The sequence below is a fragment of the Microchirus variegatus genome (genome assembly GCF_963457635.1).
Source record: "Microchirus variegatus genome assembly, chromosome: 9".
Lineage (NCBI taxonomy): Eukaryota > Metazoa > Chordata > Actinopteri > Pleuronectiformes > Soleidae > Microchirus > Microchirus variegatus.
The window spans coordinates 7,832,493-7,904,581 of NC_139810.1; the positions used below are offsets into that span (position 1 = coordinate 7,832,493).

Consider the following 72,089-nt stretch of genomic DNA (forward strand, 5'->3'; position numbering starts at 1 on the left):
TTAGTCCGCCACTCTTTCACTGACAGATGCTGAGGAATGTGCAGCAGCAGCACCAACATGTTTATATTCTGTGTGTGTGTGTGTGTGTGTGTGTTAGTGTGTGTTTATTTGTCCATGTTATTTCTCCTGTCAGTGCACTATAATCCTGCGCGCTACTGCTTTGCTGCGGGCTGAGCATTTGGATTAATAAATAAATGAATGAATAAACACATTCACACATACATAGGGAGAGAGATAGGTGTGTGTGTGTGTTTTAAGTTGAGCTACCGGACGAATGGCTTCATGGTTCCCTCTATGGTTGTCACACAGGCCACAGTGTTATGTAACAAGAAGCCTACGCTCTTTGAATGCGCGCCACCCCCCCCCCCCCCCCCCCTTCTCTCCCTCTATCTCTCTCTCTCACACACACACGCGCGCGCACGGCCTGCATGCCGTCCTGTGCCTGTGCATGGTTCTCATACAAACACATCATCATCAAGAAGGAACACAGATGGAATGCAGGGGGGGGGGCAAATATAAATATATATGTATAAATAAAGCATGTTCATGTGATTGCATGATCTATTTACGTATCTGTATTGCTTGGATGACGAGAGAGAGGGAGAGAGAGAGAGAGAGAGAGAGAGAGAGAGAGAGCGTGCGTCTGGCCTCCATGAGTGATTGTGCAGTACAGTATAATGCTGCTGTTTACGCCTGTAACAATGTAAATATGTGTGAGACTGTCCGGTTGAAAATGTCTTCTGGGAACAGTCAGAGTCACAGTCACCCCCATCTCCCTCTGCATGTGTGTGTGTGTGTGTTGGCACCAGGCAAACGCGCACCAAACGCGACTGTGGCAACGTTTGCACACACACACACAAAAAAGGGTTACAAGCGCGACCTTGTGCAGGGGAGTGAGGGACGCAGCAGCAGCAGCCGGTGAGTGTGTGTGTGAGAGAGAGGGAGGTGGAGGAGGTGTGGTGGTGGTGGTGTTCTCCTTGAATGTGGTCGATCCGCTGCCAGCTGCTGGGAGGAGGAGGGATACAGCCCGGACGGATACGTGCCAGAGAAGGGCGCATGTATGCACGTATGCACGGACGCACGCAGGCAGGCAGACAGGCGAAATAGAGCGAGGAAATGCTATTTTTTTTGCTGCAGCAACTCAGCATGACTTTCCGCTGAAAACGCCGGTCGAGGAGGAGGAGGCGGCAGCGGCTGCAGCAGCAGCAGCAGCAGCAGCAGAAGAAGCAGTGGCTGCGTTTGTGTATCTGCGTGTGCGCACTGTGCGGATCTCGTCCAGATCCTGGAGGCCTGGTCAGTGGTCAGACCATGATGATGGCATACTGTGTGTGTGTGTGTGTGTGTGTGTGTGTGTGTGTGTGTGTGTGTGTGTGTGTGTGTGTGTGTGTGTGTGTGTGTGTGTGTGTGTGTGTGTGTGTGTGTGTGTGTGTGTGTGTGTGTGTGCGTGCGTGCGTGCGTGGTGTGTGTGTTCATAATTCATTCAGGACATAAATGATCTCTCCTCCACCGAGCTGTTATTACATCTGCTATTGACTAAGTGCTTTAAGGATGTTATGTAGTGACATCACAGCAGATATAAATACCATAGAAAGGTGATCAGGTCAACATAATGATGCGTCTGGCCCACTTTAAAGGGACAGTTCAGGTTGCAAGGTTTTCCGTGAACCAACCTTGGGGGGGGCATGGAACGCTGACTAGCAGTTTGCAAACTCAGTGATTTTTTTTTACATCTGTTTATCCACTTCTGCTTCCATCAGCAGAGGCGATTCTAGAGTCTGTAGGGGCCCTAAGCAAAAATTCCCAGGGGGCCCTTCCAACCGTTACGTTATAAATAATCTGACACCAACGAAAAATGTATGAATTCAAAATAATTTGTTTCCCCCGAAATGAATGAAATAACATATCAAAACCTTGTAATTAAAAAGTATGTGAAAATGTAAATGTAAAGAACAATACAATATTGTAAATAGCTTTTAAAAAACTATATAAACTTAGTAAAAAAAAAAATACATTACACTGTAAAGAACCCACATTATAAAACAATATAAATATATAGAACAATAAAATACTGAAAATAACTGAAAAAAAACATATAAAATGAGTAAAAAAGATATGCATTATACTGTAAGTAATCATTTTCCAACTTGCAGAACGATAATTTCACAGAGGTTAACGTGAGGTGGAGCCCCTTTAGGGAGGTTTCCGACTGAGATGTCATTGCAAATCGGCCATTGTTTTTAAGGGGGACGGGGAGGCGGCTGTTCACTGCACATTTCAGTAAAAACAGCCCTCAGGCTCCGAGTATCGGGGGCCCCCTATCGGCTCGGGGGCCCCAAGCAGTTGCCTGCCTTGCCTGTTCACAAACTGTTCCTCTGTCCATCAGTAAATTCATGTTATGTTGTGACTTTAGTGTTTGGATTTACCTCGAGTTACATAAACTTACCAAAAGAGACGGCATAAAAAAAGCAGCTCCAGTAAGCAAAGAAACAACAACAAATGTTCTCTGGAGAGCGACTGGACTACAGTTCCTTGAAGAACAATAAATGCAATCATTTTTGAATGATTATGAATCGAGCAAACAAAAATGGAAACATATTGCATTAAAGTGTCATTTGAAAAACATTGACACAAATCTAATTCCACAGAGTTTGTGACCAAGACCAGTAACTAGTAATGTCTCAGCAGCGAAGGGTTTAATCTAATGCAAAAAGAGCTGCAGGTCCTGTCATGGCGTATATATTATTACTGTGTGGATATTTGTCTTGACAGTGTTCCTGATGTCCAGCAAGCATTTATCTTTGTGTTTGTCGCTCCATCTTGTATGATTGAAAGCAACGATAAACAGAGCCACAGTTAAAAGAAGGTGCCTCCAAAACGCTGTATTCAAGTTTTGGTTCACCTTTAAAGACCCACTTATTTCAAGGCCTTGTCCCTGTCTTCTTGCAACATAGATTTGAAAGCTGCTTGTTTTTCCTTCTCTGATACTCGCTTTTTAGTGTGTGCCTGCTTATCCAGGAAATTAGATTCATGTGCATTTAGCAGAACATTTGATGCATTTTATTTCCGGTAAAAATCTGTGAATCTGTCGAATTGCAGCTGGAGAATGCCGAAGGGAAAAAATGGCACATTGTAAAATATTATAATAAGACATATTGGGTAAAAGGACAACAATAGACCCTTTCGAGAGCTACGTCAAAGATATATACATGCGCAGTTTGGGGTCAAAAAACACATACCGTTAACTTGAAAGTCCATCACATAAGATACCTGCTTGTAGCGTAGTTGGCTGTGAAAATAGAACCAGCAATTTTTTCAGACAGGACTGGGCTGATGCTACTGCAGTCAAAGAGGCTCGCGTTTGTAGTTCTAGCTTAATGTATCAGCCCTTTCTGTTAGATTACGCTGAAAAGCCTGGATTTCACAGAAATTGGTGTGTCAATGCACATATGTAATATGAACGTTATGTTGTGGTCTTGGACATAGCTAGCTTATAGTTAGCGCGGCTAACCCTAGGTATTAAGCAGGTTGACTTTTTCACATGTACGGGCTAGGTTTATCTACGAAGGTAAGAGTGAACAGCTTCTATAAAATATTGGGTAGATTATCATCTACCCAATATTTTGTAGAAGCTGGGTCAGGTAGACTATTGCCGTCGGCTAGTACTAATTTATGTAGGTATTGTTCGCGGTCTTTAATCGACGAAAACGAAAGAGCATATTCAGAATTATTGGGTGGACGACTGTGGACATACATGCTCTTCGCTTACCGGTTGTGACGTTTTCTGACCCAAACTGCGTGCACATCCTTGCTAGGCTTGGAATGTTTGTACACAATGAAAGGGTCTATAGCAGGGTTCTTTAATCCTGGTCCTTGGGACCCACTGTCCTGCATTTTGTTTTAGAAGCATCCTTGCTCCAACACACCTGATTCAAATGTTCAGCTCATCAACAAGCTCTGCAGAAACCTGATCATTTCAATCAGGTGTGTTGGAGAAGGAAACTTGGTTCGTGGTTCCCCAGGACCAGGATTGAAGAACTCTGTATAGCATCAATGTCCTGAATGAGTTGAACTGTGTAAGTTTAGCAGCCGAAAAAGTGCATTCATGTCTCTCATCTGATGTTTCTGGCTCTTCCTGTTTGTCACTTTTCACAATTTGACTGTGCATTTTTCCCGTAGACCCAGCAGAAGCCACGGAGATAGAGTTCCTGGCAGCAGAGACGGATTAACCTTGGTCCCTGATTCCTGGCTCTGGCACAAACATCTGGAGCTTTTGTGAAGTAGACTGGTGCACATTTTGACTCCCCCTCCCCACCATCTCCTGTCACAACCACCCTGCAGCTCCTGCAGTGTGGCCTCCACACACAAACCCCTCCTCACTACTTCAGAATTTTGTCCAGGGGGATAAATGAGTGAACCGGCAGCAAGACAAAGGGCGGGGCCATGTACCAGAACCCCAACAGGTAAATGTACAATCACATGTTGATAGAGGAGGTTCTTGTTGTGTCTCTTGCACCTGCTGTCCTCACAGTGTCTCTCTGTGCTCGTTTAGAATGTCCTGGTTCAGTGGTTTCTTAGTCGCCAGAGTGGATGACCGAAAGACTGCGTGGGGGGAGCGCAATGGCAAGAAATCCAAACGGAAGGGAGGCTCATCTCTCTGCAACCCGCGTTACATGAGCTGTCTGCGGGACCCGGATGCTATGGAACCCCCCTCCGGAGCCCCCCTCCATCAGCATCACCGCGGAGGGGTGGCGGGGGCTGCGGGAGGCGGTGGTGGCAACTTTGGCGTGCGCTGCGGCTGGCAGGAGGACCACTACGGCAAAAGGGGCGAAGGGGTCGGGTTGAAATCGGTTGACTTGGGATTTGAGGACGGGGAGCTTAAAGGAAGGAAGGCGGGGTGTAACGGAGGAAGTGGGGACATGGGCGACGAGGGTCCCAACGGCGCCGCAGGGGTGGTGACGGCTGCGGACTGCTGGCACAGGGTGGTGCGGGTGTTCCAGTCCAAGAAGTTCCAGTCCCGCAAGCTGGAACGCTTGTACCAGCGCTACTTCTTCAGGCTGAACCAGAGCTCCCTCACGATGCTCATGGGGGTCCTGGTGATCGTGTGCGGCATCATGCTGACCTTCCACTGTGTTCACGCCGCCCCTCACGTTGCCTACGCGTCGGCGCTTTCGGTGGCCATGGCCCTCTTCATGGCTCTCATGGTGGTGTGCAACCGCAACGGCTTCCACCAGGACTACATGTGGATGGTCAGTTACCTGGTGATCGGAGTCTTGGTGTCGGTGCAGGTGTTCGGGGTGCTCATGGTGGCGCCCAGGAGCGCCTCAGAGGGCATTTGGTGGTCAGTGTTCTTCATCTACATCATCTACACGCTGCTGCCGGTGAGGATGAGGGCGGCGGTGCTGAGTGGAGCGGTGCTGTCCGTCATCCACGTGGTCACGACGTGGATGATTAACCAGGAAGACGAGTTCCTCTGGAAACAGGTGAGAGATTCTCTTTGTTATTGTTTTTAGTGGCTCTGTCTGTTTGTGTGTTTGTTTGTGCTTCCACACTTGCACTTGCCAATATGACCAACAGAGGCCGCCAGAGGTGAAGTCTGCCATCTCTGATTGCCTTGTTTGTTTGGTGCCAGTGCGACTTTTGTGTTAACTAATCAAGTTCATGGATCAGCTTAAGTCTGGTTATATTTCTTCTCTTTAAACTTGTTGATGCTTTGTTGATGTAGTGGAGCCAAGTATTGTTCAGGTTCTAATGATTTTTTGGTGTGAAAAGAGTTCAGGAGACTACTGTTCTATATTTGGAAAAAAGAAAATCACAGTCTTTGTCCAGCTTGTGATTCTGTCATGCAAAGATCAAGTTGTGGGCTTGTCACATTCTGCCAAGTTAAAGTATGTCATATTTTTGATATTGAGTAGTATGGAACAGGCTTAAACAACAGAATAAAAAAAAATAGAAGATAAAATATTCATCATAAGAGAATAAATAGAGAAAACAAAAAGCATTCAAAAAAACTTCATAAATTTTTCTTTAGTAGACTACAATATTTCATAATAGCAGATGAAATCAGGTCTTTTCCTGAAATTAGAGGCTGTCTCAGTAAAGGTCCAGTCCCTTCTATCCACCTCTTCTGTTTAACCTACGGGGTTCAGGTATATTCAGGTTAGATTAAAGGTTCCATATTATACCCTATTAACCCAAGTTAAACTAGGTCCTGGTGCCCTAATGAACATGTCTGTGTCATGCTTTAGTCAAAATATCATAAGGATGAAGCACAATAGCAGTTCAATAACCCTGCCAAAACAGCCTTTTTCAGAACGCTCGGTTTTGTGCCTGGTCATTTACATGTGAATGGGACCCAGGTAAACACACATCCACTGCTTCCAGGGGAGTGTCGCCACTTATCACCTATTGTCATGCACCGTCCTCACAACCCCCGCTCTGTATACCCCATAGTAATGTCCGTTTACCCGTTGTTACTGCGTTTCACCGTAATGCATAGAGTGACCACGATTTTAGCTTCTCGCGATCATAAAAACATTAAAATCGAAGAAAAACGATTAATGCGCCGCGCGGCACGGCGTGTATGTAAATCCCCATGCTAGAAAAAGACCCTGAACGCACCAGTGTTACTGCAGCTCCAACTGACGTGTGTTGATCAACAACACGAGGAGCGTGGAAACACGACAGAAAGGCAGCCTTTGGTTGAGAAGAAATGTAGGACAACATCTACATCTTTCTGCAGTGCTTTCAAACGCGTGCTCCTCATATCACCGATCCACACATGTCATTCGCTAACCGCAGGCACGTAACTGGTGCGTTCATGGTGTCCCTCCAGCATAGGAATTTACACACACGATCAACAACAAAGGGCTTGTGAAGCTTGTGAACATTTTTTTCATAAATAAAATATATCCACTAGACACACAAGTCCTCTGAGGCTGGAAGTTTGTGTAAAACACTGTGCTCCGCTGTGCAGCCACTCTTCCTCCCTCGCCGGCACTCTCGTATTTCACAGGGACAAGGGGGAGCTACGTTGGAGCTGTGAAGTACTCTGCCTGGCGGGGTGCCAACATTCACGGTGAAATGCTTGCTATGTCGTCATTCCGAGGGAGGTTAAAACATTGCATGTTTTATCGCCTATACTTACACAAAGTGGAACCACTTAAACATGACTGAGTCTTGTTTTTTTACATTTTGGGGACTGGTATGGCCCACTGAGTCCCAAATATAAGTACTAAAAGATTAAAAAGTTGATTTTGTGCAATAGGGGACCTTTAACATGTTGGCAACATTGCAAAAAAGGTAAACACAGCGTGGAGGGAGCTATTGTGTTTGGTTAAGATAGTGTGTTTGTCTGGAAGAAATATTAGATTTTTTGATTTGATCCAGAAACAAATCAGTTAATCTTGCAAGAATGGGTGTAGAATGGGTGTAGTGCAGTGGTTCTCAAAGTGTTGATACCCGAGGGCCAATTTAGGAACCCAACATTGGACTGAGGGCCGCCAAAGGGAAAAAAAAGTGGAAATTGGCCCACCGGGCCGCACTTTGAGAACCAATGGTGTAGTGGCTTGAACACTTGCCCCACAGCAAGAAGGTCACCAGTGTGAATCCTAGTTTAACTGAGGCCTTTTCTGTGTGGAGTTTGAATGTCCTCCTCATGTGTTTTCTCTTGGTTCTCCAGTTTCCTCCCACAGTCCAAAAACACGCAGAGGTTAATTAGACACTCGTCTACGACGGCGACCATAGGTGTGAACGTGACAGTGAATGGTTGTTAGTCTCTAGATGTTGATTGTGGACTTGACTTGCTGTGCTACAGCTCCATGTCAGCTGTGATTGGCTCCTGGACAATGAACTTCATCAAGTTTCCTGCCATGATCAGATCTTTTTTAGCTGATCTTTTCTCTGCTGTTCAGCCTGTTGCTGCTCTGTCAAAGCTACTTGTTTCTTTTAGAGCTGAAGTTAGACCTCTGCTGCTGGAAATTGGGTCAAAGAGTGTGAGTGTGTGTCAATACTGATCTGACACTGGTCCAAACCAGGGAATAATAGATATATCAGACAAATATAAAATGCTGGACATGAGAAGAGACACCTTTGACAAACATGAACTAAATTAACATCTGTGCTCTGAATAGGATTTAGCTTCAAATTACCTGCCAACAAATGGTAGCATGAAATAAAAAAAAAAATTGATATTTGGACCAATATTTATTGTGAGAAACTTCCCAAATTTACTAATATCTAACAGAATGGGAATCTGTTCATGGGTGAGACACAATACAATATTTAAGGACGCTGTGTTAGGCTTTAGTTCCCTGAAACAGTTGTTGTGATATTTATAGTTGAAAATAAAATTCGCACTGATTAATTGATTAATTGACTATTAATTGATAACTAAATGCATTTTTTGGTAATTGATTAATTGGTCAAAGTGTTTTTTGTTTTAATAATAAAAAAAATTCAGTTAAATCTATATTATATGTATATATATATATATATATATATAATTTATATTATGACATTTCTGCTTTCTTCTAAACAACCTCTAAACATATTCATTTAGAGTGGCTTTTAAAATTCAGACACATATTCTTAATTTATTGTTTTAACTTACTGTTTGTGCTTTTGTCTATTCTATTCCTTATTTTATTTTGAAATGTGTTATCCTCGCCGTTTTATGCAAAGCACCTTGACGCACCAGAGCTATAGAAATGAACATTAATCGAGCGATTAATCGATTATGAAAACAAGCGTTGGTTGCGGCATTCGTTTGAAGCTAGTGTGCGGGATGTGAAACCCTAAGAACTGGTCACATGCTCTATATAGATGTGCTATAGATGCTCTATGTCCCTGTGTTGTATATTTACTCTGGAGCGCATGTGTTGTAATGTGCAGTGTGTTGATCGTGTGTTATGGCAAGGACCAAGGGTCCTGCTGAAGGTCAGTGGGCTGACTGGACCGCTCCGTGTGTGTGTGTGTGTGTGTTGTGGGACAGTGGGGAGAACACCAAGATATAAAGCAGTATCACTCAGGTCTCTGTGCTCTAAACACAAGGGACGCTTTGTCCTTTCTCCAAGGGTGGTGGTGGTGGTGGTGGGGTGATACCAGGCCCAGTATGGTAGCTGCCTTCTCTCTCTCTCTCTGTGCAGCCGTAGCAATTATTTTTTCACAAACTTCTCCTTGGGGAGAAGTTTTAATGACCAGAACGTTACAAGAAAACAATAAGGGGATATAGAGCCAAAAAAAAACAAAACGCCGCGAGCAATCAGAATGATGTTCTCACGTGTGTTCGCTAGGATTTCTGAGAAAGTTGTGGTTGTGTTTGTTGTAAACATGTGGAAGGGAAGTACAGGCGAGAGTACGAGTTTGGGGACTCGTGGGAAGTCACGGTTAACATCCATGAATGATAAACCAGAGGACAATCCATCACGGCATTGTTTGCCCTCGTTTAAGTGAATGAATGTTCGCGAGATAGCAGCCGCAGCCGCGGCGATGCCGTTTATCCCCATGGTCGTCAGCACGCAACGTGTGACATGGTGATACGACGTCATTAATCACTGCTTTACGCTGGCGTGAAACTATTTCCTCTTTCTGCAGTCACTCATTAACCTCACTGGGTTTCTGTGGGCGACCATGGATATCGTGGTGTTTTATGTCGTGGTTTACGGTTAATGCTATGTCATGCTTTACTGCTGCAGGCAGTGTTGTAATGTAACAGAGTGCAAATACTTAAGTGCAAAATTCACGTATCTGTACTTTACTTTGTTATTTATACTTTTTAGCAAATTCCTCTATATTTGTTGCTCGATACTACAAAATAAATACAATCAGAAGAAGAGTTGATTATAGTCTGTATTTATACTTTACACTATAGTTTTGTCATTCACGCGCTTCAACGTGGGGTTAAGTGTCTTTGCTCAAGGACACACATACACTAGCAGAGCCAGGAATTGAACCCACAACCTTCTAGTTCAAAGACTAACTTTTAAAACTTAAGTACATTTTATATCAGAAAATTACTTTTGATACTTAAGTAAAGTAAATGTCACATACTTTAAGACTTTTACTCAAGTAATATGATCAAAAAGGGACATTTTCTGGTCATTTTTACTCAAGTATTCCTTTAATGTGCTTTATACATATACATATAAGACTGGCTGCAGGTATAAAGTTGTGAAAACTTTGAAAAATTATTGCTGACTGGGACAGTAATTCTGGATTTAGACTTTTAGAATCTGTGTATTTTGGACATTTTATAAGTTGCTCCACACCCTAGTATCATTTTTCAGCTGTCCGACCAAACATAATCCCTCTGTTGCTCTCTTGATTGTTTCACTGGACGACTCCTTACTCGTCCTTCAGTTATATCAGGGACTCCATGAAATCCATAATTTATGTTATATATATATATATACATATATATATATGTATATATATATATATATATACGTATATATACGTATATATATATACGTATATATACACGTATATACTTATTCTACATAACCTTATTCTACTATTACAACATGAATTAAGATTTATCCTAAATAAGGTGCTAATACGTGCTTGATATTAACTAATAAAGGGCTAGTATGCGACTTGCTGCATAAAGGGCTAGTATGCGACTTGCTGTATATATGTAGGGCCCTATGATTTCCGTGTTGACGGAATCGCGGAATTGGCCAATAAAAACGGAATCTAATGTTAACCGCGGATTATCGCGGAAATTGACATAATGTGACTGAAATGCTGTCATCGTGAGGAGAAGGAACGTTTGTCTGGAGAAATGTTCCGGGGAACGCTCATTCGTGGCATCACCCGTGCATCTCCCCACAAACACTCACCCGGCCAGGGTTTCCCCCAGTGCGTGTTGCTTGTTTATTTACTTTATATACACTTTTTTTTCTAAACCGCGGAACAAGTGCGCTGCGCCTGCATGTAACCGGCGAGCGTCCCCTTGTCCAGGTGCCGATTGAAACCCAAGTCACACCATCAAATACGCCATTATTACGGTTATATTGTTATTGTCAATAAAGATGTTATATTTAGGAATGCACCGATAATTCGGCGGCCGAACCACGGCGAGTAAACTGTGGAACATCGCCTATTAAATGCTGGAAAGTCTCTGCGCAAAAGTGAAACTTATGAACTCCCTGTGACTTTCACTTCACAGCAGAGAACATTCTCTCTCTTTGAGCAGTTAACTAAAGAGATCGGCTCATCTGATGCATCTGTTATTCCCTTAATTGCAGAGTTGTAGGTAATATTGCGTGTAGAGAAATGATCCAGTCGGATACGGAGAAGCGCATGGCGCAGGAGAGGGAGAAGAGTACAGTCTGCACCAGATGAGGGAATGCATCTGGTGCTTTTTTATTTATGTTAATTTTTTTACTTTTAAATGTGACCAGCATTGCATGGCTTGTTTCAAAATTCACTGGCATTTACTTAATTAGGATTTAACTTAAGTCAAAACAATTGAACAATTGAGAAGTCAGTGGATTCAAGAAGAAAGTTGCATTTCAGTGGACATTTTATTCACTGACACAAAAAGCACACATTCTATGGTGGTAAAGTAAGTATAAAAGGTAAAAAAAAAACAGAATAAAAAATAAATAAAACGGATTTCATAGGGCCCTATATATGTTAGTAAGCACCTAGTTAATGGTGAATATGTGTTCCCTAATCTCGTGTTACCAAAGACATTTGCGCAACATTTAATTTTTAAAACATTTTTGTGGATGGGTCCTGATGTTGTCGATCAAATCCGTTCATGACCATATTTTACGAGCTTGTGACAGTTGTAGCAGGTCTTTTGACATTTTAACAGGTGTTTGACTTTTATTTCAAATATTACCATTTTTCATAAAGGCCAAGAACTGATTATTTGGTGTCAACATGGCGATCAAAAGTTTAGATTTAAAGTTCTTATTTGAACTGATGGAATCGATGTTCTACAAACTTAATATTTAAACTTGAATGTTTATAACCTGTCGCATATTACAGGGTCATATACTGATAAAAAACTAACTTTGGCTCACTTTGCCCCAAATTAGAGACACAAAAGACACCCAAAAACAAAACAGTAGGAAAATATAGTGCCTTTAACATGTTTAAAAATATGATTATCCTGAGAATATTCAATAATAGAAGCAGACATCTTGATTCTGTTGTGTTTTCTTCATGTTCAGCTAAACTTATGACTTCAAACACACGTCTGGTTGTTTCTGAAGTTGTGTTGCTCTCGGTGCGTGTGTTTCTGCAGGTGCATTTAGCAGAATCTGATGTACTGTGTACACGCCATTGATGTATAATATGAACTGGATAGAGCTCCGCCCCCCTCTGCCTTGAAGAAATGTTTTACATGGTGGCCACTGTGGGTACTGCAACAGAAAACCCCATGGAGCCCAAAAGCAAATTTCCCATTGACCGCAATAGTAAAAGAGACGCTTGTAAAAGTGCCCACAGGACACCTCAAGACATGGACACAGGCTTTTATAGATCTTTATATGGTGGTGACACTACTGCGCATGCTCTATGGGCCCTATAACCCGGAAATAAACGCTTGAGTCAAACACTTTTTTGGCATATGCGCTGGGTGAGCAGCTTCATAGGAATGAACGGAAGCAAGGGGCAGTGCTCTATCCAGTTCATATAATACATCCATGGTACACGCGTACGTCGTTAACTGCATTATCTGCTTGTTTCCTTGTATTTAACGTTGTAGCCTGAACAGCGGCAGTGGTTTCTTATGTTTCAGAGCCTTTCTCTGCTGTTTCTTCTCATTTTTTGTTTTGTTTCGCCAGCGTCTCTGATCCTCGGACTCCTCAGCTGAAATCAATTAGCCGCTGCAGTAGAGCACACACATGTGCGTGATCCGCCCAGTGACCCATCAATACACACACACACACACACACACACACACACACACACACACACACACACACACACACACACACACACACACACACACACACACACACACACACACACACACACACACACACACACACCACATCCCATCCTTTGTTCTGGTTAAGGCCTTCTCTTTTGAACGTTTGTTTGAACTGAATGTTTAAGTATGAATATTGTCATGATTCACACATGTTCCGTACATGTTCCCTTTGTCACGCACACACACACACACCGCTCTGCGCTGATAACGTTAATCAATGAAAACTGTTGGATTTCATCTTCAAGTTGCACATTCTTTGACTGCGGCGAGTGTTTGCTTTGTGACGCGGCCGACAATGGCGAGCATTGTTGTGTGGATGTTGTTGACACACAGACTTGCGAGAGGTCGAAGACTGGTTCCTAAAAATACCGAGCCCGTGGCGTTTTCATGCTAACTGTTGCGTCACATGGAACGAGTCTTATCAGAGCCTGCGTCAGAGCAACAGGCAGGTTCGTCTGTCCCCCCTCATTTCTCTGCATTTAAGCCAGACCTGGACGTTCGCAATCTCACAAAACACACACACACAGACACCCGGATGCCTGTCTCTTTAAGGACTCTTATAGTCTTGACAGCCTAACCAAAAGTGTTATCCATAACTTTAACCATAACCAGCTGATGCCTAACCCAGACTCGCGGATGCCTATCTCTTTAAGGACTCTTATAGTCTTGGATAGCCTAACCAAAAGTGTTATCCCTAACTTTAACCATAACCAGCTGATGCTTAACCCTAACCCTAACCTGGCCACAATTCAAATCTGAGCTCTAAATCTTAGTTCTGCCTCAGTAGGACCAGGTTTTGGTCTCCCTGAGGACTACTGGTCATCGTAGAGCAGGTTAGCAAGCACCAAAATTTGACTGAACATACCTCTTGGGTCATTCTTTTGAAAAATCCCATCACGTAAATTTCAAAATGGCGCCATTTCCAACTATCTTTTACATCAGAATTTCATTTCCTGAGCCGATTTCAGTCATTTTGGCGTCAAATGATAGGTAAAGATTCTAATCTTAATAAATCAGAAATCATTTGTGTGTCCCTGCGATATAAAAAACTTTGGTTTTCTCTATGGGCTTTGGTGCAGGAGAGTGAGCGGTTCAGTTTCCAAACAGGAAAGGCTGATAAAAAACGAGGGAACACAATCGTAGACTTAAGCAGGTGTAGATTTTACGAGGCATTTTTATTAGGTGTAAGGTTTTTTTTGCCTTCCGTCTCTGCTGGCGGCCATTTTCCTCGCGGAGAGCGAGTCTCTGGCTCCTTGGTGGCGCGAGCAAGTCAAAGTCAGTACCTCAAACAATCTAAACGATCTCTTTATATATATTTAAACTGCATAGACTGACCATATTTTCCAAACGTCCAAACCGTAACCCTTCAGTATAGATGCACGTGTATGCTTCTGCTTCCAAAAATTATGTTTTTTCTCAAAAAGAGTCCAATATGAAGATGATATGTTATAACACCTTTTTCTCTTCTGTCGCAACGACCAAAAGGCCCATAGGCCACGTAACAGCATTGTCTGATTGACACACATAGAGACAAATCATATACATGCTGCTTTGTGTTGTTCTCTTCTCTTTATTATTGTTAAAGGTGGGTCAGAACATGATAAAAGTCTGTGTCATAAACGGGTTTACAAAATCAGTAAATGTTTTAGTGTTTTGACGCGCGACTTGAAACTGGGACAGACAAACTAGAATGTCTGGTCCTCACGCAACTACTCCTCACCACAGCCCTTATTCCCTAGAAAGCCCTTAAAGACTGGCCAAATTGTCCCTTATAACATGCACTACACACACACACAGGTGCAGCCGCTGTTCATGCAGTTTATTTATGAACCTACTACATTAATAAAAGCAGACCCTGGTGCATTTTCTGATGATTTGTGGATTTCTTTGACCACAGCAGAGACAATGGTTTAACCCCTAAAAGCCCATTATCGGTGGGCAGATTCGGGCCTTTACGTGGACTCCAGGTCAGGAGACAGTCAATATGTTTCACTGGTCTCCATGATGTCAAGCTGCCACTAAGTGTTTAAAGTGTTCTGTATTAAGATCGAGGGGAAAAGATGCACTCAGACGGAAAGATGGCCTCATGTCAATGGACGTTTCCTGTTTCATTTCTAATTTTCAGGATTAAATATATATTTACACTGCATCAGCTGTTCACTGGGTTAACCTTATGTGCTCGCCGCTGCCGCAGCCGTGAGAAACTTAGATCCCAGCATCAGGTGGCGACGATCGCCCTTGTGCAAAAAGCGCCGGCTATAGAATAAGACACCGAGTGTGAGGTAAAGGGAGGAGGAGAAAATCCGATATTCTCCCCACGCAGAGCCTTCCACTGCCTCCTCGATAAATAATTTGTGTGATTAACGCGGTGGCAGCATTTTGATGAGGATACCTGTCACATGTACACTTTGCTCCCGACCGTGATGAGCACTGACTGATCGCAACACACACACACACACTCACACACACACACACACTCAAACACAGAGGGGAAAACACTACAGCTTTACTTAGAGAGGTTGCAGTGTATCAAGGTTTGAGAACGATGAATGTTCCCTTTTGTCATGTTTAACCCGTCTTTTTCTTTATTGTTAGTTTTGTCAGTACTTTTACATAAAAATCTGACAATTAAAGTGCATGAAAACATGTCAACCAGCCTGGGTGCTCTGCATATGTGTATGTCACCGTTCTTACCCCCAGCTAATACCTGGAAATAATAGAAGCAGCCAGAACAGCAGGTTGAGGTTTTAGAGAAAAGATAAAATAGGATCTACAAAGCGTGTGCAGATTTTCATTTCATTGATTGCAGGAAGTCTGGGAATGGCACTCAACATGCTAACAACTATCCACAAGCTAAACCGGCAACTGATAACAAGTGAAAGAGGGCGTGTTGAGGCAGACGCTCTTCATTCATTCAGTCAATCAATTCTGCATGTTAAAAGTCTGATTTTAGTCAGACTAAGACAATAGTTTGGTTTTCTTAATGTCATGTAAACACGTTAGTCTGGCTAAAATCGAGCTAGTCTTAGTCCGACTAAGACAATAGTTTGGTTTTCTTAATGTCATGTAAACACGTTAGTCCGGCTAAAACCGAGCTAGTCTTAGTCGGACTAAGACAATAGTTTGGTTTTCTTAATGTCATGTAAACACGTTATTCCGGCTAAAACCGAGCTAGTCTTAGTCGGACTAAGACAATAGTTTGGTTTTCTTAATGTCATGTAAACACGTTAGTCCGGCTAAAATCGAGCTAGTCTTAGTCGGACTAAGACAATAGTTTGGTTTTCTTATTGTCATGTAAACACGTTAGTCCGGGTAAAATCGAGCTAGTCTTAGTCGGACTAAGACAATAGTTTGGTTTTCTTAATGTCATGTAAACACGTTAGTCCGGCTAAAATCAAGCTAGTCTTAGTCGGACTAAGACAATAGTTTGGTTTTCTCACTGTCATGTTAACACTTAAGTCCGGCTAAAATCGAGCTAGTCTTAGTCGGACTAAGATAACGTACGTGGATATTGTGATTCATAGTCTGATTACTCAGACTGGAGTCGGATAAGTTCTTTAGCTTTTATATTGTGAAGCAGTATAGCATCATATTCTTATTTATCTATTCATTTGGGCCTAACACCTTTTTCTGAAAAATGTTATAGATATTGATTTAGCATAATAACTATAACTGAATTCACCTTTTTATACCCAAATTTGACCTGGGCTTCTTCTCTGAGAAATGAACCAAGCACAACAAATACTCAATTTTTTTATGTAAATACTATAATTTGACATCTTAATCAAGAAATAATACTGTTTTTTTTGTAGCATTAAAAATATAATTTTGGTTAAAGAGCTTCTTTACTGGTGCATTAACCCTCAAGAAACATACAAAATGATATTGACGATTACCAATGCTGTTAATTTAGGGTAGCTGTGGCATAAACCTTACATTCGATGATGGTCTAATAGATTTGTTAAGCACTATATATCTGTATCTATCTATATATAGATAGATATAGATATCTATCTATATATTATATGAAATGTAGCAGGATGAGGGTTAAATGGATACAGACGGTCAATATCTGGATCAATACGAGCACCGGAAAAAGGTTGCGGTCAGTAAAGCATCACTTCTGAAAACGATGGGGAACAAACAACATTGCTACAGTGTGTGTGTGTCTTCTTCCCTCAGTGTTCAGTTAGACCCTGTGGTTGTCATGGAAACAACTTACAACTCAAGCAGCCGAGACCCAGTTCAGCTCGCTGGTGTACAGTTTGGTAACCGTTGCTTCAAGGATAAGAAAAAAAAGACAAGGCGAGAAAAGAAAATCGGGTCAGAATTGATTACAGTGGTTTCCTTCTCCAGTTTTGGAGGGATGGAGCGTCCTTCACCTTCTCCGTCCTCCTGAAGCGTCTTTGTGGAGATGAGACAGTCCCTCATTAAATGTGCTGATGAAAGAGGAGAGGTGGTACGAGTGGAGAAAGGGAAGCACAGGATGTTGTTGTTTTACAGTTGTTCTTGGTTCATGGACGTTTATCTGCCCGGTCACTCGCGGTGACCGGGCACGTTTGGAGAGATTCGCACCACTTCAAGACCTTGTTTTCTTCTGCTATTCGTTTATAGTTGTTTAAACACAGCAGTCATTGCTGAACCTGTTGTCGGTCCACAGCGTGTGAAGCCTCACAGCCTTGCAGGGGGGCCCATGTGTTCCCAAAGAACTTGATAATGTTGTGAAAATACTAAATTTTCCTCAAAACTCCCTCTTTTTTATGCAATTTCTTCTTCTTCTTCTTCTTCTCATTCAATGCCAAAATACGCTTTAATAGTCACACTATCTCCACAGAACTCACACCGGCACTGGTTGCCAACACAAATGTGTGCGGTCTGGAGTAGTTTTTTTGTTTTTAGCGGTGAGGGTTCTGTCTCCCAAGAAACTGAGGAAAAGGGAAAACTCCTATTTTACTTATGGTGCCCATGGTTTTGCTTCCCACTACTGAAGGGGCAAATGTTTGATGTAGAGAAGGACAAAAGGGAAAAAAGGGAGAGGTTTGTAAAGAGACACAAGAAAGGGGGCAAGGGGATTTAAGCTTCTCCACATATTTCCATTTGTTTTACATTTAAAGGTGCATTATGTAATAAATATAAAGCAATTGGCCATAAAATCCTCCTAATATGTCACAGAGACGCAGGAATAATGTTCATATCACAAACTGAACTCACCAACAACAACAGTACAGCCAAAATACTCGCATTAAAAAAAATCTTCTGCAGACTGCAAATCATGTTTACGTTTTGAAATCATGTTTTGTGGTTTCATGTTGCGCCACCGACCGCCCTCTACCGGTCATTGCAGTCAGTAGAGTCTCTGACCACGGGTTGCCAGTTACGTCTGAGCTACAACGGCGGAGAAAACAAAGCCTAAAAGACCTCTGTATTTTGATTTGAAATTTCTTGAGAAAAACAAGTGCAAGTTCCACAATATGATGCAAAGGTTTACCACTTACACACGTGCATAACCACTTACAGATCACAGTGGATCCACAAAGCATTTATTTTACTGCAATTTACACGTCAAAGCCAACGTGTGGTTATTACGGTAATTTCACTCGCGATGTTGGCAGGAAGCCGGCGAATCAGCGTCTCCAATTTTGTTATCATGTTTGGTTCACTAGAGAATAAAAGGATTGTCCAGTGTGACTGTGAGTGTGAACGTTCTGTATTTTACCCAAAAGCTTTTGATAATTATTGAATGAATGTTTTTGTTTGAATGGGACATATTATGCAAAATCAACTTTTTAATCATTTAAATCCTTATATTTGGGACTCTGGAGGTCCTATCATCCGGCAAAGTGTGAAAAAAGATGACTCAGTCATGTTTTTGTGGTCCTCCTCAGTCTAAGTACAGGAGATAAAACATGCGTTGTTGACTTCTGCACTCATTGGGACGTCATAATGCGCTAAATTCCTGGAATTGTTGTCTCGCGGAGCTCCACTTTGTCCGTAAAACACGTGAGAGTGCTGGAGAGGGCAACAGTATCCAAAAACCGCAAGTCTGCGAAAAGTTCTATTCTTGGCTCCACAGTGCAGCACATAGTTCTACACAAACTTCCAGCCTCAGAGGATTTATCTGTCCAGTGGATACATGTTATATATGACGGCAATGTGCCTGCTGGAGCCTGCAAATTATCACTTTTCCAAATGCTAACTGCTGTTAGCTTCCAGTAGCCTCTGTGGCTGATTTCCTGTCCCTAAAGTTTTGTTTTACTTAAGGTGGACCTAAAGAGATACAGCTAAACCAAGCGTTCTGAACAGGGCTGTTTTGTCAGGGTGATTGAACTGCTGTGGTGCTTCATCCTTAAGGTATTTTGAGCAAAGCATGTCACAGACATGTTCATTAGGACACCAGGGAACTAGTTTAACTTGAAGAAATAGGGTACAATATGACTCCTTTAAATTATGCTGCTTCAATTTTCAAGTTTTAGAAACTAAACACGGCAGTTTGTTGGACGTTGGACAAAAACTGCCCTGCTCTTCGCCACAAATTCACCCGATCCCTCGTTTTAAGACACGGGCATGTTATTGTTATTGTGTGTCCGCAGCTTAAAGGGTTATTCTTTTTAAATGAACATTTACCAGGTTGAGACACACGCTCACAGAGCATCTCACACCTCTCAGTCATGTGTGTGTATAGTAAAGACAGCGCGAACAGAGTGACACACACACACACACACACACTTGACTCTTTATCTGCTGATGTGGTCAATTCTGGTCATTTCAGATAAGAGCAGCCAGAGCTGTGTGTAGACACGACGCTCAGGCTGAGTACACAACACACACACACACAGCAGCTGCCTGACACCACAAACACACACGCACTGAAACAAAGGCTGAAAGTGAGAGTGAGCAGGAAATGAAAGGATATGTATATATAAAAAACACAAAACACTCTCAGTGAAAGTTAGACGTGAGAGCCTCTCGTTGTTGTCACAAGTGAGAGCTTTGTCGTTGTGTTTTGGTTTTTACAGAGTTGTGTTTTACACGGCCTGACGCGACACAGATGTTCTGAGGAGTTTCCAGATGTTCCTCAAAGGCCAGGGCTAAGCTCTTGTTGGCCCGAGTTCAACAGCGAAAATTGTGATCAGTCACCGCTCTCCCTCTGGAGACTTCTAGAATCAGCAACTCTTTCTCTCTATAAAGAAGTTTTTACTGGACAGTGCAGCTTCCTGTTTCATTCCATGTCAGCGGGGAATAGTGTCCTTGTATTTGCATGCAGTGACCTCTGCAGTCTACGAAAGCTGCAGGTCGTGTGAAATGAAGTCGGATCATTCAGTCAAGTCAGTCAAAAGACAGTTTGTCTAACTCCTAACTTTGTCTAACAGCATTGATAACAAACAAAATATGATTCTGTAATGGTTCATACACCAGTATGGAGAAGCTCTTTAACCAAAACGATAATTTTAATGCTAAAATATCATCATTATTGTCATCCATTCATTTTCAAATCGATTGTTTTATATAAGAAACAAAAAATATAGTAAAGCACATATTGTTATTTCTGGATTAATATCTCAACTTAAAGATAACACACTGGAACTACATGCTAAAATGACACTATAACATACTTGAACTACATGCTAAAACTACACTTTAACATACTATGCTGAAACGACATTCTAACACTCTAAAACTACATGCTAAAACAACATTATAACATACTTGAACTACTAGGGCCGTATGAAATCCGTTTTATTTTTTTCCAAATTCCGTTTAATTTTTTTCCATTTTCCGTTTTTTTTTTACCTTTTATACTTACTTTACCACCATAGAATGTGTGCTTTTTGTGTCAGTGAATAAAATGTCCAATGAAATGCAACTTTCTTCTTGAATCCACTGACTTCTCAATTGTTTAATTGTTTTGACTTAAGTTAAATCCTAATTAAGTAAATGCCAGTGAATTTTGAAACAAGCCATGCAATGCTGGTCACATTTAAAAGTAAAAAAATTAACATAAATAAAAAAGTGGTAGTGTCCCCTCATCTGGTGCAGACGGATTTCTGCGCACCGCCCCTGCGCTGTACTCTCCTCCCTCTCCTGCGCCGTGCGCTTCTCCGTATCCGACTGGATCATTTCTCAACACGCAATATTACCTACAACTCTGCAATTAAGGGAATAACAGATGCATCAGATGAGCCGATCTCTTTAGTTAACTGCTCAAAGAGAGAGAATGTTCTCTGCTGTGAAGTGAAAGTCACAGGGAGTTCATAAGTTTCACTTTCGCGCAGAGACTTTCCAGCATTTAATAGGCGATGTTCCACAGTTTACTCGCCGTGGTTCGGCCGCCGAATTATCGGTGCATTCCTAAATATAACATCTTTATTGACAATAACAATATAACCGTAATAATGGCGTATTTGATGGTGTGACTTGGGTTTCAATCGGCACCTGGACAAGGGGACGCTCGGCGGTTACATGCAGGCGCAGTGCACTTGTTCCGCGGTTTAGAAAAAAAAGTGTATATAAAGTAAATAAACAAGCAACACGCACTGGGGGAAACCCTGGCCGGGTGAGTGTTTGTGGGGAGATGCACGGGTGATGCCACGAATGAGCGTTCCCCGGAACATTTCTCCAGACAAACGTTCCTTCTCCTCACGATGACAGCATTTCAGTCACATTATGTCAATTTCGGCGATATTCCCCGTTTAACATTAGATTCCGTTTTTATTGGCCAATTCCGCGATTCCGTCCGCGATTCCGTTAACACGGAAATCATAGGGCCCTAAACTACATGCTAAAACTACACTAGAACATGCTTCGCGAAAACAACACTACAACACACTAGTTCTCTTTCAAACCTCCCTCGGTATCTCACTATGGGAAACGCCCCCTGGCGTGACCGATCATGGAAGCTCCAATGACACCACGTCTGTCATATGACAGACCAATCATCTCGAGATGCACGGGCCAGCTCGTCCCCCTTATAAGCGCACCTGTGCGCTTATAAGTGTGATCACCGAGCTCCTCAGCTTTCCTGTTTCGGAATATTCACTTAACTGCTCTTCAGACGCGCCGTAAAGGTAGTCACCGAGCGTGAATATTTTATATTCAGGATTGCTCATCGTTTTTATTATCGCTGTTTTCGTTGCGAAAGCCGTGTGTATTTCCTGCAACGTTAGCCGTCAGGGTTTAGCTTGTGGTGTTTCTGCAACTGACCGTCGAGGTTAGTCATCATGACTACCGCTTCCTCTAAGGGGACAATGGCTAGCAGCAAGGTGAAGGACGTCGAGTCCCACCCGTGCCCGGCCTCTTGCGGTTTTACAATTTCAGGGAGAGATCCACATCCTCTCTGTATTGCTTGTATGGGAGTCCAGCATGCGCAAGCATCACTCGCGGACTCCGAATGCTGCCAGCACTGCAGCGACATGCCAGCAAGGATCCTACAGTGGCGCCTCAGAGTTTCAGCCGCTTCTAAAGCCGACCCCTGTCTCTCCGATACTGTGGTTAAGCTGAAGCCGGCTAAAGCTAGCGCAAGCTGGGATAACCTCCCGGTGGAGGACTTCCCACCGCTGTTCGACCAGCTCCTCGACTCGGAAGACGAGTACGGAGGAGAGTGTGTGGAGGAGGATGATAATCTGGACCTTCTTAACGAGGAGAACGAGGATGATGACGAGGACGCCATCCTCCCTCCAGCCCAGACATCCCACCCCGCCAGCGGAGAAATCCAACCCACCCCTGCGCCTCCGGAGATCGACCTGCATGAGGTGTGTAAGCGGGCAGCATCCCGGCTGGGTATCGACTGGCCCGCGTCACCGGATGACAAGGGTGAGGAAAGGGACCTTTATCGCTATCGTTACGCGCGGCGCATGTGCCGGGTGTACTGAAAAGCGGGGCGGATTTACTCTCCAGGGGGAATCCCCTGTACGGAGAGTGGAGACTGAACCCCGAGGTGCTTCACCGGGTGTGAGAGAGGTTCGGCCGAGCGTCCGTAGATCTCTTCTCATCGCACGAAAACGCACAGTGCCCTCTGTTCTTCTCGTTAAGAGACCGGAACACACCGCTGGGTGCGGACGCACTGGCGCACCTGTGGCCAAACGGGCTGCTTTACGCATTTCCCCCGCTCGGCCTCATCACTCCGATTGTGATTAGAGTGAGGGAACAGCAGCTATCACTAATCCTGATAGCTCCTTACTGGCCCAGCAGAGCGTGGATGGCGGACCTGATGCAGCTTGTCCACGGTCAGCCATGGCCGCTGCCGTTACGCGCAGACTTGGTGTCACAAGTGCGCGGACAGATTTTTCATCCACATTCCGAACGGCTGGCTCTCTGGGCTTGGCACGTGAGAGGGTGAATTAACACGAGTCTGGTCTCCCTTGTAGGGTGATTGAGACTATTCAATGCGCGAGGGCGCCATCCACGCGATCATTATATGATAATAAATGGATCGTGTTTGAGCGGTGGTGTGAGGCTAAGGATATTATTCCGTTTCAGTGCTCTGTCCCGGCTGTGTTATGCTTCTTGCAGGACTTAATCGACGGCGATAAAGCTTTTTCCACCATTAAGGTCTATTTGGCCGCTGTTTCAGCTTGTCATGTGGGTTTTGGAGGTGCGCCTATCGGGCAGCATCCTCTAATCCTCTAATTACCCACGGTTCTGGAGGCGCTCTCAGGGTTTCCATTCGAGCCGTGATTTAAAGGTACTTTCCCTTAAGACTATCCTGCTGCTGGCTTTGACCTCAGCTAGACGGATAAGTGAATTACATGCTTTGTCTGTGCACACCTCATGTCTGCAGTTCTCCGCGGATTATAGGAGGGTGATGCTGCGTCCTAACCCGGCATTTGTGCCTAAGGTTAGGGATTCTGCCTACAGCTGTTCCACACTTGAGCTGCTCGCTTTTCACCCACCGCCGTTTACAGGAGGACATGAAGAGTGGCTCAATGCACTTTGTCCTGTGAGAGCTTTACGCATCTATGTGGACAGGACCAAGGAATTTAGGAAGAGCAACCAGCTTTTCCTGTCCTGGGCTCCTTCTCACAGGGGGAGGGCCTTGACGTGCCAGCGCCTGTCACACTGGGTGGTGGAGGCTATAATCTTGGCGTACAAGAGTCGTGGGTTGCAGCCCCCGGAGAGGATTCGGGCCCACTCCACCAGAGGTATGGCCACCTCCTGGGCCCTGTTCAGGGGCGTATCAGTGAGGGATATTTGTGCCGCTGCCAGCTGGGCATCCCCACACACGTTCATTCGGTTTTACAGGCTGGATGTGACCAAGACTTCTCTGGCTCATTCAGTCCTGAGTGTGGATTCGGGTTAATTGCGTGCTAGCCCCTTAGGAGGGATTAGGGTGTCGACCCACTGTGGGTCGCGGCTTTGTGGGCTTCGGAGCATGCAAATCGGGGAGTGGGCTTTATCTCCCATAGTGAGATACCGAGGGAGGTTTGAAAGAGAACGTTGGGTTACTCACGTAACCCTGGTTCTCTGATAACCGAGTGAGGTATCTCACAACACTGCCCTACTTGCATAGGTGGGGTGGAAGAAATACGATTGAGAATGGCGGGTACAGCGCACAGGTGCAATTATAAGGGGGGCGAGCTGGCCCGTGCATCTCGAGATGATTGGTCTGTCATATGACAGACGTGGTGTCATTGAAGCTTCCATGATCGGTCACGCCAGAGGGCGTTTCCCATAGTGAGATACCTCACTCGGTTATCAGAGAACCGGGGTTACGTGAGTAACCCAACGATCTATATGCTAAAACTACACTAGAACAAACTAGAACTACACACTGAAACTACTCTATAACTTACAAGAACTACATGCTAAAACGGCACTATAACATGCTAGAAGTACATGCTAACACTACACTATAACATACTATGCTAAAACGACACTAGAACACATAGAACTACATGCTAAAACGGCACTATAACATGCTAGAAGTACATGCTAAAACTACACTATAACATACTATGCTAAAACTACACTAGAACACAGAACTACATGCTAAAATGGCACTATAACATGCTAGAACTACATGCTAAAACTGCACTATAACATGCTAGAACTACATGCTAAAACGACACTTTAACATACTAGAACTACGACACTGGTTTCTCATCGTTCAACGTCCTTTTCTACGTACATCTTATTTAAAGGGTCTTGTTTTAAAGGTGGGTTGCAGCAGCACTGGCTTAATCAGTGTTATTCAGCACACAGCCTCGCCCCTTTAGAGTTCCTGGTAATCTAAGAAAGTCCCTAGTCGTGAGTAGGTGCTGTGCTTCTTTTGCTCAAAGTTTGGGGTAGAGTGAAAGTTTTTCCCCTGATGGAAACTCGCCAAGGTTTTTCAAAAACCCCGGGTAAATGAGAAGTCTGTGTGGTGGAAAAGGAAGGCTAATGAAAGATAACAACCTATATTTAGCGCTATCATCATACAAAATACAGAACAAACACTCTTACCCAGTAAACTCAAGATCCATTTACACAACAGTCATCATTTTGTGTTGTATTTGAGCACAGATCAGAATACAGACACGGATTAAATGTCACAGATGGATGAATATAATACAGTGCCATACAGACTGCTAATATTACTTAGATGTTGTCGCTGTACAGTGTTTGGTTGCTGCGCTCCGTCTTTTCTGCACTCTTGACGTTCAGGAATAGATTTAAAAATCATAGATTCTCATGAAAATGTAGATTAATATTAGTCAGACTATATTAGTCTCTCCCTTATGCCATTGCACCTGATTCTGTGGGTCATTCATTCTTTCATTTATTGCACTATTTTCTTTACATACATTTGTATGTATTTCTGTTCTATTCTATTCTATTCTAAAATGGATTTAAATAACAGTAATGAAATGATGAATCTGTAATTTGTATAGAAACAGACAGGCAAAGACTAAGAAAGTAGCAGCGGGCGTTAAATCTGTTCTAAAAGTTGATACAGTCAGCGATATTCAGGGGGTGGGAGCTTCTGTTGAGTGTGTTTTATGTGGTGGTTCTTATTGTGTTTTTCGCCCACTCTTAAAAAAAAAAACAATTGTTGTTGACAGCTAAAACTGGCAAGTTAAAAACAAGTCAAGTCACAAATAGCGTGTGCTCTTAATAAGACAAAGTCATGGTCCCCACGCCGCTGCACCCTGTCTGAACCTGGGTGGGGGACTGAGTGCAGGTCTTTGGAGCGAGGCTGTGGAATGTGGGTGATAGTTGCTAAGTGAAAGCTGCACTGCTGCCGTCTCTGATAATTCACAGCCTCCGTGGGTGTGAGTCTCGGGCCAACACTGAGCAGAACCTTTCACAAGACTGAGAGAGAGAGAGACTCTTCATCAACTCTGACAGTGAAGTGATGATGACAATAATTGTATCTGTACATATACTGTATATAGAGTATGCTTGTGCAGTATATGCTGCATATATATGTATGTATATATATATATATATATATATATATATATATATATATATATATATACATATACATATAAAGAAAGTGAACATAATACCCACAAACAAGTAATCCACATAGAGTAATAATACACTCAGCAGAGTTCTCGGCAACTTAACATCAACTTGTAAGGAGTTATTTATGTATTTTTTTGTCTGTATTATTATTGTTTTTACTCTCCTTTAACTACTTCCCTTTTGCTTTTATATTGTGAGTTTTAGATCTGGAATTGTTTCGTCTCTGTAATTATTTGTGACTAGTCTTTTTTGAATGGTAGTAATCGCCAGTTTCAGCTCTTGATGTCAATGTTGTAAAGATGATAAAGCGTGGCACATATGAGTGGACAGCTGGTGTCGTCTAATACTTGCCAGGTTGCAAGTGCAAAACCCCAATAACCACACATACAGAGGATTTCAACAAATACACACACAAGTGTTTCAGAAGCAAATTACCGGACGTAAAATGTCGATTCCATCGTGTGAGAGAGGAATGCTCGTGTAAGTGATGCCAGTGTAAACTGATCATAACTGAGTCAGACGTATATGAAGTGCAGCATCAAAATGACCAGTTGCCAGGGTAAAAATGCTAAGCTCTCTCCCTGACCTGCTGCCTTGTTTTTGTGCCTCTGCATGAACATACATTCATTCACATGCTAATCTTCCTGTGAGTGTTTTGAAGTGACATGGAGAGCCGGGCAGGACGGGGTCGATTAAAGGACGAGCCACTGTGTGTGTGAATGATACTGCAACGAGGTGATATTATAGTCATGCTTTTGTAACAGGGAGGTCATATTTTTGGTATCAAAAAGTGACATCGCTGTATGTGTTTTGAGTTGTTTTAGTTTGATTACTTCTGATACGGAGTTAAAATACCAGCCTGCAGGGAGGTACTAACAACTTACGTCTGGAAAATGGGAGCTTTTATTCTGAAAATAACGATTTTAATGTTGTAACTGTTTCCGACTTCCTGTCCCGCTTGTCATCCGGCAATTTTGGCGAAAATCGAACACATTGCGTTCAGAGGAATCCCCGGGTTAAACATGCTTAGTATACAACATGCAATCATTTGTACGTATTGTAAGGTAAATTCAAATGGTTAATTCATTATATCATATTTTTTAAAGCCACTTTTTGTTTTTTACGTACATAAATTCCATTCAAGTCAATGAGTTCAATTTTGACCCAAATAATCTGGATTAATTAACTAATCATTTTTGCATCTTAACTGTCAGAATCATGATTTATTTATTACATTGTCAACTAACACATAATTGCACTCTCTTTTGAGTTGGATATTTTTTTTCTAATGGGATTTTAAATTAAAACCTAAGGTTTGGTTTATAAAATTATGAAGAAATCCAAGAAGATCCAGTGTAAGGCTGTCAAAACTAGCCCTAAGATCCATTGTTTATGTAAAAATATGGATTATATCTGTTCAAAATGATGACCTCTGATTCACTGACTTGTGTCTGTCCTGTAGGTCTCTTGTGGTCCACAGTCTCCCACGTTCCTCTCTCCTCTTAAAACTCTTTCCGACTGAAAAGGGGCCTGATGGCCTTAAAAGTTGATGTTTATAGACTCACTGTCAGGACCACAGACTTCCTGCTTAAGTTAATAGTGGGTCTACTAAAGCCATCGTAAAGGAGAAGGGAATAGAGATTGAGAATATTCCATTAGCACCCTGACTATCTTGGTCTGCTGGTCCAGTTTGGAGAAGGTCACTATAGGGTTAGGGTTAGTGACAAGTGAAAGGCAGCGCTCACCACACTACTAGGAGTATCTTGGATTTACTTTCAATTGTTTTGTTTCTTGAAATTAAATATCTCATGGTTAAATGGGAATTGTCAACAACAATTCATACACTCAGTTGATTGTACACTTCTAATACTAATGATTTTATTTTCAATTTCTGCCAAATGAAAATAGTTTCACATAACTTTTACACACTGGACCTTTTAATATCATATTATATATTTCTGTATCAGCTTGTCATGGGACTGTGCTGTGGAGGCCTTTTGTGATGAACTACAGTACATTTTAATCTCTGTTGTGCTGAATGGCCAATATTACTGTTCTGTGTATATCAGAACATTTCTTACATAACGGCATTTGATATCCATGGGATTAGGCTGAGGTTATTTCCACAGAGTGGCCGGTTGGCTGCTATCGTCATGTTAACCATCTACACCCAGAGATATGAGGTCTACTTTAATGATGTTAATTTCCTGGTTCATTTTAGTCTTCACAAACTCAACACCTAAATAGGCCATAAAATGCCAACGACACTATAACATACTAGAACTACATGCTAAAACGACACTAGAACAAACAAGAACTACATGCTAAAACTACACTAGAACAAACTAGAACTACACGCTGACACTATAACACACGAGAGCTACATGCTAAAACTACACTATAACATACTAGAATTACATGCTAAAACTACTCTATAACATACTAGAACTACATGCTAAAACTACTCTATAACATACGCGAAATTCATGCTAAAATAACACCATAACATACTAGAACTACATGCTAAAACTACACTAAAACACACTTGAACTACATGCTAAAACTCCTCTGTACTAGAACTACATGCTAAAAACTATACTAAAACACACTAATACTACATGCTAAAACTACTCTATAACATACTAGAATTACATGCTAAAACTACTCTATAACATACTAGAACTACATGCTAAAACTACTCTATAACATACGCGAAATTCATGCTAAAATAACACCATAACATACTAGAACTACATGCTAAAACTACACTAAAACACACTTGAACTACATGCTAAAACTTCGCTATAAAATACAAGAACTACATGCTAAAACGACACTATAACATGCTAGAACTACATGCTAAAACTACACAATAACACACTACAGCTACATGCTAAAACTACACTATAACATGTTAGAAGTACACATAACATGCTAGAACTACATGCTAAAACGACACTATAACATACTAGAACTACATGCTAAAACTACACTAAAACACATTCGAACTACATGCTAAAACTACTCTATAAAATGCAAGAACTACATGCTAAAACTCCTCTGTACTAGAACTACATGCTAAAAACTATACTAAAACACACTAATACTACATGCTAAAACTACACTAAAACACACTAGAACTACATGCTAAAACTACTCTATAACATACGCGAAATTCATGCTAAAATAACACCATAACATACTAAAACTACATGCTAAAACTACACTAAAACACACTTGAACTACATGCTAAAACTTCGCTATAAAATACAAGAACTACATAAAACGACACTATAACATGCTAGAACTACATGCTAAAACTACACAATAACACACTAAAGCTACATGCTAAAACTACACTATAACATGTCAGAAGTACACATAACATGCTAGAACTACATGCCGAAACAACACTATAACATGCTAGAACTACATGCTAAAACTACACAATAACACACTAGAACTACATGTTAAAACTACACTATTACAAACTAGAACTCCTTACAAGTCAAATAAACCTAAAACAATCAATGGGTACAGCTTTGTTTATCCTCTAGCCAGCACTTAACCTTTGTTGGAAACAGTTTCATATCTGATATTATTAGTTTGATTTCAGTTGGCGATGTGTTTCCTAGTCGACAGTCCTTACTAGAGTAGCTATGTGTGATTATAACAAAGCTGGACTCAGTGGCACAGGAAAGGCAGATGGTATATAATACATGATGAGTTGTGATAAATGAGGGTGTGGTTGAGCACAGAGGGCACATGTAGACCTGTGCTGCAGGTAAGGACTGTACCACTGAGCTCTTTAAAGTGATTTTTACTTTCATTTTTACTGTGTGCTCTGTAAAGCCAGCAACCTCTGCCCTTTTGACAAAAGCAAGCAATTAGTTTGAGCCTGTGAGCTCAGACACATGGAGTGTGACACGCATGTTGAGTGAACCTCAGCACATGAATGCTGAGAGCAGCCACAGCTGATCACATGTGGAGGGAAAATACACAACTTCACACACACATTTCCACAGCATCTGTAGGGAACACACCTCATAGTCATAATTCTATGACTATAAATCCTTAGCCATTTACCCTAACTTTAATCATTACTAAATGATTAATGATGATTCAATTACAACTAAAGTGCCTTACCCTTACCCTGCCCCGCCCTGGCACGTAGATGTGCCCAGAGTGTTTTAAATCGTCTTTGAAAATCTACTATTACTCCATGGCGTTTAATACCGGTTGAGTTTTATGTGTTCTTACTATGCTCAGAGGCGATTCTAGAGTCTGTAGGGGCCCTAAGCAAAAATTCCCGGGGGGCCCTTCCTTCCAACCAGTGTTCATCACCATTATGTTACAAATAATCGGACACCAACGAAAAATGTATGAGTTCAAAATATTTTTTTTTTCTCGAAATTAATAAAATAACATGGAAAAACCTTGTAATTAAAAAGTATGTGAAAATATAAATGTAAAGAACAATAAAATACTGTAAATAGCTTTTTAAAAAACTATATAAACTTAGTTAAAAAAAACATTACACTGTAAAGAACCCACATTATAAAACAATATAAATATATAGAACAATAAAATACTGTAAATAACTGAAAAAAACATATATAAACTGAGTAAAAAAAGATATGCATTACACTGTAAATAATCCTCTTCATTTTCCAACTTGCAGAACGATAACTTCACACAGGTTAATGTGAGGTGGGGCCCCTTTAGGGAGGTTTCCTACTGAGATGTCATTGCAAATCGCCCATTGTTTTTTAAGGGGGACGGGGAGCCGGCTGGTCCCTGCATATTTCAGTAAAAACAGCCCTCAGGCTCTGAGTGTCGGGGGCACCCTATCAGCTCGGGGCCCCAAGCAGTTGCCTGCCTTGCCTGATCACAAACTGCACCTTTGGGTTTTTACACTTTCTGTTTTTTATTACTGAATTAATTTTTTATTGACGTCAATCTGAACAGCACATTAGTCAACCTCGGTAGTTTCCTCCATCAAGGAGGTTATGTTTTTCGCCGGAGTTTGTCTGTCTGTTAGCAACATAATTCGAAAAGTTACAGAGGGATTTGGATAACATTTTCAGGAAATGTCCGCAATGGGACCAGTAACAAGTGATCCAATTTTGGGTGTGCTCCGTAGACCCTATCACTGGCTACAACACTCGCTGTCTGACCCAGGTGCGCCGGCAGGGTGTATTTTGTAGGCACTGAGCTGCAATTGGAGTGCTTTTCTAGTTTTTTAAATGTGCTCAATAAATACATTTGAGTTGAGTTGAGTTACCTTAACTTAAGCCCAATTCTAACCCTAACCCTAAAACCAAGTCTTAACCCTGAAAAGGCCATTTTAAGGCGTGACAGAAGGTGAGGACCAGGCCAAAATGTCCTCATCACGTACTACATACTAACAGGAGGCACTCACCTACAAACCCTGACCTTAACCAAACCACAAACTTAACTTAATTCCTCATAAATGAGGTTCTGGTTTTGGTCCCCATGTGGACTACTGGTCTTGACGAGGTCAGTGTTTTAATACAAGTACGCACACACACACACACATACACACATACGCAAACACACACAAACACCATGCTCCAGGTTTCACTTTTGTCTCGTGGCTATTTTTTCTTGAACAGTGAGAGTAATGTAAACAGAGCTGAGCGCTCGGAGCCATCTGCCTAATGTCACTGTGGCCTATATCTGTCTGCCTGTCTGTCTGTTCTTACTTGTTGTTCTTGTGTTGTTTTTTTCCTTCCTCATCTTCCTGTTTCATACCACTTATTTCCTTCCTTCATTCTCTCAACATCACGTCAATTTCTCCAATTCATCTGCTCTGTCCATTACTCTGAGGTGTGTTTTTTTCCTTTTTTCTTCAGCCTCACTCCTCGTTTGCTCTCTTTTTATACTCATCTGCTCGTTACCCGTCTGTCTCTATTATTGTGTCTGTGGTTCACCTTTATCCTTTGCTGCTATTTTAGGATTTAAAGTCGTTTTTTATTTAGTGTTTAAATGCATTTTTTTATTTTTTTTTTAAATCAACGTTTAAAAGTGCAATGCATTAGAAGCCCGAAGCTACGTTAATGAGTCTATCTTGATTTGGAATCAGTTGAATGAAAAAGAAAATTACTTCATGAACATGACTTTTGCATTCATGTTATAATTATTTCAAATCAAAAGCTGGCTCTGTGAGAGGAGAGAAGCAGCAGGATTACACCTCAACGTCTCTCAGCAGAGCTGCAGCATCATTTATTTAATTATTAATTAATTTATTCATCCATTTATTTCACTTCCTGTCCAAGCCATTGATCCACGTAAGTCTCATTGTTTTCCAGGTCTGTTGAGTTTCGTTCACCACAACAACAATCATTAGGTGTTTTGATCCCACACCCAGAGCACAGAGCAGAGCAGCTACACACACACACACACACACACACACACACACACACACACACACACACACACACACACACACACACACACACACACACACACACACACACACACACACACACACACACACACACTCACAACGTGATTTTAAAAAACAACAACGGGTTATACCTTTAATTCATTGCCAAAACACAATGACCAGCAGCCACTGCTGTTGCCCTCTGATGGCCAGTCAAGGAACTACAGCTTTCAGAAACACCTCTGACTATTTCCATAGCCTGACTATTTATGTGATTTTTTATTTTAATTTTTTATTCAAACTGCAAAAGACAAATGAAGCGTGAGGTAACCTATGGACCAAACACAGAGATGAGATTCTAAGGAAGACAAATTGATCCTAAAAATGACAAAAAAAAAAGGTTTTAAATAATGCGTGTTGCAGATATTATATATAGATATAAACTGAAGCCACAAAAACAATAGCACGTTTCACTATAATAATAGTAATAATTGCACATTCAATAAAAATAGGTACACTATTCATTAAATACATGATAGTTCTGCACTAAAAGGAGGTTCTATCGTGCATCTTTTCAGGAATCTTGGCTTCCTCCTGGTGCACAAGTTGCCTGTAAAGTGAAGTGTGTCACTTCCAGGCTGTAAACAGCAGCAGCTCTTTTAGGAAGTGGCCCTATTGTGGGGTCAACAGCACTTCCACAATGCAGTTGGAGAATGTTTTTTTTGTTGTTCTCCGACACATTAAAGCAGGCAGTAAGGCAGTAGAAACGACTCGTTGGTCAGCAGGACTGTGAGGAGCAAAGGGGACAACGAGTGATCCCACAAACAGAGCTGTTTCCTGTCAGAGGAAATGGTTTGTGTGTGTGTGTGTGTGTGTGTGTGTGTGTGTGTGTGTGTGTGTGTGTGTGTGTGTGTGTGTGTGTGTGTGTGTGTGTGTGTGTGTGTGTGTGATTTATAAGCATAGATTAGCTACAAATACTGTGCAGCTGCGAGCAAACGTTGCTTCCTCTTTGTCTTCCTGTAAAAATATAAAAGTGCAGATGCATTTTGGTCCCGGAGAGCAGTGACATAAATATAGAAGATAAACAAAGAATCTATTTAAAGTCCGAGTTGTACTTTTAGCCTGCTGCAGCAGTGGAGGCAATGCGACTTCCTGGGGCCCCAAGAACAACTGATCAAGATGTGACGCTTTTCCAATACACAGTTCCGGCACGCCTCGACCTGGCTTTTGCTCTTTTTTTTTTTTGCTTTTTCATTAGCGATAGTACCTGGTTCCTGGTGCTTTTTTTTAGTGACTTTTCTGACGAGGTTCCAAAGCATGCTGAGCCGTTCCTCAAATGTGACGTCGATCAGACTGCCTTCAACTGACTGAAGAGTCATGAGGGCAACGTCCAACACAATAAATCAAACTGAACAGTTCCAAAGTGTACATCAGTTAAAAATGGTGCTGGGCATGTTAACGCGTTAATGCATGACACATTTCCATTACGACTGACCGTAAAAAACGACAACTTTACGTGCTTTGACACCGGAGTCCAGGCACCGTTTACCAGTTAGCTCCGTTAGCTGTGTTAGCTCCTCTAGCGCCGTTAGCTACTGGCGGTCTGTTTATTAAACGAAAAAGAGCAGTGCTACAAATAACAAGCGTACCTGTGCCTCTGTTTTTGAAGTTTAGCGTGTCTTTAGAGACTAATTTTAACAATCCGGAGTAAACATGACGTCACACGCGTCTTTTTCCTGGTCAGTTGTCATGGAAACGCCGTTAACCTGCCCAGCACGAGTGAAAAAGACTTCTAATACATGTGTTAAACTCCTCCAGCATTTAGCAAAGGAAATGTCTAAAATCCGTAGGACTGTATATACAGAGGTGTATTAAGTGACAGCACTGCTAAAAGCAGGTGGTCGGGAGCCGAATCACAACCCGGTCAGGTGTATTTTAGTCAAGTGGCAGATGTCGGTCATGCAGGAAGTACTGAACTAATCTTTTTAATTAACTGATTCAGAATGATTCAGTTACACTGAAAACAACTGCTCTACAAGTTACTTGTTGCTATGACTATAGCGGGTACTGTATGAATGGAAAACGAGTCCTACGCACAAACTATGGAGACTACGGTGGCCTTCATATACCAGAAAGGATGTAAACTGTTCTCCTCTCTTGCTGCCGTTTCCTCCTTAGCATCAGTTTGTGCTGTTGTAGAAACATGGCAGTTGGCAAGATGTCGGCCTCCGTAAAGGAAGGATCTCGTATATTAATGGGACGATTTGTAAAATGTCGCGATCATCGTGACCAAAATAATTGCGATGACTGAAAAAAAAATTGTTTTAATATATTCTTTTTACATTCTTAAACAGACGCAGCCTTCTGTCTGCACTGACGTTGGTCAGAGACGCGTATTTTTTGGGTGAAAAGGAATTTAATAGGATGATTAATTATGAATGAATAAATGTGTGACGCCGCGGCTATAGCGCATCCTCACGCGTCCGTATAATGGCCGCACTAACGATCCCTCAATAGATAAACAAGGGATTTGCATTCACAAGGTGCATGTGTTCACACCGTTAACATGTATCGTTGTTGACTGTGTTAGGCGTTAGGTTTAGTTTGGGTGCGGTTAACTGATGGATGCATACATGACGTTGAAGCACACCAAACATTCTCCCACGCATTCACACGCATTTCATTCATTCATTGTCATTTCACTCACTCGCAGCAAAACACAGTTTGGTAGTTTAGTAGAAAGATAATAATTGCATTTTCCAAAATTTTCCTTTTTTTGTATTGATTTTTTTCTAAACAATGTGCGCTGGTTGATCAACATCTGGTGATGATACAAATAAAAATCATCACTGAAGACATTTCTGCCTGACCAACGTCATTTGTGTCTACCCTTAAGACCCTCGACAAACTACCTATTAACATTTGGTGGCAGTGGTGGGATCAGTGGTCTGCTAGGGTCGGCACTTGCATTGCAAGGAAAAAAAAAAAATGTCAGTACAGACACGGCAAGGCGTAGCTGCGGCGCGGAGCGCACCCGGCAGTGACGCAATGGCATCGTCCTCTTCAGTTCCAGTTGGAGGCACCCAGTCCAGGCCACAGTCAGCGCCACCGGAGGACCGCATCTCAAGGCTCGAGGTTGCAGTAACGTCCTTCATTCAGGCTCAACAAGCTAGGGAGGAACGACAGGAGCAGGAGACACAGCTGCAAAGCCAGAGATGGAGGTCCCTGCATCACCAGTTCCAGCAACTTCAGACGCTAGTGAGCTCTGAAAGACTGAATCAGTCCCTGAAGGATGAGGAAGATGCACGGCGCTCACCCGTTGCTCCGTTGCCAAACCCTCACTCCGGCTCATCGCAGATGACGTCACGTCCCTCCGGTAATGTGCCCAGACCAGACATGGCTTCAGATTCTGACAGTGCCATGTCCGAGAGGCCTGGACCAGACACAGCCATACCTTTTTCGGACACTATGAGGCCATTCCTCCCAACAGCGCCGCTCAGTTGGAGTGCACCTAGGATGACCCCATACGCCGAAGATGAGGACATCGAGCACTATTTGACCACGTTTGAGAGGATTGCTTTCGCAAACCAGTGGCCAAGGGAAAGTTGGGCCTTGTATCTTGTCCCCCTGCTGACAGGGAAGGCCCGAGCAGCCTATGTGGCAATGGACATACTCGATAGCCGAGACTATGTTGAGGTAAAACAAGCCATCTTGACGAAATATGAAATTGACCCGGAGACCTACCGCCACAGATTTCGCTCCATGGACTTCCTGGACGGTGAAACGGCGAGAGAGCTTCAATCAAGGCTCACTGACCTCTACCAAAAGTGGATTTGCCCTGCGGAGAAAACTAAAGAACAGATCGGGGATGCCATCGTTCTGGAGCAGTTTCTCCGTATGCTGAATCCGGATCTGAGGGTGTGGGTCAAGGAACACAACCCACAGTCCTCCAAGCAAGCGGCTGACCTCGCAGAGGCCTTCGTTGCTGCCCGCCGACATCGGAGAGGCTACCAGCTCGGGAACCAGGACTCAACCAACCGTCGCACCCAAGGCGTCCAAAGGGACTTTGACCGAAAGCCGTATGGTAAGTCTGTGGGTGGTGGTCGTGAGTTCAGAAGAGCTAATAGCCCAAATAGCAAGCCGCGCCAGCCCAACCAGCCCTACCGACCTAATCAGCCGAGTAAGCCTAACCTGAAGATAATCTGCCATAACTGTGGACAGCCTGGCCATATTAAACCTGAGTGTCCTTTAGCATCCACGAGTGAGGGTAGATTATGTTACACCCCAGGTAATGGGCTAGCCAAGGCAACCCCTAGCTCTATGGACGTTTTAGTACCCGTCAGAATCAGAGGGAAAGTGTGGAAGGCCCTAATAGATTCGGGTAGTAGCCAGACATTCATCCAAGGAGCATGTCTCGGTCCAGAGGGTTTAGTTGGAGGGGGTAGTGTCAAAGTGCGTTGCATACATGGTGACGAAAGTGAACACCGGACAGCTGAGGTACAGGTGGAGATTGCAGGGCAGTCATATTTACTTAATGTTGGCATAATGGACAACTGTCCCTACCCAGTTGTTTTAGGTCAGGACGTACCTGTGTTGGCAGAGTTATTACAACAGCACACACCCCAAGTGAAGAGTTATGTGTTAACTCGAGCTCAAGCTAAGGTTAACTCCAATGAAGCGGATATGTGGCAGGAGTTGCCCTTTCCTGTAGCTTCGTCACGGGGAAAAGAGAAGAAACCCAAGTCGGTTAAGAGGAGGGACAAAGTTTTAGGAACTCCAGTACCAGAGCAGCTCCACCTACCTCCATTAGACATTAGGGAGATGGATGGCATTGACTTTGTACAGGCTCAGAAAGCTGATGCTACTTTGAGTTCCTATTTCAGCAAAGTGAAGAGTGAGGAGGATGTTTCTAGGGCCGCAGTGTGTGGAAAAGAGTGCTTTGTGTTGAGAGAGGGAAGACTGGTGCGGGTAGGAGCTGAGGGAGAGCAACTTGTAGTCCCTAAGTCTCTGCGGGCGAAAGTACTGAACCTGGCTCACAGCATCCCTTGGTCAGGGCACTTAGGACAACAGAAAACCCTAGACAGGATTGCTACCCGTTTTCATTGGCCTGGCGTGTACCAGGAAGTTGTAGCTTTTTGTAAATCCTGTCCAACCTGCCAGCTCACCTCCCGTTCCAAAAGAGGCAAGAAAGCACCCCTAGTTAACCTCCCTATCATTGATGTTCCTTTTACTAGGATTGCTATGGATGTTGTAGGCCCCCTTGACAAGAGTAGGGCTGGCCACCGGTACATCTTGGTAATATGTGACTACGCTACTCGCTATCCTGAGGCTTTCCCCTTGAGAAACACCAAGTCTAGGCAGGTAGCGAATAGCCTTATGCAACTATTTTCACGAGTGGGGATCCCGAGAGAGATCCTAACAGATCAGGGTACAAACTTTAGTTCCAGGTTTATGAAGCAAGTATACTCCCTGTTAGGGATCCGGGGCATAAGAACTACACCCTACCACCCGCAGACAGATGGAATGGTTGAGCGTTTCAACCAGACTCTCAAGGCAATGTTAAGGAAGTTTGTGAGTGACTCTGGAGCTAACTGGGACCAGTGGCTTCCCTATCTCCTCTTTGCTTATAGAGAGGTCCCACAAGCATCCACCGGCTTCTCTCCCTTTGAGTTGCTCTACGGACGTCAGGTGAGGGGTCCCCTGGATGTCCTGAGGGAGGCCTGGATGGGAGAGGGGCCTCCTCAACAGACTAACATTGTGGATTACGTACTCAAGATGAGAGATAAGCTGGAGGAGCTGAGCAATCTGGCCCACTACAACCTGGCGCAGGCCCAGTTGAAACAAAAGGCCTGGTACGATAGGACTGCCCGCAGTCGAACCTTCAACCCAGGCCAAAAGGTGCTCCTGCTTCTTCCATCATCAGAAAGCAGCCTGCTTGCCAAGTGGCAGGGTCCCTTTGAAGTGCTGCGCAAGATGGGCCCGGTAACCTATGAGGTCGCTATGCCGGAGCGACGAAAGCCAAAGCAGGTGTTTCACATTAATCTGCTCAAGGAGTGGATATCCAGACCAGGGGCCGCCAGCGACCTGATGTGGGCCCGCAGAGTGGACGATGAGGAGGAGCTGAAGGAGCAGTATTTCCCCACTGCTGGGGGCGAGGGCTCATATCCCTCTGTGGAGCACCTTTCCAGTCGTCAGCAAAAGGAGCTCCTGCAGATTGTTCCTGGGGGTCTATTCCGGGAGGAGCCTGGACGGACGACGGTGATCCACCACAGCATCAAGCTGACGTCTCCAGGGCCAATCCGCCAGACTTCACTGAGGGTCCCGGCAAGACTGATTCCTGCATTGAAGCAGGAGGTTCAGTCCATGTTGGAGATGGGCGTCATTGTGCCATCACGCAGTGAATGGTGTAGCCCAGTGGTGCTCGTCCCGAAAAAGGATGGGGGGCTGCGCTTCTGTGTGGATTTCTCCAAGCTCAACGCCATATCAGCCTTTGACCCTTACCCTATGCCGAGGGTGGACGAGTTGGTGGAACGGCTCGGTAAAGCACAATATCTTAGCACGCTGGACTTGTGCAAAGGATACTGGCAGGTGCCACTTACGCCGGAGTCACAGGCGCTGACTGCCTTTAAGGCCCCGACGGGGCTGTTTCAATTCACCACTATGCCTTTCGGTCTACATGGAGCTGCCGCAACCTTTCAGCGCATGATGGACCAGGTGCTGAGGGGGACGGAAAGCTATGCCGCTGCCTACATCGATGATGTGGTGATCCATAGCTCGTCATGGACTGAGCATTTGACCCACCTGGCTGACGTGTTCCGGAGGATTAAGGCTGCCGGGCTGGTGGTCAATGCCAGCAAGTGCCAGCTCGCCAGACCCGAGGTTTGCTACCTGGGCTACGTTCTCGGAGGAGGAAATATTATGCCGCAGGTGAGCAAGGTGGAGGCCGTCCGGAGCTGCCTGCCACCCACAACCAAGAAAGGAGTGCGTTCGTTCCTGGGTCTGGTAGGGTGGTATCGACGGTTCATACCCAACTTCTCCACCAGGGCTGCGGTGCTGACTGACCTTACCCGCAAGGCAAGCGCCAACAAGGTGATTTGGACAGAAAAGTGCGGACAGGCTTTTCAGGATCTGAAGGACAGCCTGTGTCACGATCCAGTGTTGCAGAGCCCCAACTTTGACCTCCCCTTCACTGTCCAAACGGATGCCTCAGGTCTGGGGCTGGGAGCCGTCTTGTTGCAGGGAGAAGGAGAGTGCAGGCCAATCCAGCCGGAAACTCCGGCTGATGTACTAGAGACTAGGTACTCTACAGTGGAGAAGGAGTGCTTGGCCATTAAGTGGGCGTTGGACACGCTGAAGTACTACTTGATGGGGAAAGAGTTTGTACTAGAGACTGACCACCGGGCACTACAATGGATGCATCGCATGAGAGACAGTAATGCCCGGATCACGCGGTGGTATCTGTCGTTACAGCCGTATAAGTTTACTGTACAGTACAAGGCTGGGAAGGACAATGTGACTGCCGATTTCTTGTCCCACCTCTACGAGGAGGGTCAAGCTTGAGTAGGGGGGTTTGTGACGCCGCGGCTATAGCGCGTCCTCACGCGTCCTCACGCGTCCGTATAATGGCCGCACTAACGATCCCTCAATAGATAAACAAGGGATTTGCATTCACAAGGTGCATGTGTTCACACCGTTAACATGTATCGTTGTTGACTGTGTTAGGCGTTAGGTTTAGTTTGGGTGCGGTTAACTGATGGATGCATACATGACGTTGAAGCACACCAAACATTCTCCCACGCATTCACACGCATTTCATTCATTCATTGTCATTTCACTCACTCGCAGCAAAACACAGTTTGGTAGTTTAGTAGAAAGATAATAATTGCAGCGGAAACCGCGGAGCCTCAACGTATTGTCCTAATTAAAGAGTCATAACTGTTTAGGTGTTAAGTTAAAACTTCTTACCGTCGCTTTCACCGAGTATTTCCGTGTGCGTCTAGAAAGCGCGCTCCCGACACGGGAGGGCTATATGGACGGGCGCGTTCGCGAATGACGCACTTGCGTCAGCATTAAATCAATAAGTGTTGTTTAACCATGTACTCAGTATGTTATGATATGTGTACATGCAGTGAGGTAATATATTAGACCTAATGTGTAGTTTATAGTGATCCGGTACCGTTTTAACTGAGTTAAGTGTGCATTTGTAAAATGTAATGTAAACACCCCTGGCTGTCTGAAACCTAGTGGTAGGTACCAATTAAGGGTGGGTTTCCTAAGGGGATAAATACAGCAGAGCTTCATTTGGAGGGGGCTCTCAGAGGGAATGGAAGTGATGCCAGATTCGCTAGTCCCTATATCACTAAAAAGGTATTGTGGTTATACCTTAGTAAAGCCTTGCTGCGCCAAGTGCTCAATTTACTTTGACTGAATATAGTCCTAGTTTTTTGTTTATTTTATTTATTCAGTATTTCCTTTCTAGAGTTTTCCTTTTTTTGTATTGATTTTTTTCTAAACAATGTGCGCTGGTTGATCAACATCTGGTGATGATACAAATAAAAATCATCACTGAAGACATTTCTGTCTGACCAACGTCATTTGTGTCTACCCTTAAGACCCTCGACAAACTACCTATTAACAAAATGAATGAATGATAAGTCATGAGGAAAGATGCAGCTACTAGAAATAGCGTAAGTGCTTGTAATCCCAATAAGCATATAATCATATATTGTCTATAAAAATGCTTATTTTAAAGCTACGAGAACGAAACAAGTATTATTTTAAAGCATTTATTGTATATCTATTGTCTGTCTTCTCATCTTATGAATGCCTGTGTTGTTTTTTTCCTCACCTCTTCTGTTCAGGTGAGCGCTAACGTTCTGATCTTCCTCTGCACCAACATCATCGGAATCTGCACCCACTACCCTGCTGAGGTGTCCCAGAGACAAGCCTTTCAGGAGACCAGAGGATACATCCAGGCCAGGCTGCACCTGCAGAGGGAGAACCAGCAGCAGGTACTGGCTGCTCTAACTGTAGTTCAGATTGTTTGAAATTGAGTTGAAATTTTTATTTTTGAAATCGTAATATGGCAAATCCAATAATTTGCTTAAGGCAAGGCAAATAAGGGCCCGTATTTATCAAGCGTCTTAGAATTACTCCTCAGAAAACTCATGAATAAAGTTCTTATTATATTTCGGAGGGCGATAGTCTTACTCACACTTTCAGCGACGTGTAGGACTGAATCTTAAGTGTCACTCTCAGAGCTGAATTAAGACAGTACTATGTGCCGTAAACTGAATTTTAGGTGACGTCACTTCCGTGTCCATAGAAATGACCAATCACGAAAGGGAATCCCTTGTCTAAGAATAAAGAAATATCGCCGATTCCGTGGGTGCTCCCGGATATTGCCGAGCACCCACGGAGATTGTCAAGCACTCGCATGTGCCAGCCTACGCTTGTCATTGATTTGTTAATGACCACTACCTATCAACGGGTTGCATTGTAATGTCAGAAAAGTGGTGCACAATGGACCAAGGCTGAACCACCACAAGACATTGTAAAAGAATAACAACCTGGAAATAATAGCGCACCAGTTTATAAGATGCACCCTTACCAGAGGAAACATATTCGTCACCAATAATTAAAAAGAATGGTGAGTGACAAAACAACTAATTAAATATTTGTTATAGGATGTGTCAGAATGATTTTGAATTGCGGATTTGGTCCATGATTTGCGTTTATTTGAGCCTTTTTGCTGTTTTTTGGTGATTATGATGATTTTTTTCCGTGTGTGTAGTTAGTAACACTTTAGATTTAACCTACATTTGTGTCATTAAAGCCAGTTGTGATCATTGACAGTATAATTAATATCAGGTTTTGATTAATTAATGAGTGAAGTTCCTGTTGAGTCGGTAGGCTGTTATTACCTAAAAACTTATAGGCGGTTACGGTAGCTACGCTGTTCAATCCAGGCTGTGGTGTTGGGTTGTCTATTTTTCTTTTTTCTTCTTCAGTCTTTTGCGTTAGTGTTGCATAATTGAGATTAAAATCCTCTAATGCATCACCAGTGTGTAGACTGTGTGTGTGAAAGAGATCGTTTCCGTGTGCGTGCGTGCGTGCGTGCGTTCATCGCAGCCGCTGCTGTTAATTGATCTAATGTGTTTTACTATGAGACGAATGTGCGCGTGTCAAAATAGCAACAATCATGCAAGCACGATGATGAGAACCCATCAGCAAAAACATAAATCGGCGCCCCTGCCGTTTGATCAGCTGCTCGTCATCAAACAAAGCCAGGACATCCTTCTCACCTCAGTGCCATCCCCTGCTGGCAACTCCTAACCACTTAAGAAACCTCTGGAGGTCTCTTAAATATCTGGGAGAGTAGGAGTGATTCTTAGACTTAGGAAAGTTGATGAATAGCTTTTATTCTTAAGTTTGAGACTAGGACTAAATTTCACAAATTCTCAGGGCTTAAGTGTAAAACGGCACTCTAAGACGCTTGATAAATACGGCCCCAGATCAACAGTTCTTCCACGTCGGAGAATGAAAAGAAGCTGTGTTGTTGTTGTTTACTTTATACACACAGTCTATCGCTGGATCTCGCGAACTCGCGTCCGTTCAAGATTATCGCGCGATCTTCCGTGAATACCGCCGGCTCCCAAGGCTCCGCGCCGCTGCCGTAAACGGCCAGCCTTACACAACGGCACCATCTTCTTAAATAATTCTTAATGATTTTTCTTTCTTCCAGTTTGAGTCGTTTGACCTCTCGATCACGTGATTCGGCTCGTACTTCTTCATGTCGCTCTGTTCCTGCACTAAAATTAAAAACAGAGGCTTTAATTGAATTCCTTTGCGGCAGAAGAGCGAGTTTTCTCCTAATAAAGAAATGGTGACGGGGTTGTCGGACACCGGAGCTGGAGTCGAACATCAGTGTTTCTGTTGTGTATCAGGTGTCGGTTTTAGAGGCGACGACACTCGTCAGAGGTGTCCCTTCATTGTTGTTTCCAGTCTTTTTTCTTTTCATGTCACATGAAAAGTCGCCAGAGAACTCATTGTTTCGCTGTCATCTCAACATCTGTCCCCGGTCACAGATGCACGGCAGCTGTGTGCGGGAACTATTCGCTGATTTCACTTTATGTAACAGGCTTAATATGGACGTACACACATACTCATTCAAGCTCAAACGTGAACGCACACATTTGTCTGACTTGTACACAGAGACACAGAGAGAGATAATGTTGTGATTGACACAATCTGTGTGTTTTTTTGTTTCGTTTTCCCCGTGTTTTCCAGGAACGTCTGTTGCTGTCAGTGTTGCCAAGGCATGTTGCCATGGAGATGAAGGCTGACATCAATGCCAAGAAGGAAGACATGATGTTTCATAAGATCTATATCCAGAAACACGACAATGTCAGGTCAGCAGGGAGGGGGGACACTCTTTTTTCACAGCTTCATTTGTTTTAATCAGTTATAACCTACTGTATATCTGACCTGTTTTACAGTATAAAAGAAGATTTTTTCCCCCAGATATTTCCAAAAAAAAGCACGACATATTTTGACTGTAATAATAAGTTCATGCACTGACTAGTTTTTAACCCTGAGCGTATCGCAGACGAAATGTTTGTAATTACTGTAATTGCGTGGTTTAGGGTTAGCGCTATCGGAAAAAAATAAATCCAACAGTTTACGAAAAGCGGAGAAGTTGCACATCAAAGCCAACGCGTGTTTTTTTTTAATGGTAATTTCCCTCGTGCTGTTGTGGGATGGCGGCAAATCAGCGTCTTTAGGAAAAAACGCCTGTACGTCATTTCCATTTTTTAGGCCTGTTTTTGCACATTGAGACAAAAACTCACACAAATGTTATTTTAAACATGTTTTATACTGTTCACATTTGAAAATGTACAACTAAAGTGTACTTTTTGTTTTTGTTTTGATTTTAAATTGTTAATACACTATTTTAACGTGCATTAAATTGTAAATAACTGCCAGGTATTGAAAGGTGGTATTCTGGGAAAAATGGGACATTTTCTGGCCCTTCTGTATATATATATATATATATTACTACGTTTGTATATTTTATACTATAATATAATTATATATTATAGTTAATAAAAATATTTTGATTTAAAGAACCTAAGTAGTATCTGTTAATTCCTAACGTGTTGTCACAGGAGTGTCTTTTATTAGTTTTAGTTTTATATTATATATATATATAATTCCTCTGTGGCTGAAAATAACAGGTGCTCATTCAGTTAAACCATGTGCAGCATTTACGTACATTAAATTAATATGTACCACCTATTTCGTCTATAAAATCCACAATATTTGTTTGTTCCTGTTGGAAACTCCAATAGTGACGTCTACGTAGAATACACCGTAAAATAGCTGGAACCAATGCTCTTAAATTCTTACGTGCTAAATTGCATTAGAACTAGACACCAACAATTATTAATCGCCTTGACAATACGAACAGTATCTACTTTCCTTATTGTTTCATAGTTTGTCGTCCCGTGCACTTTATGGCGTCTAATCGTCCGATAAGAGCACACTCTTATTTTGTCGTGTAAACTTCCTGTTATCTTTAGGAAGCGGGCCGGTCGCTGTTTTATCGCGTAGCTCGACATCTGCTGCTCGCCATCACCTTACACCTACTTTTATTTTTTTATATATATAAAGCAAATATTTGAGTGGTTTTATAATCTGACAAACAGTGTGAAGGACTGATAGAGCTGCAGCCTCAGGAGAGACTTTGACAAACACATACTTTTTTTTCTACTCTTGCATATCAGCACTAACTGATTCAGTCGGCTGCACACAGTAGCATTTATATTATTATTATTATTATTATTATTATTATTATTATTATTATTATTATTAATAATAATAATATTCACCTCATGCATTAATCACTCTCCACTCTCGTTGTTTTTCTGCAGATGTGTAAGAAAAACAAACTTTATTCTGCTCCTCCTCTACTGTAGAGCTCTTAATGGAGACAAAACATCACAAGTGTGATGTTATTGTTGCTTGTGTAGGTATAAGTTTAATCCGTGAAGTGAGTTGACGCACAAAACACGCACACGTATGCGTGCACGTGTGAGTGTCAGCAGAGGGGAGAGTGGCTGCTAATTAACATAAGGGAGGGGATATTTAATCACCAGCAGCCAAGATACGATAATCCCTGAAGATGTAGAAATTCAACACATATTCAATTACACACACACACACGCACACACACGCACACACATTCTTGTACTTGCAGCATACTGAGGACCGGGTAAAAAATGCTGGCAAAGTGAGGACCAGCATTTCCACTTTATAAATCAACCAATTACAAATATCTAATTCATGAATGACATCTATAAAGAACTACTGGGTGCAGTACAATAACACGTCTGTAGGTGGAGCCCTAGAGCAAGAAGTGTGTAAAACACCAGGGCTGAAAACGGGTTTTTGTACCAAATTGAGGAGCTCTGTTAAAAACATATATATAGCATGTTTACAACCTCAGGAAGTGATTTCAACGAAAACAAAGTGAGGACCGGCCAAAATGTCCTCACTTCGTAAAAATTACCTCACTTTGTTGGTTATAAGCCCTCACTGGTCCTCAGTATGCCACTAGTACAACAAAACACACACACATTCTTGTACTTGCAGCATACCGAGGACCAGCATTTCCACTTTATAAATCAACACAATTACACATATCTACTTTATGAATGACATCTGTAAAGAACTACTGGGTGCAGTACCATTAACTTGTCTGCAGGTGGAACCGGGTTTTGTACTTAATTGAGGACCTCTGTTAAAAAAAACAGACTATAGCATGTTCACGACCTAAGGAAGTGATTTCAATGAAAACAAAGTGAGGACTGGCCAAAATGTCCTCGCTTCGTAAAAATTACCTCACTTTGTTGGTTAAAAACCCTCACTGGTCCACAGTATGCCACAAGTACAAGAACACACACACAAAGACACACACACACTGACAAATCTTCTTCAGAAGACGTTAAGGTCAAATCTCCGGTCTCTGTCAAGGTCAGCAGCTCTGATGAAAGTGAACTCGGCACGCAGAGATTCAGACACTGTGATACTGAACCACTCGAGAGCTTAATAAAACTCAGTATTAATAGTAGTAGTACAAGTACAAGTTAGTATTCACACAGGAGTTACAGGTGTATGGTTTCAGTATCTGATTTCAACCCTCACTTCAAGCTGGTCAAGTCACAATCACACATCCACTGCCTGAAATGTCCATTATATACATTTGTTTAGATTATTAAAGGTGCATTATGTAATAAATCTAAAGCAACTGGCCATAAAATCCTCCTAATATGTCACAGAGACTCAGGAATAATGTTCAAATAACAAACTGAACTCACCAACAACAACAGTACAGCCAAAATATTTGCATTAAAAAAATATTTTGCAGACTGCAAATGTTTATGTTTTGAAATCATGTTTTGGCATGTGGCGCCACCTACCGCCGTCTACCAATCATTGCAGTCAGTAGAGTCTCAGCTGCCGAGCAACCACGGGTTGCCAGTTACGTCAGAAAACGAAACCTAAAAGACCTCGGCATTTTGAATTTGAATGTAGTAACCGTTTTTGGCCACATTCTTACATATGGCACCTTTGAAGTACTTTATTGATAACAATAATAATAATAATACTAACCCCAGTTTCATTTTTTATTTTTCCATGACTTAAAATGTCATCCATCTAAGGCCGGAACAAGTTATCGTATTCAAATCGAAATCGCAAATTGATACAACAGAATGACCAAATCGTAATAAACCTGCAGTTTAGCCGTTCTATTTTCATTGGAAAATTAAAATAAAGTAAAATAAAGTTCTCCTCCTCCTTGCAAGAGAATGTAAAATAGTTTAAGTTTTCATGGTGCTGTGTGGTCCTGTATGTTTTCATCACATTTTAACATGGTCAATGTTGCAAAGTGAATATTGAACTAAACCTTGACCCAAATTGCAGAAAAATTACACAGAGATATATTTAAAAAAATATTTTATTGTTTCTCTGTGTCTCACTCTGTCTCTTTCCACCTCTTGTTCTTGTGTGTCCACAGTATTCTGTTTGCAGACATCGAGGGTTTCACCAGCCTGGCCTCTCAGTGCACGGCTCAGGAGCTGGTCATGACGCTCAATGAACTCTTCGCCCGCTTTGATAAGCTGGCGTCGGTAAGGATACGTCCTGTGTGTGTGTGTGTTTTTGTCAAAGGAATAGTTTCACCTTTTGAGAAATTGGCTTCAGTGGAGTGGGCTGAGTTAAAAGAAAAAAAAAATGCTTTTAAGAGTAATTAAGATTACGGTTACAGATGTGTCTCTAAACGTCTCTAAAACTATAAGTCAAGGTTTGAACTTTTTCATCCATTATACACTGACACAAACTTGAATTTCTGTCAATAAGCCCTCAGAAATGTGATGTACTGAATTTTAAAAGATAGATTTTTAATCACTGGGAACTTATTCTTCATTTTTTCTTGTGTGTCTCCCTCTCTTTAGGAGAACCACTGTCTTCGTATTAAAATTCTGGGCGATTGTTACTATTGCGTGTCCGGACTTCCTGAACCGCGGGCGGACCACGCCCACTGCTGCGTGGAGATGGGCGTGGACATGATCGAGGCCATCTCGTGAGTTGTGTTTGTTTTTGTTGTTTGTGAAGTGAAGTCAGAGGCGACACTCACTGATCCTCTGGGTTGTTTGTTTGTTTGTTTGTTTGTTTGTTTGTTTGAAGGTTGGTGCGTGAGGTCACGGGCGTCAACGTGAACATGCGCGTGGGCATTCACAGCGGACGCGTGCACTGCGGCGTCCTGGGACTCAGGAAGTGGCAGTTTGACGTGTGGTCCAATGATGTCACGCTGGCCAATCACATGGAAGCGGGAGGCAAAGCAGGGTGAGTTTGTAGAGGAACTATTTCTTTATCTTGTTTATGTCTGACAATAGGTGACATAAATATGTATTTTACATACTGTACATAAAATATTCATATTCAGGGAGATTAAAGCTGCCAACTACCCAGCAACTTCCTTTTGATTTGCCGCTCACTTGATAAATTTTAATCAATGAGAAAGAAACATAGGTGGCCTTGGCATACCACAAAGGATTTCCAACTTTATGCTGTTTCAAAATACAAAAGGCACAAAGGCTACAAAAACATACACTTATAAAAACATACATTTATGTTCAAATTCTACCAATAAACCTTTTCTAAATGTTACAAACTGGACCTTTTAGTTTTTGAAGAAAGGAGGTTTACTTGAAAATGTTTCATAAATTCTGATAGCTAGCTAGCTAGCTAGATAGATAGCTAGCAATATTGTTATACAGATAGCTATCAAGCTAGCTAGCTAGCTTGATAGATAGATAGATAGATAGATAGATAGATAGATAGATAGATAGATAGATAGATAGATAGATAGATAGATAGATAGATAGATAGATAGATAGATAGATAGATAGAAGTATAAACTTATATGTACCTACGCCCATTTCTATACTACTTTATAACCAAATATTTACATATTTACAGTATCTTATACAAAGTTCTTAGTGTTCTCAGTAAACACAACAATAAGTCTGACTTTAAACACGACCATTTCCATCACCGTCCTGGATTAACCTGCTCTTCTTCTTCCTTATATTTGTTTAAAATTTGCATTTGGTATAATCTTTTACTACTATAACTTTAACAAAGTGATTGAGATGAAAACAAAACTAGGGGCTGTGTGGTTTAGTTTTAATCTCTTCTTACTATGACTGAAATTAAGAATGATTGTGATTGTAATCTTAAAGTTTTTTCGTTTTTTTTTCTTCAATTAACTATTAGTCAAATAATCAAAGATCAATTTTCACAGCAATAAGCTTGAATTTCACACTATTGTCAAACGATGGGTAAACTTCTCTTTTATGTTTTTTCCTGTGCAGGAGGATCCACATCACGAAGGCCACACTGCAGTATCTAAACGGAGACTATGAGGTGGAGCCCGGCTTTGGTGGCGAGAGGAATGCATATCTGAAGGAGAACAGCATCGAGACCTTTCTGGTGCTTGGATGCAGTCAGAAAAGGGTCAGTGCTCTAAAGTTTAGAATCTTAGAGGTGGCTTCTTCATTTTATTCTGGACAACAGATGCTAGTTAAAGAGTTGTGTTTAGTGACCTCTGATATTAATCACTGTATATGAGTGTTTGTGGTGAACCTTATTGCTCTTCGGCGTGAGCAGAAGGAGGAGAAGGCGATGATGGCGAAGATGCAGCGGACGAGAGCCAACTCTAACGAGGGGCTGATGCCACGCTGGGTCCCTGACAGGACTTTCTCCAGGACCAAAGACTCTAAAGTCTTCAGACAAATGGTGAGACCCAACATCAACACACCTCAAAAAAAAAAAACTGCAGCTCGTCTGTACAAGTCTCAATTTTCATTCATTCGCTTTCTTCTTCAGGGGATCGATGAGGCGTCCAGTAAAGACAAGTGAGTTCTGACTCTGAATGCTCTTACATGTGTGTTTGGGAAAACCGATTCCCTCTTTATCTCCTATCTGATCTGTTTCTCCTTCTCCTCTCTGTGCAGCCGTGGTGTTCAGGAGGCCATGAACCCGGAAGACGAGGTGGATGAATTTCTTGGGCGAGCCATTGACGCTCGCAGCATTGACCAGTTAAGAAAAGACCATGTGAAGAAGTTCCTGCTCACCTTCCAGACTTCCAGCCTGGAGAAAAAGGTTCAGATTAAAACTAACATTTAATCTACTGGCTTATAATTTCTGTATGCAGCTGTAGCTCCTGATGCTCCTCCTCCTCTTTTTCCCTGTGACAGTATTCTAAGAAAGTGGATGATCGTTTTGGAGGCTACGTTGCGTGTACTCTCCTCGTATTCTGCTTCATATCCTTCATACAGATTGTCATTTTTCCACAGTAAGTACTTTGCACTCACCAAATAATCCTCAAATATTTGCTCAGCACTCAGTGCTCTGTACGTTTACATTCGCGGATTAATCCAGCTAAGGCCAGCTTATCCGATTGCCTGACTAAGACAGGCAATCGGATAACTTGCAGATTCTTGAGTATACGTGCGGTATCTCTGTATAAGATAGTGTATATGGAATCAGTTTCCTGTTGACCTTTACATCACATAAATACAATACATACATACCTGCTGTACATGTCTCTTCATCAGTCTCTTCTCCGTAGCTTTCGCTCCATCCTATTGTTTGTTCTTTTCCGGACAGTTTTTACCGAATTACTGTCTTAGTCTGGCTAAAATCAGACTATTGACATGCATGTATACACATTCATGTTTTTTGTTAAACCTGTGGTTTTGTTCATTTAGTTTGAACCTTATAAAAAATGTCTAAGTGGGTGAGGGGCATTCTCTAGGTCAGTGTGTTAAATGCATGCTAAAAGTCAGATTTCACACCTTAGTTGGACTAACATACCTGTATAATGTGAATCATAGTCTGATTACTCCTGCATGTATAGACTTAGTCAGACTGGAGTTAATTTCCTCCCCGGAAGTAGAAGGTGACGACTCATAAACTGTTGCCAGAAAAGAACAAACAACACAACGGTGTCAATGGTGTTTTTCAACAAGTTGTCCGGTTGTCTGTCTTAGTCAGACTTCGGCCTTCGCTCGATTAAACCGCACGTGCGAACGTAACGTACCGACTGAAACCGCGACATATTAATCGTGCCATCGCCTTTCACTACGTACGTACACAAAGTTTGATTTGCTGTTGGTTTTCATGTAAATCTTTATGGCAGAAGCAATAAAGTAAACAGGGAAAAAAAAGGAAAACAGTTTTCTAAGAGATGATGTGAATTGACATGATTGTGACGTTCTCCACACATGGTGTTTCGTGTGTCCTCACAGAGAAATAAGTGATTATGCACTATTATGCATTAATAAAGCTACTTTTGTCTTCTAAGTTTCTTACAACAGTTAATCCAGGAATGAACTCCACAGTCGTCTGTGCTTGTGAGTTCAGGCTGTTTGTTAGTGAATGAATGTCCCTCCCATATCAAATACACTCACGAGGTGAGATAGTGAGCGTGTCGGGAAATGACAGTGTCAACTATGGGCAGGAAGTCAAAAGAAGACCAAGTCTAAGCAACTGGAACTCATTACATGCTGTATTATGAAGTAGTTTTATCATATTAGACCTAAGCATAGACTAATAAAGTGATAAACTACACAGTTGCACACAAGGACCTCAAACACTGACTTGTACAGTCACTGAGACGTTACCATGCTTACAGGTGATGTTTACATAAATGTGTCAAGAGGTTTATTCAATAAATCCTCAACATCCTCCGTGTTATTGTCATTGCTTGGATTAACCAAAGTTTGACTGACAGCTTCTATTCCTGTTCAAATGAACCAAACCAAACAGCATTCTGTGTTATAACTGCACTCGCATGCTCCCTCCTGCAGCACCCCGGTCATGCTGGGAATCTACATCAGTATTTTCTTCATCCTCGCCAACATCCTCTTCATCTGTGCCATATACTCCTGCATTAAGGTGAGCGGAGCTCATTAAGACACTCATTATTCTTGGTGTGTGTTTACTGTAGAAATAATATGTAACTCATCGATCTCTGCTGTTGTGTCGCACGAAGCTCTTTCCAGGTGCGATGCAGACCGTGTCAAAGAAGATTGTCCAGTCTCGCACCAACAGCACCCTCGTTGGAGTTTTTACCATCCTCCTCGTCTTCATCTCTGCCTTTGTTAATATGGTAATTATGCAAGTAAACACATGATGCGACACAAACGCACAGACACCACTGGAAACAAACTCAAGTGTTTCCCGGTTTACAAGTTTAAACTACATGATACATCTCTCCAAACTGCATCACAAGCAGCTGCTGGTAAAAAGTAGGACAGACCAAAACATTATTTCATCGATAAAATTAACAGACACTGGGTAATGCATGCTATGCATCGACGCTGATGATTAAAGCAACACTATGCAACCTTTTTTTTTATCCTCAAGAAGGTTAGCAGGTAGGAAAACAATTAAAGGGCCAGTATGTAACATTTTCTTTAGGGTTTTCTGGCAGAAATTAAAGATACTACCCATAATTATGTTTATATAAGTGTATAATCAGTTTTAAAAGCTTTAGATTAAGCATTTTATGTACTTAAGCCAAGGGCCTTGCCTTACGGAGTCCTCCACGTTTCTACATTAGCCCAAATGGACAAACCAGCCAGAGCAGTGTGAACGTGAATGTGGAAGAATGTTCCATTCTTGGAAAGCAAGTCATCGTAGTTTTCTGCTGCATTTGAAAGGAAGGAGAAATTCTTCTTATTGTCAACATTCGCTTCTTTTGATACATTGGCTCTTTAATGAAAGACAGCTGCTCAAACTGCCAGAATCATACAACACGTTTACATGCACAGTTTAATCGGGCTAAGGTCATAGTCCGACTAAGACAGGCAATCAGACAACTTGCCAAGTCTGAGTACATTTGTGTTTTATGATTTATTGGCCGTGTTAGTCTGACTCTGTAGGTGGCGCTGTATCTCTTTATTAGCTAGTGCGTATTAAATCAGTTTCCTGTTGACCTTTTTGTCACAGAAATGAATCACATTATCCAGGTATGTTAGTCCGACTAAGACTAGTTCTATTTTAGTCGGACTATTATATCCTAGTCCTGCCAAAATCAGACTATTAACATGCACGTAAATTAGTGCTGGGCGCGTTATACGGCATCAACGCTAACGCACGTTAACACATGACGCGTTTCCATGACGACTGATCGAAAAAAAACCGAGTGTGACGTCATGTTTGCGTGACGCCAGATTGTTAAAATGAGTCTCTAAAGTAACGCTAAACTTTAAAAACAGAGGCACACATACGCAGTGCAGTTAGTTAGTTGTAGCGCTGCTCTTTCTGTTTAATAAACAGACCGCTCCAGTTTGACTGTAGGCGCGCTAACGGCGCTAAACGAGCTAATGCAGCTAACAGAGTTAACTGATAAACGGTGCCTGGACTCCGGGGTCGCGGCACGTAAACACGCGTCTTTTTCCGGTCAGTCGTAGAAACGTGTGTTAACCTGGTGCCCAGCACAAACGGAAATACAATGAGTGGCTGTTACGTAATGTTGCTTTAATATGAAGGAACACAGTGAACATTAGACTTGACTTAATGTCTTAACTTAACTGCTGCACATTCGTCGACCCTCACTGTGCTGGTAGATCATTGTTTAGGTGAAGCTGGTTTTACGAGCGTGCAACACTGAAACACAGAGTTTTGCACACAGAGATGGATGATGTTCACGCGTGTGTATGTGTGTGTGATTTCGCCGCAGTTTGCTTGTGACACTACAAGCTTGGCGACGTGCGTTGCAGAGAAGCTGAACACAACGGCGGCGCTGGTGACGCCGTGTCTCATCCGCAGCTTGAATGTGTCCATGGACGGGGGTCTGGAGAGCTGTCCCAGCCACGGCCCGTCCTGCCCCTTTCCCGAGGTACGCTCATTTCTAACGCCAGTGCAATGTTTGCGGAAAAAGAGAAATGTCACATTTGCATCCGTGTTGCTGATTAAACCTCTTTCTGTGGTGTCAGTATTTCAGCTACAGTGTGCTGCTGACGCTGCTCGCCTGCTCAGTGTTCCTGCAGATCAGCAGCATAGGGAAGCTGGCCCTCATGCTGCTCATCCAGCTCATCTTCCTGCTGCTGGTGGAGTGGCCACAAGTAGCACTTTTCGACAACGCCGACCTCTTTGTCACCTCCAATGCCATGTAAGCGTCACAGTGTGCTGTATATACGTTGTTTGTAAAGTTATAAAGCTTCTTCCCAGTTTATTTTTTTTCCAGTCCAGTCTTTATCTGGTGTATGAATATAAGAATAACTTCTAAATTATATGTGTATTAATTCTATTTCTGTTTATTTTGAATCGCTTTTCAGTGATCTAAATGAAACTAGTGCTCAATGGTAAGATCTTATTACATTCTAATTTATATTTCAACTATTATTATGCTTTATTTACCAAAATGTGCTTTTTTGTTTATTATTTATTAACTTTTAGGTCCAGTTTAAATGAAACTACAAACCAGTGGTAAGAGCACGCGCATTGATTCTAATTTCTCTCATTCATTCAGTGATGCAAAGTCATTTAAAGGTGCATTATGTAATAAATCTAAAGCAACTGGCCATAAAATCCTCCTAATATGTCACAGAGACTCAGGAATAATGTTCATATAACAAACTGAACTCACCAACAACAACAGTACAGCCAAAATATTAAAAAAATATTTTGCAGACTGCAAATCATGTTTTGGCATGTGGTGCCACTTACCGCCGTCTACCAATCATTAGACGGCCAGTTACGTCTGAAAACAAAACCTAAAAGACCTCTGTATTTTGAATTTGAATGTAGTAACCGTTTTTGGCCACATTCTTACATATGGCACCTTTAAGTAATTTACTTGTACTTTATTAATATTTTCCCTTTCATTTTATTGCTTGACATCTTTCTTTCTTTCTTTTTTTCTTTGACTGCAGTAGTTGATATTTTAGATGTTTATCACTGGCAACTGTTCTGATCTGTTGAAATGTGACACGACACACTTAAAATCCACTTAAAATTCACTTAAAATTCACTTAAAATTCTCAACGTGTCAGTTCAGTATGAAAAAGAGTGGAGTACTTCTCCTGCCCCCTGTTACTAATTCCAGTAAATGTGCCTTTAATGACCATGTTGTTGTATATTTGCAGCCCGTTTGTTGTGACCAAAGTGTCCCTGAGGGTCATGACTCCAGTCATCCTCACAGTCTTTGTCCTGGCACTGTACTTGCACGCGCAGCAGGTCGAATCCACTGCACGCCTCGACTTCCTGTGGAAATTACAGGTGTGTGTGCACGAGCCGCGCCACAAGAGGGCACCGTCGCACCAGCAGACTGATGAAGGCTGCCTCACATACTGGATGTGGGTTTTTCTAATGTCACAGCTGAATAATATCTAATGAAGACTCTTTGCTCTCAGGCCACAGAGGAGAAAGAGGACATGGAGGAGCTGCAAGCGTACAATCGTCGCCTTCTCCACAACATTCTGCCTAAAGACGTCGCCGCTCACTTCCTGGCGCGCGAGCGGCGCAATGACGAGCTCTACTATCAGTCGTGCGAGTGCGTAGCAGTCATGTTTGCCTCCATCAGCAATTTCTCCGAGTTCTACGTGGAGCTGGAGGCAAACAACGAGGGAGTGGAGTGTCTGCGGCTGCTCAATGAGATCATTGCCGACTTTGATGAGGTACATTTTGTTAGCGTGTGAATCCGTGTGGTCACTGCTGGTGTGTAATATACGCAAGAGGATTAGGGCCACACAGAGTTCTGACTTTTAACTCAGAATTTTGACTTTAAAACTCACAATTCTGACTTTAAACTCAGAATTCTGACTTTAAACTCACAATTCTGACTTTAAAACTCACAATTCTGACTTTATTCTCAGAATTCTGACTTTAAAACTCAGAATTCTGACTTTAAAACTCACAATTCTGAAGTTAAACTCTGACTTCAAACTCAGAATTCTGACTTTATTCTCAGAATGTTGAGTTTCAAGTCAGAACTCAAATATTTTTTTTCCTGTGTGGCCCTAATCCTCTTCCATAATAATAAGCTTAGTTAAATGCAGACGTAAAATTCAATATGATCAATTTGTGTGTGCAAACACAAGAAGTTCTCATTCTAATTGGTTCGGACAGAGGTGACTCAAGTCTGACTTAATTCACAATTTTGAGGACTTGAGACTTGACTAATGTTGGTGAAATACTCGACTCGACTTGTCTTATGGAATATTTAAATTTTCTCAACTATTGAGAGGTTAACGGTACAATTTCTTTTTGAAACACGGAAAACATTGGGTGTCTGCTTTAACGGCCTGACGTACAAACCTGGCAACCAAGTGAGATCAGGTGGTTACTAAGTCTTGGTGGCTCAAAAGCTGGTTATGATAAGTGCCTGAAACAGGATGTTTTTTAGATTAATAAAAAAAAGAAAAAATGTATGGTTTAATGCAGGCCTAATGTCAGTATTCTTACATTAGGCTCTGTAGTTTTATTTATTTTCAATTGTATGGGACCATGAAACAGTCCTTACATTGCATGAGTATAATGTTTCTGTTAAAGATGAAACTCTTTTTTAAGCATTTAAATGTGGGATATCTGAGAAATCATCTTCTATATTCATATGACTTGACTTGCTTGATTCTTGCAAGAATGACTTCAGACTTGCTTGAGACTTGAAGATTAAGATTTGAGAAGTGTATATGTGTGACATTCTCCCATCTCTGGTTCTGACTACATCATGTAAGAAAACACTAAAGATTAGCATAATAGTATTGTAATTATCATAAAAATAATAGTACACCTGAACCCAGGATTAGAATTGCAGATTGTGAGTGCATTTCCTCCACTTTGGTTGGTGCCAACTTGTAATTTTATGTGATTTTTTTTCATGTCTCAGATCATCAGTGAAGAGAAGTACAGGCAGCTGGAGAAGATCAAGACGATTGGCTCCACCTACATGGCGGCTTCAGGTCTCAACGACTCCACCTACGATAAGGAAGGCCGTAGCCATATCATAGCACTAGCCGACTACGCCATGAGACTAAGAGAACAGATGAAATACATCAACGAGCATTCTTTCAACAACTTCCAGATGAAGATAGGTACCAGGAAGTTACTTCACTTAATATGTATTGAGTATGAGTGGTGCTTCTGTTAATGCAATGACATTTATCCTTTTTTTTAAATTTATCTTTGCTTCCCAGGTCTCAACATTGGACCTGTGGTAGCAGGGGTTATTGGGGCACGGAAGCCTCAGTACGACATCTGGGGAAACACAGTCAATGTGGCCAGTCGTATGGACAGCACGGGTGTACCTGACCGCATACAGGTAAGGTTGTTAGGTTTTTATCTTCAGGGAAAAAAACAAAACAATAAAAGCAGCATTTTAGAATGGAGGCATCCGTCACTCCTCCTTTAATATTTCTATGTGCATCAGGGAACTACGATGGCCTTCACATACTCTATACTTTGTGTGTAAGCTTCTGCTTCACTACCAAAAGGTCTGAAACATGGTGGTGCAAGATGGTTATACACTTGTGCAATCATACGTATGGGTAGTATATTCAATTTCTGCCAGCAAAACCCCCTTGCTCCACACTTGACCTTTAATGCCTGACCATATTTCCAATTATATAAAAAATATATTTTATGTGTTTTGCTGTGTAGCAGATGTTAAAGTAAGTGGAGATTATTGGTTTTAATATTGCACATACAATTTTATTACATGCACTCCCCCCCCCCCTCTCCCTGGAGCTGTTTCTACTCTCTATTATTACCGGATGTTGTGAATATGAATGTGAAACCGAAATGTGTAAATAATGTCTATGCTGATATATTAGCTGCAGAATCAACTGATACACTGGTACATATTTTTTTTCTTAGCACAAGTTACCTGAAATTTGGAGAATTTTCATTTTGCTTCCCAATACAATTCTTTGTGTGTGTGGAATATGCAGCAACCAGCATTAGTGGATAGTCATATATAGGAAATCTATGTTTGTATTACATCTCAAAGTTAAAAAAGTGCAAAAATATGGGACCTTTAACTTGAAATTTGTCTTAAATTCTACAATAAAATTTGTGATGTACAGTATGCTAGTAGTCATAGACGTCCTGAACATCACCTAGTCATCTCTCGTCAGAAATGTAGTTTTTACTACATCTCAAATTTGATAATTAAAAAGTGTGAATATGGGACTTTTAACTTGAAATTTCTCAAAAACTGTCCAGTAAATTTAGCTATTTTCGGTCACTACCAAGAGGTGCCGTTTTCAAGCTTGACTGTTTTTCCATAGACGTCTTCAGCCATAGCCCATCATCAATTATAGGAAGTTTGGGTTGGATCGGACCTTCCATCTCAAAGTTATAACAGTTACTTTTGTCGATGGCTGAAAATGACAAAGAAAAACTTCCAATGTCTGATTAACAGTGTGCTACTAGTCATAGACGTCCTGAACACAACCTAGTCAGTTCTGGTCAGAACTTGTGAAAAATGTAGTTTTTACTACATCTCAAAGTTGATCATTAAAAAGTGTGAATGTGGGACTTTTAACTTGAAATTTCTCTAAAACTGTACAGTAAATTTTGCTATTTTTGGTCACTACCAAGAGGCGCTGTTTTTTCAAACTTGACCATAGACATCTTCGGCCATGACCCATCATCAATCATAACAAGTTTGGTTTAGATCGGACATTCCCAAGTTATAACCATGTTGTCGGTGATGAAAAATGCCAAATTTGCCGCCCCCTAATCTTGTACATCGTGCGACATTAAGAAAAACTTTCAATAACTTTAGATCCTCAACTTGTCCACAGTGAAAAAGTTTATACAAAATGTAATATACTGTAACACAGTTGACAGTTAAAACATGTAAAATGTAATATTTTGTCACCAATTTGACAATAAATTGTCAATGCAAAAGAAAATCTTCAAATTTTGAAGTAGACATTTTAAATATATCCTGTAAACGTGCCTTCTGCTCCGCTCACAGGTGACCACAGACCTCTACCAGGTGCTTTCAAACAAAGGATATGTGCTGGAGTTTCGCGGCGTTGTTAAAGTCAAAGGTAAAGGGGAAATGACGACCTACTTCCTGAACGAGGGGCCGCCCAACAGTTAGCAGCCATGGCAGCAGCAGCAGCAGCAGCAGCAGCAGCAGCAGCAGATGCTGGGAGGATCCCCACTGCATGGACACTGCACCACTGAGTGAGGACTCACCGTGTGAGGCAATGGCTAAAAAGCAGAGACGCCATCACTTGAATCCCAAGCAAAGAGGAAAGGAAAAAAATAACTTTCGAGACTCCAAAAACAGAAGGAAGTGTTCTGGATGAGAGGAAAATGTTCTCGGGGTTGTGTCAGCGGCCATTTTGGCTCACGTACACATGTTGAAGGACAAGTGGTTTTTCCTCATGTCTAGCCTCTCTCTCAGGCTTTTTTGAAAGATGCAAAGTCTGTTTATTTAAAAACAAACGCCTCTTAGCCTGTGTCAAAAGAAGATTACCGCTGTACATAAGGCTACTTTTTATTATTATTATTATTATTATTATTATTATTATTATTATTATTATTGTTATTATTATTTACTTTTGTTTTTGTTCATTTCCATCATTGTTTTTTCTTCCACATGAATTATGAACAGGTACTCACGTATCGTTTCTGACTTAATAATTTATTTCCGATCTCGGTGTTCTTTGTGCAAAAAGGTCCTTTATGAAGAAGCTGCACAAATATCCAGTTTATCACACGTTTTAGAGGAGTGTGTATGTACATGCATATTTGTGTGTGTGTGTGTTTGTGTGTGTATATGAATATATGTATAAACTGAAGGAGGAATATATTGACCAAAGACTAAAGGATTTACTTAAAAAGCAAGGCAAGACATGTTCTAAATGTTCTCGCTCTGACGTCAGCTATGACCACCGCCGAGCGCCTCTGTTCTGTTAGGCAGCAGGCCTCGACCTTTTTGATGATTTTGAATTAGTTTGTTTGCCAGACTGCGACGGCTGCTTCGTTAGTTGCATAAAATATGTACAATTACTTTGTTTTGTCTGTCAATTAGGCATCAAAAAGCAAAAAGATTCAAATGGAAACTATATACCGTATTTTCCGGACTATATGTCGCACCGGAGTATTATCTGTCACGCCGTTCGAGAACCCATTTTGCTCGAGCTCTGACCATCACGCTTTCAGCCCGCGATTAGCCTTGTTTGATTTTGTTTGTTTGAGTTACCTCAGCTTTTCGTCAGTCCCTGACGAGTTTTTCACTCACTCCAAACTTTCTTTCTGCTGCTCGATCACCGTTTTCAGCTGCGTACTTTATAATTTGTCGTTGAAATTCTGCACTATAGCTTTTTCTTTTCGTGTTCCCTCTGTCTTTATGGTTTAGTAGTGTAATTCTTTCGGTGGCGCAGTAGCAGCGCTCAGTTGTCACACATGTGGACGGTGCCCTCTTGTGGTCATAGCAAATATTTTTGATATATAAGTCGCTTCTAAATATAGGTCACATGTCCAGCCAAACTACTACAAAAAAACGCGACTTATAGTCCGGAAAATACGGTACATATATATTAGTGCTGTGCAATAGGTTAATGCCCGTTAACGCACGATAACACATGACACGTTTCCATGACGACTGACCTGAAAAAAGACGCACGAGATGTCATGTTTACGTGCCGCGACACCGGAGTCCAAGGCATTGCTTACCAGTCAGCTCCGTTAGCTGCATTAGCTCCTTTTAGCGCCGTTAGCGCGCCTACAGTCTTAACTGGAGAGCGGTCTGTTTATTAAACGAAAAGAGCAGCGCTACAAATAAACAGCTGTACCTGTGTTACTGTGTATGTGCGCCTCTGTTTTTTAAAGTTTAGCGTTACTTTACAGACTCATTTTAACAATCGGGAGTCACAGAAACATGACGTCGCACGCGTCTTTTTCTGGTCAGTCGTCATTGAAACTTGTCGTGCGTTAATGTTGATGCCGTTAAATGCCGTTAAACGCTGTTGATGGGTTAACGTTTGACAGCACTAGTATATATATGTTGGCGTCCAATCGCTAGGAAAATATGTTTTTGAAAAAGCGATATATATGAAAAGTATATTTTTTATCTCTGTTTGGAGAGTAGAATTGGCCTCTTCTTCACGATCACTTCATGTCAGATTAGTTCCTCTTTGAGCTCGTTTCAGCCATAACAGTATACGTGTGTCGTCAACAACAGCTCCTTCCCTTTCAGAGATGTATTTTTTTGGGTAATGAAGCTAACTCGGATCATAGAGTTTGGGGATGAACAGGGGTTGGATTTCAGCGCAGTAGTCCCACACAGCCCGATTCTTCTATGAAGAAGAAAGAGATGAAGGGAAAAAAACTACAAAACAAAACAAATATTGATTTTGACTGAATACTGTGCTTTGTAATCCTGGAGGGGGCATAAACTATTTTCACTGTGAGGTTTTTAATTATACAACAAAAACTTGCTTTCTTGCCAAAACCATAACCGCTTTGAAGCATGTCTGATTGTGGTATCTCGTTTTTGTTGTTGTTTTTCCCATCTTTTGATTGTTTTAACGTGAGGTATTTTTATATCACTTCTGTATCCCATCATTTGTATATTCTTATTATTAATGTTCTTATTATTATGATGAGTCTGATTAATTATTATGCTTATTCTGATTATTTCATTCCAACGATTAAGGATCAAAGACCAGCACGCTTTTCTTTGTAAAAAAAAAAAAGAAAAAGAAAAAAGCCAGTTAAGAAGCTCACGCTTGCTGGTACCGACTGATCAACTGCAGCCAACACAAACTCTGCCACCGCTCACTCCGATTATTAACGTACAATACAGTATTTCAGCTGGCAATAGGCGTGACCATGTATAGTGAGTAATAACCAGTAGCTGCCTTCCTTTGCAGCCAAAAACCGGAGTGTATGTACACAGTAAACACACACACACAGATATATACAGATGATTCACTGTGCTTTTTTAAATACGTTAATATATGCCACAACTGCAGTATTGTAAATCTCAGTCAAACATCAAAGGTGACCTCTCATGTGAAATCCCCCCCCCCCGATTTGACTCTTATGTGAGCAGGACGGGCAGAGTTAGCGGGTTCTAGAGCGGCAACGATTATTTTCTAGATTAATCGTTTGGCCCATAAAATGTCAAAAATAGGTTTAAAAAAATACAACGTTGATCATTGTTTTAGCTTCTTAAATGCGAATTTTTTCTTTGTTTCTTTGCTCCACATAACAGAGAAATCATTAAAGGTGCATTATGTAATAAATCTAAAGCAACTGGCCATAAAATCCTCCTAATATGTCACAGAGACTCAGGAATAATGTTCATATAACAAACTGTACTCACCAACAACAACAGCACAGCCAAAATATTTGCATTAAAAATTTTTGTTTGACATGTGGCGCCACCTACCGCCGTCTACCAATCATTGCAGTCAGTAGAGTCTCAGCTGCCGAGCAACCACGGGTTGCCAGTTACGTCAGAAAACGAAACCTAAAATGCCTCGGTATTTTGAATTTGAAATTAGTAACTGTTTTTGGCCACATTCTTACATATGGCACCTTTAAAACTGAATCATTTTGGTTTGTGGACAAAAACATGACATTGGAGAACATCGTCAGTCCCAGTTTTTGACAAACACCGATCAAGGTTTTTTATTTAATGGACCAAATGATTTATTGAGAAAATAAACGACAGATTAATCGATTACGAAAATAAACGTTAGTTGCAGCTCTATTCAGATTTAATGTTATGTGGAGCAAAGAAACGAAGAAATTATTCACATTTAAGAAGCTAAAACAATCAGAAATCTTGTTTTAAGCGTGCTTCAAAATAGTTGACGATTCATTTAGTATTGTTTCAGCTCCAGTGGGTTCGACATGCATTTATTTTATTTTTTTCAGTGAAACGACGACTTTTGCTCAGTTGATTTGCCTTAAGTTAATAAAAACAAAACAACAACTTAATCCTAGAATAACACTGAAACAGGAAGTGTGTCTGCTCGCTCTGCCTGGACTGCTGATGTTTGGGGGGGTTAAGAGAAGGAGCGATAAGGGCTTGTGGATGATATTATTGCAATGATCCAGGAAGAATGAGCCCTGCCTTTGCTCAACAATGGCAACAAAACAGTTGATCATGTTTGTACCAAAGCCAGCTCTCGCAGCCTTGTGCGACAGTATATTTGGTCCCTCCTGTGCAGTGGAGATCATCCAACGATCATGTGACCTGTGACCAATAATGACCAGAGATTCATATAAGCAAAGAGTTTATAGAATGGACATGAGTTTATGAAAGAAAATGTGCATTGTATGTATTCTATTTCTATTGGCTGTCCATAGACTTGTGTTGATTGTTAACTCTTGGGATGTTTTTTGGGGGGGAGGGAGGGGGGAGGTTGTCCCCCATACTACTGAAACAGTGTTTTTGCTCAGGCCTGATGCATCCTTTTTTCCGTATTTGTTTTCGTTTCATTTGTGTTTTTCCCCTCGGTTAACTTGGAGGAGTCGAGGCGAGAGGAGGGGAGTGTTTTCTGCAGAGATGAAGGACAAAGAGGAGTTTGAGGACTATGACAAAGAGAGAAATAACATTTCCCCTTGAAGAATAAAAAAAATAAAGAAAATCAATGGCAGTTTTGTTTATGCTCATATATCATCATCATCGTCATGATAAATGAAGGGCCCCCCCCCCCCCACACACACACACTAGATACATGCAGCCCACTACTTAATATCAGGTTGTTCAAGTGTTTTATGGTTGTCCACATGTTTCTAAGGTAACATATTAGCGTTGGGCACGTTAACGCACGACGCGTTTCCATGACAACTGACTGGGAAATACATGCGCGACGTCATGTTTACGTGCAGGCACCGTTTACTAGTTAGCTCCGTTAGCTCCTTTAGCGCCGTTAGCGCGTCTGGAGCGGTCTGTTTATGAAACAAAAATAGAGCAGCGCTACAAATAACCAGCGTACCTGTGTTACTGCGTATGTGTGCCTCTGTTTTTAAAGTTTAGCGTTACTTTAGAGACTCATTTTGACAATCCGGAGTCACGTAAACATGACATCACATGCGTCTTTTTCCAGTCAGTCGTTGTGGAAACGAGTTGTGCGATAATGTGCGTTAACGGCTAGTGCCCAGCACTAAAAATTAAATCTAACTGTCTGTTTTTGCTATGAATAGATTTATCTTGCATCATAAATATGCTTTTATTGTGAAGTACATACATGATTCCATGTCAAAGCACACACGTTTGCTTTGAAATTCTGTGAAATATTACAAATATCTTAATTGCGATATCATCGTTTTTTTTCTCTTTTTTTCCTCTAGACCCGCCCCCTTTGGACCAGACTATGTGCTCATTGGCCTACACGTTATTTGAGTTTGACACCCCTGCTCTACACTGACTGTAGGTGTGAGAGTGGATGGTTGTTTGTCTCTAAACGTGTCCCTGTGATGGACTGCTGATCTGTCCAGGGTGTGACGCCGCCTTTCACCCTACACTAACGTTCAAAAGTTTAGGGTCACCTATACAATTTCTTTGTGTTTTCCATTAAAAATCACACTTTTATTCATCAAAAGAGTTGCAAAATGAGTAGAAAATAAAGTCAAGACATTGACAAGATTAGAAATAATGATTTTTATTCCAAGTAATGATTTTTATTCCAAATAATCATTTTTGCCCTTTCCTCAAAGAACCAGCAAAACTGTTTTCAGCTGTGCTAACATCATTGCACAAGGGTTTACTAATCATCCAATAGTCTTCTAACGCGATTAGCTAACACAATGTACCATTAGAACACTGGAATGGGCCTCTATACACCTCTGTACATATTCCATTAAAAACCAGACGTTTGCAGCTAGAATAGTCGTTTACCACATTAACAATGTATAGAGTGTATTTCTGATTCATTTAATGTTATATTCATTGAAAAAAAAGAACCTTTCCTTCAAAAATAACGACATTTCAAAGTGACCCCAAACCTTTGAACGGTAGTGTATGTCAGCTGGGATTGGGACAGCGCCCCCCTGTGACCCTCATGTGGAGGATAAAGCGGTAGCTGACGGATGGATAAATTAAAGTGTGTTGATGAGCCAAGAGGATATTAAGCATCAACTTAGGTTTGATACTGGTCAGAATCAGTTTTTGGAAAAAACTGGGAAAATGTCAAATCTGTTAAAATCCCAAATGCTTCAATGAGCACAGGCCGTAAAAGCAGTGACATCGTTTGAAATGTCACGCTACACGTTTAAAGCATTTTGTTTTTTAAATGTATCAGGTACAAATGTAATTTCAGACATGTCAAAGCACAATTGTGCGCCCAAGAGTTTTCCTATCTTTTGCATTGCAAGGCTGTGCCAGTGTGCATTCTTTACTGTAAAGCTAAGTGTGCGAAACACTACACCAACAGTGTGGTTCCAAGCAATCACAGTGCTAAAAATCATGTGTCACTGTGAAAACACTGTCATTCATTCGTATTCAAATACAAACTACATGTGGATTTTAGGTCAAGGCCAAGTTGATTTATTTCCAGGAAATTGAAAAACAATTCTACTTGGTCCAAAGTGCTTCACAGTAGCAGACACAATAAAAGCAATACAAAAAACAGAGGTGGAACTTGAATATCTCCACAGTCTGGGCAGAGAGTGCTAGATAGAGACAGGTTTACAGCACACAAATCTGTTATTTTTAAAAGATCAAACTCAACGCTCTGGCTTATGGTGAGAGAAACACTTTCACTTCAATCGCCAATAATCACTGTGGACATGTGGGGTGTGAAGGACTCACAGCACCTTTTCTAATCATCTGTCAGACTGGTTTGAGCAGTCGCTGCTCGCCTTATGTTTGACTGACTGACTGAAGGGAAGGAGTTTTTTTCTGTGCTTCAGGCAATGACGAGTAAGTACTACAATCTCTCTCAGAATTTCACTGCTCTGTCTCAGCTCTTATTATTATTGTTTCACATGCATACATCTGTGAGGTAGGTGGATTTACTTGCCAACTACTACTTTTTTCATGATTAAAACAAGATTTCTGATTGTTTCAGCTTCTTAAATGTGAATATTTTTTTTGTTTCTTTGCTCCACATAACAGAGAAATCATTAAAACTGAATCATTTTGGTTTGTGGACAAAAACAAGACATTCAAGAACATGGTCATTTCCAGGTTTGACAAACACTGATCAACGTTTTTTATTTTATGGACCAAATGATTAATCGAGAAAATAATCGAAAGTTGCAGCTCTATTCAGATTTAATGTAATTGAGTAGGTTTTTTGTGTGCAAGTCATTTTTAAAATGTGTAATTCTACTTTTTGAGCTACATTTTAAATCACATCCTTTACTGAGTATTTTGACTGATACACTATTATGGGCCTGATTTACTAAGATTCCAAATAGCGAGTGCTAAATTGCTTGCGCGAGCAGAAAGATTATGGATTATGTTTTGCGGGTGAACTACTAAGATTGCGGCCGCAATTGACTACAGGCGCAGAAGTGGTTAAGACCGCCCTATTTAAATGAGGATTTTGCGCGAGTCAAGAGTTGTCCACATGGAGAAAGAGCAGACTCAACGGAAGCGCAGAATTAAATTTGAAGCCACTGAACAGAAAGTGACGTTCAGCGATGAGCTGATAACTGAGATCGAGGGATATGACGTCCTTGTTCCCCGGGTCCATAGGACCTTTTTATATTATTATTATTTTAATCGTGCGTCGGTATTTTGGACAAGCTCCATCATTACCTGACGTATCAAACAAAGAAAACTATGGACAATGGATGTTGCTGTAAAAAAAAAAAAAAGAAGAAGGTGCTGCGCTCTCCTTCTGACTCACCTGCAGCTCACTGACAGCTGCCAGGGAGCGAGTTCTGCTGTTTCTATCAAGATTACACATAGGTCTAATTTCAATGGATGAGTCACTTTTTTTGTCAATATGTAAATAATAAATAAAGCGGATCATCAAAACGGCTTTTTAGTCCCAGTCCGTCCCTGGTTTCATCTGTGTTCATTCAGTCAGGCTGAGTTTCCATTACGCGCGCCAACAGCCTTTGATCTGACGTCAGAGGCGACGGAACAATCGATATAGATGATATATCTATAGCTGATTCAGATAGTTACATTAAATAGTGATTGTTGTGATTATTTATTGCATTTAAATGTGTCTGGAACTCAGACCCGGCTGCAGAAAAACATTTAAGGGGGGGCATAACATTTTTTCAGGGGGGCAAACTTTTTCAACCTATTTTTTATAGGTTTTATAGGTTTTTTATAGCCTATTTGAGTTATTTATTTGCTTCAGGGTGAACAATATGGCTCTGTGACCACTCCTACAGTGTGGAGAAATAATTTTGCTCTTACTAAAAAGGGGCAGTTCATCACAAAATCTACAAAAAAAAATGTGTCGTGCTGTGTACATTTATCAAATAAAGCATGTATTGAAGAAGATAGCACCATACAGCAGCTTCACTACTGGAAAAAGAAGCACGGATGTCAACCTGAACACTGAAGTAAACATTCATACTGGAAGAAGTAGCTACAGCAGCTGGGGAGCACGAGGAGCAGCACAAAGCAGTGTTTCCCTTCTGCCTACACGTAACCTAAAGTTTGTGAGTGAGTGAGTGTAACTCACCTGCATCATGCAGGTGAGTTACACTCACTCAAACTAGGCTCACCTGGAACCTAGTTTTAAGGATTTTTTTTGTCAAATGGAGCAAAGAAACCAGACAATATTCACATTTAAGAAGCTAACAAATCACAAAGTTTGTATTATTGTTAAAAAAAAAACCTCTCTAAAGATTAATTCATTGTTGCAGCCCTACTGGTTACCTAAATGTTTCACGAATATTACATGATAACAAAAAAATTAAAAAAAATATTTTGGGGCGCTGGGCACTATACGGCGCGTGACACATTTCCATGGCAACTGACCGGAAAAAGATGCGTGTGACGTCATGTTTACGTGTTCCCGATTGTTAAAATTAGCCCCTTAAGTAACGCTAAACTTTAAAAACAGAGGCACACATAAGCAGTTACACAGGTACGCTGGTTATTTGTAGCGCTGCTCTTTTCCTTTAATAAACAGACCGCTCCAGTTCCACTGTAGGCACGCTAAACGACACAAGGAGCTAACGGAGCTAACTGGTGAACAGTGCATGGACTTCGGTGCCACGGCACGAAAAACTAATTTTAACAATCGGGAGGCAGGTAAACGGGCATTGCCCTGTAGCTAAAATAACGGACAGTGCTGTGAGCGAAACGAAGACTTGTGGCACCCCCTGATGAATGTTTGCGCCAGGTATACTCTTTACTTCAGTGCTTCGGTGAATGGCGCTGCTAGTAACTAGCGACCATAAACGTCTAACAGCGTACCATCTCATCGGTGACCCGCCCCCACCACCTGTGATTGGCCAGCATGTGGCTTTCGTTCGTTGGTTGGATTGGTTGAGTTGTATGATCGATAAACCAAGATAGAAATAATAGAGAGCTGGCCACTTCGATGTAAAAAACAAAACCCAAATAAAATAAACAGCTCCCAGCCATAGACTGTATAAAAAGCCAAGGGGGGGCACGGCTGACTCTGTGGGCGGGCACGGCCCGCCAATGCCCGCCCATGCCGCCGGGACTGCTGGAACTGGAAGGGTTAGAGTTAGGGTAACCTGCCTGTGAGGTTTTGGTGACGTATGCGCACTGTGCCACCTGCGCTTCGCTGTGCACCGAGAGTAGACCAGGTTAGAGCTGGACCCGTTAAGGTAAAGCGGGGTTCCCCGTTCCTCCGGTCTTAACCGGGGAACATAGGTACGACCCCTCCTTGAACCTCAAACTGCAGACCAAGGTAAGCCCATACCAGTACAAACACGCATTTATCCTGCTATGGATATCTATATTCAATTTATTCAGATATACCAAATAAGAAATAGATGTGCGTCATCTGTGAACGCGTAGTTGAACATGCTCTGGAAAAGCGTAATTTCCTGATTTAGAAATATAACTATAAATAACCGCAGCCATGTGCGCGCACCGCTGTGCCAGTTAAGACCTGCCTTTCAAACGTGCTAAATATAGACGCAAAAATAAACACCGCAATCAGTTTCAGGTTTGATAAATCACTTTGCGCGTGCTAAAATAACATAACATTTTCTCCTCCCATCACACGCAAAATAGCGTGTCAACGCCCCATATTGCATATGCATTAAGGCAAGAACGCTAAATGTGTTGCCAGTGCTATTTTGCCCGTCTGAGGGACGCACTCCTCGTTGCGCCCTGTTAGTAGATCAGCATCAACGCTAATCTGCGTGTGCAATCCAGTTTGCACACGTTTTTGCACGCGCAAAGCTTTAGTAAATCAGGCCCTTTTACATATTCTATTTTGTCAGCACTTTCGTTTGTAAAGGTAAACATTTTCCCCCGTTTTTGCACGACCCTGACCTTGTTAAAAAAAAAAGAAGTAACTTTTACTCAAAGTACATTTTAAGTACATTTTTAGACCAGTACTTTTACTTGTACTTGAGTAAAATTGTCAATCAAAATAGTGGTACTTTTACTTGAGTAGAATATTTCAGTACTCTTTCCACCTCTGGTAACTAGTAATAATAATAAAACTGCATAATACAAATAATTACATGGCTTGTTTTGCAAACACAAACAAATTTGTGTATCAAAGGTGTTTTGTGTATTAAAGGTGATATTTATGTTTGTATAAGCCTAATTTGGAGCTCCGGTTAAATAATTGTTTGAAAACAAATCTTTATTTATTCAGCTAATTGCTCATTCCATTGCGTCATCTATTTGAGTTCTGGTGCTAACTGAAGGCTACGTGGAAGTGTGCACTTCACCAGTAAATGTTGCTAAATCTGACACACTGTACAACTTCCATTTGCTTAATTTGCATATTTCTAAATACGTTCTTCTCAATGTGTGTCTGTAGAGAAACGTTTTACAAATTAATGTCGTGCTAACAAGAAGCAGCTAGCTGATGATCCAATTAACGCTGCTTTTTTTTGGTTTGTATCTGCCCCATTATCTCGTTTATAAAGCCCTAAAGTTTGGAAGCAAACAGTTCAGCCACTGCTGAGAACACTTTATTGTATTCTCGGGCTCTGCAAGCGCTCTGAAAAAGCCTGGAATCGTGACGTAAGGATCCTGTGTCCTGAACAGCAGATCCTCCTGCTCCGGGCACTAGTCCAAGCACATCCAGTAGCTTACAGTGAACCGCAAAAGAAGAAGAAGAACATCCGTTGTGGAGGTGTTTCACTTCGGACTCTAGGTCCAACTCCAGGTCAAAGTCGTAACAGGGACTGGGAGTCGTGATGAAGCCCATTTTAAACATTGTTAAAACAATGTTTTGATAATGAGTAGCAGAGCATCCACCATTCCAGAGGGGGGAGCTGCGCTTCTAAGAACTAACGTGCTACACTCTTAGAAATAAAAGTGCTCATATACCATAACCGAGAACCATATAAGGTTCTTCGACTTTTCCTCATAGGAGAACCCTTTTTGGCCCCAAATAGAACCAAATAAATGTTGTGCTAACAAGAAGCAGCTAGCTCTTTTAGTCTTTGCTTAAAGCTCCCATAGACCGGATGTTCCAATTAACGCTCTTTTTTTGGGTGTGTATCTGCGCCAAATGGTTCTTACTGGAACCATTAAGGCCACATTATACTTCTCCGACTGCGTATGCGTTATCCGACTGCGTCACCACGGAGAAGCCTTGAGCCTTTATACTTCTGCGTCGGACACGCGCTGCAATTTCCCGCTCGAAAAACTCTTTCTTCGGGAAAGGGTTTTTCAGAAGCAAATGGTTCCGGGTAGAACCTCAGGCCTCGTAGTAGGACCCTTTTGGAACCCTTATTTCTACGTCACTTCCAGGTATTGGCCAATTACAAGACAGTTGGGAAAGCTCTCGTTGGCTGGCCAATCACATCACAGTTCTGTCTTCTGGGGGTGAGATTTGGGTCTGAAACATCGCGGCTGACAAGAGCTTCAGTGAGGAGAGATTTCTATTGGCTGGTTTGCAGAAACTCAGAGGTTTTTGACCATAAAAACAAGTTCATGTATGTAAGTAGACTAACTCACATATACGTGCGATAGGACCACTCTATGGGAGCTTTAAAAGTGATGAAAAAGTAACAATCATTTCATGTGTGATGATTTTCTGTTTCTTTTTCTCGTTGGAATCAAAGGTGCTGCTCCAGTCTCTCTCTCTCTCGTCAGTCTTCCCATCCGTATCATGTATCACAAACTCAGGCGAACGGTGTTTGCAGTCCCCTGCTATTTGGCGCTCCTTTATTTAATGATGCAACTAGCACAACTAAAGACAGGTATAATGTCCAAATGTTCACCTGGTTTTTACACCGAGGAGGAGCTGGAGCCTCACTTTAGCAGGCCTCCCCAACACGACAGTGCACCGGGGGCAAACGGCGAAGCCTTTTTCACGCCATATAAACTGAATCTGGATGAAGAGAATGACAAGTTCTATGGGCTCATTAACAACCTGTTCTACCAGTTTGCCAGCGACCGCATCTCTCTGCATCGCAGTCTTGGCCATGACACCCGGCACACAGAGTGAGGACAATCATTGTTAATTTCTGTGTGTAGACTCAGAAAACTGGAGACAATATTAGTCCATAAGCCAGGGACCAAAATGTCATTTGTTGGTAGAGCTATTTGTTGGTGGCAAGACTTGGTGATCATTTTTTGAAAATGTCCACGTCTGGAGA

At 41.9% G+C, this 72,089-nt stretch overlaps 2 protein-coding genes across 2 annotated transcripts in view; both read left to right on the forward strand.

Moving 5' to 3' along the window:
- Window positions 1-4,440: 4,440 nt before the first annotated feature.
- Window positions 4,441-59,494, forward strand: LOC310932286 (adenylate cyclase type 6-like; the record flags this gene model as incomplete). The annotated part of the gene is made up of 23 exons (XM_083895579.1): window positions 4,441-4,460; window positions 4,550-5,480; window positions 41,663-41,812; window positions 44,091-44,212; window positions 47,881-47,992; window positions 48,317-48,444; window positions 48,549-48,707; window positions 49,739-49,880; window positions 50,034-50,162; window positions 50,253-50,281; window positions 50,381-50,528; window positions 50,624-50,721; window positions 52,238-52,325; window positions 52,423-52,539; window positions 54,115-54,273; window positions 54,371-54,546; window positions 54,713-54,739; window positions 54,834-54,863; window positions 55,523-55,655; window positions 55,790-56,053; window positions 57,265-57,469; window positions 57,572-57,696; window positions 59,359-59,494. The coding sequence occupies 23 exons, from the start codon at window positions 4,441-4,443 to the stop codon at window positions 59,485-59,487; spliced, it is 3,621 nt and encodes a 1,206-aa protein (XP_083751705.1). The 3' UTR covers window positions 59,488-59,494.
- Window positions 59,495-69,083: 9,589 nt separating this feature from the next.
- LOC310931826 (glucose-6-phosphate 1-dehydrogenase-like) overlaps window positions 69,084-72,089 on the forward strand; it is a 27,082-nt gene continuing 24,076 nt past the window's right edge. The window contains exons 1-2 of the mRNA XM_083895063.1: window positions 69,084-69,205; window positions 71,553-71,934. Of these exons, the coding sequence (XP_083751189.1) occupies window positions 71,600-71,934 (335 nt within the window). The 5' untranslated portion in view covers window positions 69,084-69,205; window positions 71,553-71,599. The remainder of the gene's footprint in view (window positions 69,206-71,552; window positions 71,935-72,089) is intronic.